The sequence below is a fragment of the Serinus canaria genome, chromosome 17, assembly GCF_022539315.1.
Source record: "Serinus canaria isolate serCan28SL12 chromosome 17, serCan2020, whole genome shotgun sequence".
Classification (NCBI taxonomy): domain Eukaryota; kingdom Metazoa; phylum Chordata; class Aves; order Passeriformes; family Fringillidae; genus Serinus; species Serinus canaria.
In genome coordinates this window covers 172,400-234,047 of record NC_066330.1, presented here as the reverse complement: position 1 = coordinate 234,047, position 61,648 = coordinate 172,400, and the positions used below count along the sequence as shown (strand labels likewise).

At 43.2% G+C, this 61,648-nt stretch overlaps 1 long non-coding RNA gene across 1 annotated transcript; it reads right to left on the bottom strand.

The window, feature by feature from the left end:
- Positions 1-6,564: 6,564 nt before the first annotated feature.
- LOC127060220 (uncharacterized) lies at positions 6,565-28,978 on the bottom strand. Its single transcript, XR_007778972.1, has 3 exons — positions 28,843-28,978; positions 27,898-28,002; positions 6,565-6,651 (listed from the first exon to the last, which is right to left on the bottom strand). It is a non-coding gene; the product is annotated as an uncharacterized LOC127060220 (long non-coding RNA).
- Between the last annotated feature and the right edge of the window lie 32,670 nt (positions 28,979-61,648).

The following is a 61,648-nucleotide window of genomic DNA, read 5'->3' as shown; positions in this document are numbered from 1 at the left end:
CAGTTCTATCAGAGATTATTATGAATAGCTGCCATCATAAACTGATACAAATCTCTAAATTTTTCTTTTATTTTGATTTCATGTTGATGTGGCTATCAAAGCTCTACCACATCAAAGCAAATGTTGTCTGTTATGATCAAAGTCCATAGGATTTCTAATGTAATCACCATCCAAAACCTGAAAGAAACATTATGGGAAGGATTACTTTGGTTTCAGACAACTGAATTAGAAACAAAATTCCCATTGATATTCAGTAGCATTTTGGCAGGTATGTCCTAGAAACCCTCTGGAAATCCTGGACCAGGCCAGTGGGTGATGCACCATTTCAGCACTGCACTCAGTAATTTTATCCTCAAACAATTTTAGTTAGGGGCACTCCCAACATCTATCTCACAAATTACTGGTGGAGTCACATCCCCTGCAGCACTGCTAGGATATTGTATCATGCATCTTTTTTAGCTTATGACTGGAAAAGATAAGATCTGAAAAGAATTTGGTGGTGAGGTAGGTGATGAAATTCTGCTGCTGTGTTTGAATACATCAGGCAGGAATTGTTTTGAGTCCTGAATATGTATTTGATTTCCACAGGCTTCCAGGTGAGCGTCTTTTGCAGAGAGAGTGCAAGCACTGATATGCAGATAGAACACAATAACGATCAATAATCCAATGACACCTGAAAAATCAGGGAATACATTATTCCATAATAGCAGATGAACTAAGAGCCATTCATTTCTTTAACATTAGTTGCCTGTGTTGTCTCAAGTCTGGTTCATATGCATAGGTAAATACAAGTTAAATAATCTCTCAGGATGCTTATCAGCCTCTGCTGCTCTTTGCACTGAAGGCGTAATAACAGTCATAACAGCAGGGACAAGGGCATGGACCCCACTGCAGTTTGGACCTTTCTCCAGCTCCTTGGTGGATCTGGCAAGGGCATACTTTTATTTAACCCACATCACTGGGCATTCTTCCTTTGGTGTTTAGTTCAGGTGTGAACACAGGCACTTGCCTAGATGGATATGCAGAATAAATGCAGTTTAGTCCTCACACATGATGAACTGTGGGAAAAGCAGCCAGTTGCTGAGGCACTCTTGGTAGCAGCAGCTTTCTGGAGGTGAGGACACGAGGCAGTGATTTTCTGTAAGGCCCACTAGGTAAACTCTGGGTAGCAGCTAACCAGGGTAGGTGCTGATGAGACAAGCACAGATTGCAGCGGTTGCGCTGCGTCTTGCTGAGGCACAAGTGGGTAGCAGCAAATGGACATGCTGGGATCTGCTTGCTGGCTCCCAAGCTGGGAGAAAGGTAACCACAAAAACACAGAGAGTGGAAAAAATTATTCTATGCTTTTAGGGCACCTACATCAAACACATGGGGGAAGTAAAGTTCCAGCACAGGAAAACAGAGAGCAGCACTACTTTCTGACCACTATTTTCTGATGGCTTGTCTGCTTGCAGGTTAGTCAGACCTGCCTGTTCACTCCTGCATGGAGAGTGATCTGCCAAAGGAGCTGCCAAATTATCCTGATGCCTCACAGTAGGCAGCCTGTTACCTGAACATGAAACAGGCTCTGCTTTGTGGGGAGGATCCCATCTGCAGAACCCGTGCAGTGAGGCAGCACAGCTACTGTGACAGCCTCCTGCTGCAGCACCCCTGTGCTGAGGTGGGATGTGAGGCTCACAGCTGAAATGTGCCTTTCTCATCCCTTTTATGTCACAATGCATCTGTATTTCTAGGCAGGAGCATTTTCCCTTCTTCCATTTTACCTTACAATAAAGCAAAGCAAACAAAGAGGTACCAAGGCCCTGAACATCCAGGGGGAGAATACACACATGCTCTCGGGCTGTCTGGGCTATAGACCCCACATCATGTGACACAGCAGACGCAGCTTTCCCATTGTCCAGGTGACCCCAGCTGAGCTGGGAGGAATGGCCCAGGGCGGGGGAGAGAAGGATCAGCTGTGGGCCTGATCCCAGCTGCACCAACCAGCTTTGTGACAGCAATAAAGGGCCAAAGAAAAGACTTTTGTCCTTGATTGCGCGAGCAAGGAACCTCCTCTCATTGGCAGGGATGACAATTAACCGCAGAGGATTCATTCATTGCCTGGCCCTCGAGGTCTCCCAGCAGTTGTCCACTCTAGCATGCTCAAATAATGGGCAGCACCTTGGTTTTGTCAATGGCTTTGTGTGCCTGTGCCAGACTGTCAGCCTGGAGGAGCCCGTGGCAGGGAGATGTCACTGAGATACGGCCGTGCTAGAGAAAATGTATGAAAACATTGCCAGGCCAGGCTGAAGAGTGAAGTGAGGTCTCCTTCCAGTGAACCTGGAATAAACAAACAGTGCTGGGCTGACAAGCATTTCATGAGGGCTCCATCACCCCGTGTGTGAAATCCTTTCTGAGAGGACATGCCAAGTAGGCTCCTTGTGCTGAGACCTCTAGCTTGGGGCGAGTGTTATGGAAGAACTCTTGACCCCTGGAAAAGGGCATAACATGAGAGCAAAAAACAACACAGCAGCAGCCCTCGGTGCACTTTCCTATAGGAGCAAGAACTTCCCACCGGCCCAGCTGGGGAAGAATGAATCCCATTCAGGGAGGGAAGCTCAGACCATTGAGGCTGCCACCAGACACCTCTTCCTGATGCTAATCCTATTCTTCTGCTGTGGATCAAGTAATTCTTGTGTGAATATTTTTCATGGGCTAAAGAAAAAAGATATTTAACCACAACAAACCTGCTGCCAGCAAATGTCAATCTTAGCTTCTGGGGTCTAAATTATAAGCACCAGCTACCAATTTCTGGCTGTCATTTTTACTGCAGAGGTGCCTCACACATTGACATGGATCTCCTGGCAGCGCCGGTGTTTTGCCATCTTCCTGAAAGCAAGCACGTCCTGAAAGCAAGTGGTCCTCCAAGACACAAGAGAAACTTCATCAGGCTTAGTGCTAGAAGGCACTGACAGCTATGTTTTAAATAATCTCTTCCAATACTTGATGGGAGTGCAGGAAAATTATCCTTGCAGAGAAATGCCTTTACTAATTTGAAGGCTAGAGAAGTACTTGGAGGATTTAAGTCTTGCTTGGTCACCAGCCTGCCTCTCCTCCACATTCAGGTGACTCAGGAATTCTAGCAGAGGCTGGAAGGGGTAGGTTCCTCACAGCATCCTGGTAAAAAGTGCAGAAAGTCAAGAGTGCTCCATATCCTTATGAAGCAAAGTTCTGAAATATGTTTTCAAAAATCTTGCTGCAACACCTTCAGCAAACCTAATGGTTTGTGTTTTGTTATTCATTTTTCCTATATGAATGCTAGCAAAAACTGTCTGAGCCATGAAGCTGATCTTCCACCGTGGTACACAAGGGCCCTAAATGTGGATTTATAGCCCTTTTATTGCCCTGATATCAACCCCTAGGTTCCCAGACCCTGCCAGGGAGTCCCCATGCTGAGGCTCAGAAAACAAGAGGAGACTTGGCATTCTCTGAGGGGCTCGAGCCCAGCCAGGGCTGAGCAGAGGAGAAGGACGTGTTCCAGCAGCTCTGCCCAGGGACAGGGAATCCTGGGCCCCTTGCAGCGCCCCAGTGACCCACACCTGGTGAGTTACATGTCTGGAGGTAGAGCAAATTGTCAGTTTGATGGAGCCACCGCTGTGGCTCGTCCTCAGCACGCTCCCCTGGCTCTGAGCTGCTGCAGATCTGCCCACACACTTGCCTCCTTTTAAGTCTTGCAGCTCATAGCTAGTGTTGATGAGGACAATTGGCAGCTGTATCATTTTACACCAGGCTGTCATCTTCCCTCACAAATGTCTGTAAATATTTACTTACCTACCAAGGCATCTTCAATTTGCCACCATTATCAGACCAAATCCAGCCAGAAGAATTGACACCTCCACGTACACTTGGGACTTCTTCTGAGTCCAGTTATAAGGTGCACTTGAAAATCCAATCAGTGAAGTGGCTCCCTATAGATTTCCTTTGCTAAAGTCCATCTTCTGTTCCCATAGGTATTCATTCCTCATTGCTGAGCTGGTGTAAGGTTCATGTAGAGATTGCTGCTGTGCTCCTGGGTGTGTGAGGTTCCTTTCTCCAGCTGCCCTTCAGCAAGCCCAGGAAATGCTGGTCAGCAAAGCTGGCATGTAAAGTTACTATTCAAATAATGAAAGAGAAGAAGGAAAGGTGAACCCTATTTTGTTTCTAGCCATGATAGACATGTAGTATGTGCTGCTTGCTTAGCACTGCATTAAATTTTGTTATTGCCCTTTTCATGGCACTTTTCAGGACATGGCTGGAACCTGGAGGCCAGAACAATATCGAGAAAGACAGTTAGATTGCCACAGATTGTTTCAGCATGGGAAGATGCTGTTTTGTAATCACAGCAGCTGGAAACACCAAAAGCTGAACTATGGTAGGCAGAACAATGTGGTAGTTAACATGCATAAAGTATAAAGTTTTATAAAGCCTTCAATGTATGTGCCTTGTTGGAATTTACAATAATTTAAGATGCTTATTATTCCTTCAGGCATGGAACTCATAAATATTACGCAGTACTATTTGTCATTGGCTTCTCTGTCATGCATAAAGCAAAATTAAATACTTATCTCTATATCGTTAACGTATTAAACATTAGGATTTATGGGGTTTGAGATTTTACTTGCTCTGAGAACATTAACTTCCTGATGAAAGATCTAAATGCAAATAGAAGGAATGCCAAAATACCCGGGAACATAATTAAGGATACTGAGGTGCGAAGAAGCCCCAGGCAGAGGAATGTGCAGTTTTCTTATTTCCACTGTCATGGTGGGCTCGTTTTCCTTGTTCTACATTTTTGCATGCTGTCCCAATGTGCCACCTTGTTTCTTTCTCATGAGATGAAGAACATTTTAGTTCATTCTTATATAGATTAACAGTTAAAGAGTGTTCCTGGTTTAAAATATATCCTTGCTACCTGTACTGGGAAACAATTCTGAAGTGTTTGGACTTTAAAAAAAATAATTGATAACTCTTTCCATAGGAAACAAAAATTCTCTTGGCAGCTTTACATGATTTCTTGCTTTTGTTGCTACTCAGGGTTCCTGCAGACAGGAATTGAAAGGGGCAACTTTTAACCAAATGTGTATTTCTGCTGCAGAAAAGATATTTTTTCTGTGCTGGTGTACATCTGTAACTAAATCTGCATCCTATTTTGTCCACCCCATTCAGAATGATCACTGCCACACTTTTCGTCCTCTTCGCACAATGCCAAGCTGTGTCCCAGCAGCAATGCTGGTGGCCACTCCAAATAAACAGATGGAGCTTGCTGGCTCTGTAACATCCTGCATCTCACCCCAAAGGACTCAGGTATTTTATGCAGAAGACATTTTCTGCTCTACCCTGTTCTAGTAGATTTAAATGTCCTTAGTGATACACTGGACACTTTGCTTATGAAACTTTCTCACAGCCCTGAAGATCTCACTGCCAGCCCAAGGTTTGCCATTATTCATTCTTGATAGAATGATAGAATCATTCCAATTATGATCCTGAGTAACTCTTCTCCCGCTTTTAAGTCTGCTATAACATCTTACCTTTTAAGCCAACCAGCTTCTGCCCCTTTTTTCATCTCACTCTTGGCCTATTTTTTTTTTTTTAATATTTTGATTCTTGCTAATATTTGGGACTATTTCCATTTAAATACAAGTAAGTAATTGTACTAATGACTCTATAAAAAAAGCACAAGTTAATGAGTTCAATCCTCACACTAATGGTTGAAAAATCCAAGCTGACACTCCCCACTGCTCATGGGAAGCAGAGGACACTGAGGGGGGCTCCCCTGCCACCACTCACCCACCGTGCTGCTTTGTCTCATGCTGTAGGGTTGGTTCCACTTCTGTTCATCTGCCTTTACTCACCCATGCTGAAGTCAGAGAGCACCAGGTGTCCTTTTCTGACACATGCTGGGTACTGCAGATACATCTTGCTGTTTGAGCACCAGCTCCATCCCAAAACCAGTCGCAAAAAGAAGGCAGACACTGAAGCTTGCTTCCCCTCAAGGCAGCTGGGGAGAGGACTTGCATCACCCATGGTAAGATAAACACAGGATAGATTTGCCACATCTCTGCAGAGGATCTGCAGAACTTTGTGCTATCCTCCATGAATGAGCAGCAGCCAGCCACCATTCAGCATTCAGTACTCAGCAGCTGGGGGAGCTTCTCTCTGCTAAAAGTGCCTTTCACAGGTGGCAGGAACTGATTAAATCAGACTGTTGGAGGAGCTCAGAAAAGTTTTCTTGTGTAGAGATCAAAGTACAGTAGCACTGTCTTCAGAGTAGTGACGGCTGTCACACAAATCATCTCCCAGCTTTCTCAGGTCACTGCTGCACTTGTGCCAGTCTCTTTACTCAGATCAGCCTCCAGAGAGCATGGCACACACAGAACCCTCCAGCCTCACCATGCTGCTGTTCTGAGCCTGACCTGTGACAGGAGCATCCTAAGGCTGTGCTGACCTCCCTGTGCTCCACAAAATGCCTCTGAAAACCTCACTCTAAACTTCAGGGTTAATGCAGATCAATTTATTCACAAGTCAAATGGTGCTCCTGTTCCAGGTTGCTGTAGATGCATGTGGTGAGATTTTGAGGGGAACAAGACACAGGTGGCAGCTGACTTCAGCTCCGCTTGGTCTCTGTGTTATTTTCTAGGGAGAGATCAAAGAGCTGTAACTTCCCTGGTTACTTGTACTGTGCACAGATTAAGGACCTTTATTACCTGTTAATAACGAAAAGAACAGTGATATCTTCACATGACCAGAGTAAAAGGTTTTTTCAAAAATTAAAGAATCTTGAAAGATTAAAGAATTTAGTTTTTTGTTGGAGTTTATGAAATTCAAAATGAATACTAAAATGTCAGCAACAAGGTTTGCAGTATGCCAGTCTTCTCTTCTAAGGAGCCTTTCTCATTCCGTGCATTACGGACGTTTAAAGGAAAGGTTACACACAGGGTCATCAGCAAGGCTCACAATGCCTCCAGCCTTACAATGCACTCCACTTCAAAGGGATTGGCTGCATTCCTGAGCCTTGTACCAATAAGCACTAATAACACTGAAAAATGAAAACTGAACCAGATGTCTCCAATAGCATTGATTCTTATTAGCTGTTCACAGCTATTCTTACACCTCTGGGCATGGCGAGGCAGAGCCGCGCCGGGTGTGTGGCGCTGGAGCCCGTAATGCCGCTGGAATGCTCTCACGCTGCTCTGAGCTGCATTCTTGACACACTGTCTCCATCATGATCTCAGGAAAACTTCTTTAAATGTCATTTAAAAATGCATCAAATATGTAAACTCTTACTCAACCAGGATAGGATTCGACAGTAACATGTACTCAAAATTAACTGACAAAAGTGACCAAATGGACAGCAGAAGTGACCCATACATTTATCTGTGCCTTGCTGCGGATCCCAAAGCAGTTGAGGCCACCCAGAATGAGTTTGGGGCGGGTCTGTGGCAAGAGAACAGAAGAATGGCAATCAATAGTAAAAAAAAAAATATGCTGCTATGCTGTAAACACCCCAAGCAGGCAGGTAACAGGCATAAGCTCTTTAGAGAATCTGCTCAGTGAATGGAAGTGAAACTGCTTTGGAACAACCCACAAGCACAATGAGTATCTGTATCCTTGTCCAGAAAACCAGAGCCTAAAACACACACCTCTTTAGGTTTGCAGAACTCACTCATCTGCCTGGTTTTTAGTGCACTTTTGTTCTTGGACGTCATCTTTCTGCTTAGGAAGAAGGGCAGCCCTGACAGGCAGGGAGTCCACAAGGAAAAGATTTTAACATCATTTAATTCACGTGCCATGAAGATTGCTCCTGCTGCAGAAGTAGATAACTCTTTTGTTCTGAAGGTTGATAGTGCAAGAACACCTTTCAGAGTGCACCAGCAACCTGTGTGACATCAGGAAAGGAAGAGCTAGGTAAGGAGAGGTGCTGTGAAAGGGAAGATGCTGATGTAAGCAGAGCTGAAACAGGTGATAAACTCTGTATGCTTTCAGCTGCCAATCCAAAATATTTTCTGTCACTAAAGGCTACCCAGTGAGGTGGATCCAGATGCTTCATCCAGATGAAGTTTAAAATTCAGGATTTCAATTACGCATCTGGTTAATAAGAAAGCAGTAATAAAAGAAGAATTTCTTATTAATAACTGAAGAATCTATTTTCCTTGGTTAATGTAAAAGTTGCTGGTGCAGATAGCATGAAGATCTTTGATACTAAAGGGACCCAGTCCCCACAGTACAACTTGAAGACCACGAGTCCAAGCCCTGCCATTGCTGCTTCCAAAGCAGTGCTGAGATATGGCTTAAATTAGCAAAGGAGAGAGCCATGTTTGCTGAAATTGGCCAGGACTTTAGAGCTCTTGTCTGAGTAACAAGAACTCCAATAAAAACTTTATCTTGAATTTGATAAAATGGATGCATTGATGAATAGCAAGTGGAGAATCATTCAACTAATTGGATGGAGCTCAAGGTAGACAGACAAATTTAGGACTTAACCAGAAATAAGAAACACTGCAGTGACTTGTAAAACATTCTGTTGGATCTTGGCTCCAGCCATCCCCACTTTGGTTTGTAAAATCCATTCCACAAGTTCTGTATTGGGGAATACCCCAAAAGAGATTATTTTACACACAACTATGTTTAATTTGCGGTGAGGGGAACACCTTGGTTTGTTTTATGTCAACATGCCTGTTTAATTGGGCTTCTGATTATTTAATGTCACTGCTGAAGAGGTAGTTTTTATGAAGCACAAAAGAAAATTTAATGAAAATTATTCACAAGCCCAACTTCTGACTAGTAAAACCAAGAGCTTAATGTAAGAGCCGAAGTCCCCATCTGCTGCTTCTCTGAAAAGAGGAGCCTGCATGAAGGATTTATTGTGACATTACAATGCTTGATGTCAAATAATCTAGCCAGAGGAACAATATTGCCCTAAAGAGAGCCATCAGGCCCAGTGTGACATGGGTATTTGAAAGGATTAACTGCACTTAAATCAATATGGGCAATGAAAACAGAAATAACCAATCTCTTGGCCGCTCAATTATTTAAGACTGTCTTTAGTCCCCACAGAATGGAATTAAACGCTTGTTTAAGAGGACTGACAATTAAATCTATTTCTTTAATGCCAAGATAAGAACATGAGATCTGTGACTGCAGTACAGCATGAGGAAGTGGCATCTCCCAGAGGGGAATATGTAAAAAGGAGACGTTGGGTGTGCCTGGCAAGGGGCTTTCCTGGGGAGGGAACCCAGCTGCTCCCCACTGGCAGAGCCACTGGGTGCTGTACACTGCCTGGGAATCACAGAAGGGATCAGGCTGGAAGGGACCACAGTGGTCACCTGCTCCAACCTCCCTGCTCAGTCAGTGTCACCCTGGAGCACAGGTACAGGATTGTGACCAGATGGTTCTGGAATATCCCCGGGGAGGGAGACCCCCTAAGCTCTCTGGGCTCTGTCCCAGTGCTCAGTCACCCCTCTAGGAGAGTTCTTCCTGTGCATCACTTTCTATCCATTGCCTCTGCTCAGCACCACCAAGAAGAGCCTGAATCCATCTTCTTGGCACCCTCCCTTCAGACACTGATGAGTTCCCCTCTCAACCATTTCTTCTCGAGGCTGAAGGTGCCAACTCCCTCAGGCATTCCCCAGTAAGAGAGATACTTCTGTCCCTTAATCAAACCTGTGCCCCTCTGCTGTATCTGCCCTGGGAGCTCCCTGTTTCTCTTGTGCTGAGGAGCCCAGACCTGGACACAGCACTCCAGGGCTGAGGAGAGCAGCAGGATCACCTCGTTGGCCTCCCCAGCCATGCCAGCCCCGTGGCCGGGGCACAGCCAGGTCCCTGGCAGGCACCAACCCCTGCACCAGGGCCCTTGGCCACGCCTGGGGAGCTCGGTAGGAAGGGCTGCATCCACAGACAGCTCCCTGGCTCTCATTTTCCCTTCCTAGTGCTAGGCTTTAGGAGCATAAAGTGCAGGCTTTAAAATTCACAAAGACTAATAACTGAGTATTATTGCAGCTGACGGTACAAATGTAAGAGCATTTAATTGAAGTGGACTGACAATTTCCCAGTTATTTGACTTCTGAAAACTTTGTCAGACCTACCCCAATATTGTTTTTAAGACCTTTTAAAAATGTTTTACAGAGCAACCACTATGACCTTTCCTGCTGATACTATTTCTCTTGAGGTGTTTGTTCATCTCAAATGCAATGAAAAAATTCCTGGTGTGGAAACTTTTAATAAGAAGTTGTATTTTCAGATGATAAAAAGGAGGTACCAGAGCAGGATGTATGCAAAGCATTGAATGCTCAGCCATCATATGGCAGACACCCTAGGCTACAGGGAAATATCAGAAGCCTGCACGTGGTCCGTTAGAGTTCCTGGTCAGAAAAGCTGAGAGATGTTCTCAAATTGGAGACAACCCATTGCACCAGAAATTTGAGGAAAAGAACTAGCTCTAGTCACTGTTGTACATCATGGATTTCAGTTTTCTCAAGGCTTCTGTGAAAGGCAGGACAGACAAAAAAGTCTGTTTTCAATTTTTAGGCTACTTGAAAACACAGCAAGTCTCTGTAGAAGCTCTTTTCTGCTTGTAACCAACATATCACAGTAATTCTCAATGTGTCATAAGGCCTTCTTGCTGCTGTTGAGTTCCTAGTGATGATAGAAAAGCTCTTCTTAGATCTTCTGCCCCTTTAATGCATTTTTATCTCTCCATTAAAATATAATTTGATATTAATTCCTTTTAGCCAGGAAAAAAGGTGCTGTCCAGAAAAGCTGATATTTTTCTAAGTACTTTTTTAAAAACAATTTGTGAAAATGTATTGCAGAAAATCATTACTCATAATCTTTGTCTTGACAATTATAAGGATAATAGCTTGGAGGTTTTGTTGATTAATGATTTCTGTTTCCTCTGATGTTCTTGTCCTAACTTGTTCACATTTCGGAGTCGTAGACTAAGGCATAAAACCAAAAAAAACCAAAAAACACAACAACAAACTGAAACAGTTGTCACTTTGTAATCAGAGACTTAGATTAAAATCAGTAGATTTTATGGTTTATATGTGCCCTGACAGCTTTGCATACAATTCTCAGCTTTAACACTTGCCATTGATCCAATGGCTGCAGTGCTGAGCCCTGCACTCTGCACAGGACTGGTTTGGTTGTCACCTCACTAGTTATTTTCATGCCATTATTTTTCTGATCATCACAAAATTATTTATTTCCTCATCTCCTGCATCAGTATTACAGAGTTTTTCATTCTTCTTTAAAGCATTTGGATCCCTCTGTCCTTCCTGCCCCGTTACTCCTCACACATTTTGTGGCAGTTCCACCAGGGCTGGGCACACACCTTCCAGCCACACACGAAGCCCTCTAAGCTGCAGTTACACTGGTGCTAGCATTGGTATTATCTGCCCTGATATGATGGCAGTCTTGATATAAGACAATTCACAACAGGTAAAGATCACAAGGATCTGCAGGACATCAGGTGCCAACCGGCTGATGCTGGGCCACACGGTCAGAACAGCCCCAGCACAGCTGCAGCTGAAGCACTGCTGGGGCTCCAGGTGACAGCTACAGGTGCATATCTGCCATCCCAGCCTGTGCCTGCAATGACAGGATGCACGAGGAGAGGGCAAGGGACTGTCCTGTGATCACAGGATGCACGAGGAGAGGGCAAGGGACGGCCCTGCAGAGCTGAGCCCTCGTCCTGAGCCACAGTGAAGGCCAGGCACAGCGCCCACGAGGCAAAATGTGCATTAAACTCTGTGTTTATACAGGTTAGAGGCAGAAAAGGCAGATTAAAGGCAGAATTGATTTGTTTGTGGGTTTCAGAATCTCAGAATTCAGAACTAAGGCAGAATTCCAGAGGAGAGGAAGGGGTTTTTTTCCCAGCATGGACTTATTCCACAAATTCAAATCTGGAGCATTCATTCTGTACTAGCTTACTTCTACAGCTCCTGAAGCGTTTGGATCTTGAATATTAATGCTATTTCTGGCACGATGTTAGACCTGTGAAGCTGAAAATGATCCTAATGCAATGAGCAGGCAGAGCACCACTGAGCTGTCCAGACACGGAGGGACTGGGAAGCACAAGCCCCTCCGGAGCACGTCTGATGTCAGCAGAGCTCCTGGGCACCGGAACAAAAAGGGAATCTCTCCCTCACTCCTCTGACTTGAAGGCTGGATTTCAGCCACACTGACACAGGCACAGAGAGCTCTGTTTTACCTTCTATCCTCTTTTACTCAACAAGAGTCATTGTTCCTGCAGGTAAACACCACTAAAAATGCTGGCTGCAGCCTAGGAAACACTGGTGCAGAGCTGGCTCCACGCTCCTCCCCTTCCCACTCCTTGACCTGAAGGCGTTTTCTGGTTCCCCTGGTAGGAAGACACAAGTCTCAGCAGGAGAGCTTTGGCTAAGTCAGGGAGGAACCGCTGTGGCTGTGTTTTCATCTCTGTCCCAGTTGTTTTGACCCAGTCACCTGTGGCTGCTCTCTGACAGGGCTAGTTCGTGCCTGCCTCTTGCCACTCGCTGAGTGGGAGAACTCGTCTGGCTCAGACTGTGCTGTCACTTTTCCTCACTTGACAGCAGACTGGTCTGACACGGTTCTTGTCACTCAAGTGGTGTAGAGCACAGATCCCTCTAATCCATCTAACAAGAAGTTCTCTTGTCTTCTCTCAGCGCCAAAACTAATTACAAAGCAAACCACAAGTGTGTGGTTTCATGCAGGAATATAAGGAGAGAAAAGACAGTGTTTGCATGAGGGTGTACAAAAGAGCCAGACATAAAGTCTGTCACATTTTGTCTCCTTTCAGCCCATTTGCTGTACTTGAGAGAAGACAGGCACAGATTAAATCAAGCTCAGTAGCTGGAGCCTCAGCTGGGCTCACCTCTCCTGATCCCTTGGCTCTCTGTGGCAGGTCAGTGCTGTGACTCCTGACAGATTTTCTCCACAGGCTTTGCTGCCAGCTGCAGCAGACTCTGCACATCGGTTCTGTGTCCTCCTCATTCACAGAATGGTTCAAACCATGGATCCCCTCCACAGGACCCCAAGTTTTCCACCTATAGGCACGTCTAATTGAGACCTCTCTTCGTGGCAAACTTAAGCTGATGCCTTCAGTGCTCTGTGCCAGGGGTCTGCTCTTATTTTTGAAGTTTCAAAAGAAGAGAGACTCAGTTTTTTCCAGATGAGAAAATAGGGATGTTTTCCCCATATTAATTATTCCTGCTGTTCTTTAGCATCATAAGAAACCTGGAGCATTACACTTTAATTCATTTCTTTGTCCAGCTGTTGACAGATGGACAAGAAAATAAAATTATTCAAGACAAGAATTCATCCAATGCCTGTGCTTGTTACTTGTCTTGGTAGTTGAGATCCGTACAAAATAATTGGAAATACAGTCATGTCTGCTTAGGCAGAAAGACAAAGAATGAGCAAGAAGTAAAATAAGAAGTCTAATCTTCCTAATTGTTCTCAGCCCAGGGAACAAAGGGCCAGGGAGGAAGGAGCTGGTGGAACAGTACATTATTTATTCTCTTATGAAGAAATCTGACTCGGACTGTGTGTTTTGGAAGGAGTGTGCTGGACAGGTTTGAAATCAACATTTTACTTTGTGACTATACTGTTAGTATATGGTGTGAATACAACTGTAGGTAGATGCACAAGAGCACAGGATTGGATCATGTCTCTGCCTTTTGTAGCTATCTACTGCAGAAAAAATATAATTCCTGTCGATAAGTTACAGAAATTGAAAGGATGCAAAAGAACAATCTATAAAATCCAAGGCAGAGATCAAAAGTCCATTCCAAAAAGCAGCAAGATCTTTCTGTCCTGCCCTGCTCCTGTGTTAAGAATTCAGTGGGCACTGCCCTGGTGCTGGCCATGACCCTTCAGAGGCTCCAGTGACCTGTCCCCCTCTTTGTGGGAAGGAGAGCCCTGTGGCTGGAGGGCTCTCAGGGCTGAGCATTCCTCCTGCACACACCAACTCCCCTGTTTTGAAGCTGTGCCCAAGCTCCTCCCCTCACCAGCACCTCCTCTCATCCTATTTATTATGGAAAATGGTGGAGATGGTTTAATAAGTGCAAAGTGGGGTGCTGGTAGCCCTGGGCCTGCCCCAGCTGTGGGATGGAGCTGGCACTGCAAGGGAGAGGATGGCTGATGATTTATGCACCTTGAATCTCCACGGGCTTGGTGTCCAATGTCAGATCTGAGAGACATCTCAGCCCAGGCTGGCCAGGCAGTGCTGTTCTTGCAGGATGCCCCTTATTTGGTTCTTTTGTCAGGACATAACGCAATCAGGAATCCTTCAGGAATCCCACCTGCATTAATGAGTACAAATGTATGGAATCCACAGTAAGATGCTCTTTGTTAATAAAAGGCATGGCACATCAGAGCTGGCAGTGACACGGTGTTTGTGGCATGGTATTTGTGACGTGGTACTTGTTCTGAAGGCAGCAGAGGCAAAGAGTGTTTGTGCACATAGTGAGAGAGAGGAGAGCTGTTCTGGCCTCTTCTACCCAGAAGGAGGGGAAAGGACCTGCAGCACATCGGGATGGACCTCTGAGTGTCTGCTGGGGAATGGGCAGGTTCAAACTAATTCTTATTTCTAGAAGCCAATCATTCTGCTTGTTCCTATATGAAACACAGGGAGTGACTTGAAATGTGATCCTGTTTCCAAATACACTTTAGCTGCAATAAAGCAACATTTCTGAAGTAAAGTCTCTCCTGTCTGTCACTATGGCAACCTGTGCAGTGCAGCAGAACCTGCACTGGGGCTGCATCCCCTGATTGCATCTGAGGGTGATCCATATGGCAAAGAAGCAAACACTGGTTAAAAAGATGTTGAGCAGGACTTTAAAGCAAACTGAGGACTGACAAACATCTGCCTGTAAAATTACCATTTGGAAATCCTTTCTGACCATGTCACTCCCCAGCCCCTCGCTGCTGTGACACAGGGGTGATGGCTGGCAGCTGGGCTTTGGAGCAAGTCCAAGAATTGCTGCTCGCATATTTGCAAGACCACTAAGAACTTGTTAATATTGCATTATTTAATATAAAATAGCAAATTAAGCAAAAAAAGAGAGAACTTCTCAGATAAAAGGTTTTAGATGTACCAGAGGCTCAGAAATGAGAAATCACATTCTGCCTTCATATTCTGTTTTAAGGAATTAGAGAATGATTACATGGTCTAAAGACAGATGTTGGTAAACATTTCTGCAGGCAGCCCAGACTTGTCAGGAAAGCACCAGTTTTGTTTCACCACTTCTGACAAAAACATATTTTTCTTAGAACGTCTGCCTTGAAAAGTTTATTCCAGGTTGAGAAAGGGAAAGAGGAAAGGTCCTTTTCAAAAGAGGTCCTTTTTCTCACGTGATGCCTGAGGATATTTACAGATTATTAAGTATTGAGATAATCAAGTATTTTTGTTTTGTGTTACAGAAATTAAAATCCTTTAAGAAGTAAATTCAGGCATTTTGCTGGAAACAAACTTCCTGACCGGCAAGTTAGTGGCAGTTCTGCAGGTAGAGCTCTCAGAGTGATAAACATTTCTGGCACACTTTCTGAGGCTGAGCTGCCATTCAGCCACTCTGGAGACCAAGGAAGCAGGCAGAGCCTTTCCCTAAAGCCCGTGAGGTGAGGTCTGGCCTGGATGCAGGCTGCTCTAAAAATGAGTCTTACATTGCCAACATATCCACTAAAACTTCTATTCCTCCCCTGAACCAGAAGGAAAACTGCCCCTCTCAGCATCCTGGAAAGCCCATCTGTGAGCAGAACATTCAGACTTCCTTTTTAAAGCACAGAGACTTAAAGATACTGCACAAATATATTAATAACTCAGTAAATGTGCATAACTTATAAAAGGAGCAGAAATAAGTCCGTGTCTCCCATAAATATGGGAGAAAAAGACATTCTGTTTGTTTCACTCAAAAAAATAACTCTTCAGAAGTTAGAAAAGAAACGTTAAATATAGAAAATGTATCATATGTAAGATTAATACCGCTGTGGTTTTAAGGATGTGGTTACTCTGTTTCTAGCTTCCAGGAACTCATGAGCTGCGTGAATGCAAGGCTCTAAGCCTTGGTGGAAACAAAGGGTCAAATCCCTCCCTTGAGTCCCAGATGGCCAAGCCCAGAGCCAGTTCTAAGCCTTGTTCTGGCCTTCTCCTACAGGTGAGGTCCAGCCCACGAGGTTTTACACTCGGGAATGCTGTTACACAGCAAATGCTGAAGTATTCTTCACAGCATATTTGGAAATCCCATTTTAAATTTATGCTGGGAGAAGATGAGCAGTAAGGTTGCTCGGAAAGCTGATACCCATTCCCTGCTCTGAGAACACCGGGCCCCACAGATGCAGTCACTGTGCTGAAGGACAAGAGACTTGATCAACTACATTGAAAGTTTTTGGGTTGGACAATTAAGTTTGAAAGTTTTTGAAGTTGATAGAAGAAAACACTAATATTGTTTCTAGAAAGTGGAATAAGGTCATAATTTGCTTGTGGGTATTCTACAAATAGGAAAGAGGACACATTTACTTAATAAATGATTCACCCTGAATTAGACACCAAATGTAGACAAAAATAAAGTTCATTAACACAGCCATGACTCAGCCCTCCTGGTTTCTGCTGTTGCTTTCTCTTTGAAGTGGCATTTTATTAACAAAAATCAATAAGAAGATATTAGGTGCTTTCTTATTATCTCTATGACCAGTGCAATCTCATCTGCTGAGGGGGAGGACCAAGAGGCAAGAAAGAGGAGCCCCAAATGTAGGCTCCAGAATTTCAGTGCACAAAGGCGAGGCAGGAATGCAAATTAACTAAAAATTATTCTTATACTAAAAAGGCATCTAAAAATAATAGTGGACAAACAGTGGCCTTCAGGCAATGCTCCAGAAGGCATAACAGGATTCCTAGAGAATTATTGGAACTGTGGATAGATCACTGTGTCTCTGAGGTGCTCAACAGAAGCAATTTTTAAAGATTTTTAATGTCCCAGTTATAATAACTCCGTCCTTTCCAAGCAGGTCTCTCCAAGCTCCCTTCACTGACCCCTCTTTAGGCCCACTTGTGGAACAACCCGGGCTGTTACCGGGATGAATGTGTGGTGTAGATTACTTTGGAAAGAGCCCTAGGAAATCACTGGGGAGATATTTTTATCTGCACACCCCGGGCTTGGGGCTGGCCCAGAATTCCAACTGCTGGACATTGTCTTGCACAATTATGGACACGAGACTGGCTCTTGGTGCATTTCTGGGCTCGGGATTTATAGAAGACGCATTTTCATTAAAAATGGCTGAGCGGTAAGATGGAGACAAAGACAGCCAAGGTGAACAAAAAGACCTGTATATTTATCAAAAGGTTTGGCATAAATATGGTCTTGGTAGAGGGTTTCAGCTGTTTTATGTCTCAGCAACAGTTTAGACAATAACATTGGTATCACAGAATGGTGTAGATAATATCTGCAATAAAGCCGTGTCTTTTATGTTGGCGAGCAGACAAAGCCGGGCAGCGCGCTGATAAATGGGACGGAACCTCCGCGTTTCGCTGTGGAGGAGCTCCCTCTAGCTCACAGCATTAACCCGTGTCTGTAAATCACATTCGCTCTAACGCCTACCTCCATTTCAGGGTAGAAAAGGCTTCTGATTCTGCATTCTTGGAAGCATTTATGACATTTATAATTCATCTGGAAAAAAAAAGCCCCCAAAGCTGAGCTGCTAGCTGAATGGCATTAACAACAATGAGGATAGTAAATTCCAGACTTTTTAAAAAAGCAGTGTAGAGAAAAAAATTGTGACGTCGGGGGATGTGACTGTATAAGCACCTTTCTGCCTCTTCCAACTTTATTCTCTTTTATTTTCACACGTAGAACTGTACATATATATCTTCACCCACTTGGTTGAGACAACTAGCCATTTTAAAATGGCAGTGAGAAAGCTAGGGACATTTTGCTAGGTAAATTTATTTGTTAAATAAATAAAAGTGCATTAAATAAACTAGTCAGAGGAATCCCAATTTATCCAAAAATAGTCTATTCACCTTTATTTATTGATAAGAACAAATCATAAAAAGTAATTAAGGAGTATCTTAGTCTGATTAAAGTATCACTATCACTTCTTTTGCCCAGAGTAGTTTCTTTTAGTTGCAGAATCCACACATTTATTCCTCTTTTTAGGATTCATCTGTTTCTCAGGGCTGAATTAATGGCTGTAAATACTAACTATACCTTTAAAAAAATTCTAGTGAATGGTCCATTGTGGAAACATTGTTTGGCTGAAATGCTAATTTGTGTAGATTAAGAAGACATTTCTGAAGAACAATATCCAAAATCTGATATGAAGCCTAAATAACTGCTGAAATGATAAGCAGGCAGAGCTACAGGAGAAGAGTTAATTAAAAATCTCCAAGGCAACTTATATTCCTTTGTCACAAAAGAAAGGCTACGCTGCTGATACTGTACCTGGAAACTGAAAAACCACCAGCTGCTCTAGCTAAGCAGAGAGTAGAAAAGGATTTGCTGGTTAGCAAAGTCACAAATATTCTGCATTTTAAACGCATTTGGCCACATTGCTTCATAAATATTGCTCCCTGGGTTTTCTATTTAACTTCAAAACTACTTATCCTAAGCTCCTTTACACACTGAAAAATTAGGTTCACTCATGTTAAAATTAACAACAAAGAATTGGCTTATTACAGACTTTAAAGAATCTGATTCAATAAGAATAAATATTAAATTCTTATTGAACACTGAGGAAAAAATAGACACTGACCCAACCTTGTTTGGGATTCAAAAGCCTATTGAAAAACAAAGCTGTAATACTCTTTAGGGCTGAAACTGTGTCTGTATTATTAACATTATTGCTGCTCCACCACCCCAATAAATTAATTTATGAGAATAATTTTATTTTTAAAAATTAAATATGCCATTTAGATGTGTTAGTGTGATGAGATTTAGGAACTGAATGCTCTGAAAACTCTTCAATCAGTATGCCAATTTATCTGCCAAACTACAGCACCAATAACAGATAAAAGTTTAAAAAATGTTATTTGCTGCAGTTTTACTCTTTATTAGCTAATGGAAAGTAATTCTCCACAGAAACTGCTGTAATTCGAATTACATTTGGATGTATCCTAAACAGATGAGTGAAAAGAGAAAAATACAGTTTTAAAGGGAAGAATATCCCACTTTGTTCCATCACTTCTCATTGTAAATGTCATTGATCCTCTCAAAGTGTGTTTGGATTGCATCATAATTAAGAAAACACAAATTAGATTAAAATGTTGTCTGATAAATGCAGTGTAATTTAGGATGAGTTTTTACAGGTAGAACTCCACAACCACAGCTTATTAATGATGGAAAAGGAAAAGAAAGAAGTCTTTTTAAAATACATTTTTCTGTAGCAAGCAGTGTGGGTGCTCCTGTTTGGAGGATCAGCATGACAAGGAACTGTGACAAAATCCCTTGATTTACTGCCCTTATGCAATACAAAGAATTCTTGGTCTTGAACGACTTGGTGTCAAAATTGCACATCCAGTTTTGTGGACTTTTTATTTTTCCCAGTTACTTTCCTGTTACATGCTGAAATCAGTCTCCACCCTCAAAGTTTGGAGCAGGCTAACAGGGCAAGAGTCTGATGCTCACCATCCCTCTGAATTTAGGGCAATTTTCTAATTTCAAAGTATTTAGTCCACGTGTGATCTAAACAGATTCTTTTCACCTTCTTGTTTTAAAATGTGCCACACAATTTAAACTTAAAAACAAGTGCAGCTTAGTATGGAGGTCAGTAATCACAAATTGCCTTGAAATGGGGATGACAGCTGGCACCAGGTCTCACCATCCCAGGTACCCACAGCTCTGACAGGCATGCAAAGGAGGAACAGAGAGGTTCTTTTTATTAAACGTGTGATTAATAAACCTTTGTTCCTTAAATCAGGCTCGATTCAGAGTATTTGCAGCAGATTCAGAACTGCTGGACTTTGGTCTGCATAAAGCAGAAATTGCTCTAATGATTTCAAGAATGAAAATTGGTTATTTGAAGCTTTTTTTCCATAAAAGATAACTATAATTATACACTGCAATTCTTTAAAAGGTCAAACACAGAGTACAAAAATGTGTGCAATGGCACTATGTGAGTGCTGCAAGGGACAGTGCCTCGCTTACCTGAAATAACTTATTTTTGAATGATCACTGCTCTGAAAATGCTTTGCGGTTGATATGATTAGTAAAAGAATATTATTTATTTGGTAGTGCAGGTAGAGAGAGGTGTTAAACACATGCTCACATCCAGCTTGGGTTTGCTGTGAGCTTATAGTAATCAACACATTGAAAATCAGATGAAAAACATGACAACTGTAGATAAAATGCTGCAATGTGGAATCAGTTGGTTTAGACTGGAACAATTTGGCACAAACATAGTGTGTTTATTTTTTAATCCTTTTCAGTAAACATTTTCAGACTACATAAACCAATTATTTTTTATTTAAAGGCTTACCCTGTAGCTATGCACACGAGTGACTTTATGTACAAAATATAAGACATAATTGTGAAAATCCTTTCAAATTTATATCTTAAAATAAAATTTTTCTTACCCAATCGAATATTATAATTTTATTTTGTGGGCTCCTTGTAAGGATTTCTTTTTATCTTAAAAATTCTGTTAAGACTAAACCTGCACCTTTCTGCTTCTTCTGGAGTATTATTTCATCACTAAAACTATGGTGCTCCCGTGACTCAGAAATCCATAGGGAAATTCTCTTTTTCGCTACTTGCTATATTTTCCCTACTTGCTACAATAATTTTGAAGCTTCCAAAATGAATTTCTAGACTGTACATAACCCTGAAATATTTGCCCAGGAGATGACACAAATCAGGGCAAGACAGTACCTCTGAGGAGAGAGAACATGCACACATACATCCCATCAGGTATATTATTCATGCATCCACAGACACAGGAAGCCTCTGTATAAACAAGAGTGTGGAGAACCAGGAAGATAAAAATGAAAAAACAAAAGAGAGAGCAAGAGCCAGCAAGAAAGGCAGCAAGGCAATGCCACTGCTTCCCAGGCAGGGCAGGGCTCCAGGAAGGGTCACAAGTGTCCTTATGCATCACCTTCGGCACAGAGACAGGGAGCTTTGCTAGTGAAGAAGACAGCTAACATGAATTTTAACTTAGCCCCACAAATAATTTGCCTCACTCCTGAGTTTTGGGCTGTTTGCCATGGGTAAATAAAAGCAGCCAGCTCGAGCAGGACCCGCGGTGGCTCCTGCTCCTGGGCTGCCTCCCAGCCCCAGGGAGCACTGCAGGGGGGTCCTGCCAGGGGGCTGTGCCTTCTCCTCTCTTCATCACGCATGAAAATCATGAGTGTAACAGAAATAATTCTATGTCTTGGCCTTCTCTAACTCTGATGTACACTGGGAGATAAATTGTTTGAACTATTTGTTTCAATTCTTTTAGTTGATAAGTGCTACCAATTTTTCTTTAAAAGATAAATTTGAATATGTAAGAGCTAGGAAGGTCAATAGCAGATCGTAGGTAGCACAAGGGGAAGGAGCAAAGTCCAGAGATACTGGGATATTTCACTGACTGCTTTCTGGACAGCACTCTATTTGTGTGTGCTTTCCTTTTGTGTTTCATGGTGACTAACAGGGTTCCTTTTTCTCATTCTAAATTTCCTCTTTGGAATTAGATATTCAGCTTCTGCATTTTAACATTCAACAGTATTTTTCAAGTTGGAGTATTCAGAGAAGCATTCTAAAAAAACAGGCAACAAAAATACATCACGGGCCCTTCTTTTCTGCTCACAAATGTTGATGTCATCTTTTGTAGAAATGCATCTTTATGCCATGTGCAGATATTGCATTCAGCAAAACTAGTCCTGCCCCAGATTACAAAGCTCATCTCACCCACAGGTAATGCCCCAGGAGAGTCTTTGTTCCTGGCTGGGTTCTTGTCCCACTTCACTCTTCGCTCACTGAATCTTCCTCTACCTCAGCCAAGTTAAATCCTGCCCCTTCCCGTACTCAGTGGCTCACCCCTCCGTCTCTGAAGGCTTTGGGGGCAGTTTGTCCAGCTGAAGTCTGTCCCCAGTGTACCCGTGCAGGGCAGGACTGCCTGGGATGGCGCTGGCTGAGCAGAGGGAGCTGCCAACACACCTGGGCCAGCACAGGGCAGAGGCACTAGAGAGGGGCTGCCAGGGTGGGCAGGGAGGGCAGTCATGCCCCAGTTCTGTTTTGCACATGCACTCACATCCCAGCCCTAACAGACTGAAGCAGTAACAGGCAGGTTATAGATGAGCAATACATTTCTTTGCAAACATTTGCCTTAAGGAGAAGAGGCTGATTTTTCTTGTATCCTCAGAAACAGAATGTGTTGCTCCACAAAACTGTATGTGAGCTTGTGAGAAAGAGGCTTAACTTAAAATGGTATTATTAATAGGCAGATCCAACTTTAGAAAAATTGTTGGTTCACACAATTATTACAGGATGTAAGAAAAAGTAATGCAAAGTGCACTGACCTGTAGTTGTACTTGGGTTGAAGATCTCAGCAGATGAAGGCCAGCTCCTGAAGGCAGCTAGTGTAAAATAACCTGCCTCAACTGTTCTTGATTAACTCGCATTCGAAGGCACAAAGGCATCTTTTTCCTAGTCAACTAGCAGGCATTAAAAAAAAAAGGAATAAGCTAATGGAGAAACACAGGGGTGGGGGGAAGTGTCCTTAGAAGGAGCTCCTCTCATGTGGGGAATGTGAAGTGCATTACTTTATGTGCATCAATTTTCCAATGTAATTTAGCAAAAGGAAGAGGTAAAAATTGTCCTTAACTTAGTGTGACAACTCTCCCGGGACATCAGCAGGCTGAGCAGGCTGGATTCCCTGGGCTGGAGCTGCCCAAGTGCAGACAGCAGCAGGAAGAGCCAGAGAGCCCCGGGAGCACTCACATCCCAGCTGCATCTCAGCCCTGTCTGTAGAGGTTTGCCTGTGACCTCTGAGGGCTGTGACAAGCTGAGCAGCTGGGATCTGCCTCCCAGCAGTGTGCCCCAGTGCCACTCTGGCCAGGCCAACAGCCTGCAGTGCATGAGCAAAGGAATCTCTCCTTTCTTTCCCTAAGTCCATCTGCAACCCTCAATCTGAGGCTGAGGCACAGGTGTGATAACAGTTTCACTGAAAGATTTCTGCTGGGAGCAAGGTAAGGACTGTCATTTCCCTAATGCCTCTGCCTTTTAGAAGAGTTTATATATGGCAAGTGTAGTATCATCTATTTGGGGTTTTTTTGTTTTGTTATTAAATTTCACACGAGCTAACAACTGAAATGTAAATTAATTTATGCTGCAAACTTGGCTTTGGAGGATCAGCAGGACAAGGAACTGTAGGAGCCTGTTTTCTGCTCAGTGAGAGAGCCAGCAGTGGTGTTTCAGAGTGCACTCCCTGGCAGGTCAGGGGTGCACACTGAGGGACCAAGGCAAGGTCCCTGCTCTGTGCCAGCCATGTGCTGTCCCTGCTGCCCCTGCCACGGGCTCACCAGTGGCCCGGGGGATGGAGTCTGCTGTGGGACACATCACAGCTTCCACAGTGCAAACAGAAGTGTGGGCTCATGGAAAGTTCTTCCCACTGACATTCAGATTAGCCCAAAAATACCGTGAAAGAGCACGATAGTGTGGCCAAGGGGGAGAGCAGGAAATCTGCCCCTTTGGAGAATGGGGACCTTCACAAGGGACAAGGGAAAGCACTCCAGCTTTCATACAGATTTACTTTCCCTCAGGGAAACAATCACCCTTCAGCTGCTTTTAGAGAAATACATGGGATTTGGTGAGGAGCTTTAATGTTCAGCCACCAGGATGCAAAGCAGGGGTGCCCCCTCCCACAGCCCAGGCACACCCGGCTGCCTGGCCCTGCTCGGGGCAGCAGGCGTGGCGCCCACACGCTGCCCAGTGCATGGCTGGGCTCCAGCTCAGCTGTGCCCACCACCAATCTAACCTAACTGATCAGGGCACTTTCCCACTAAAAATATCCTGAAATATCAAGTTCAAAATAACTGTGTTGTTATTGTAAATAACAGGGTGTTTATTACTGAGTGAATGATGATACTAATAAATTTTGATATATAATTATTAAATTATTTGCCAGCACATTCTGAATGAAATTTCCTAAAAAATGCAATGAACTGAGCTGGAAAGAGCAGAAGGTGTATTGAATCTCTCTTTTCCCTTGCAGTTCTGCTTAGGCAGAGTGATGGCTCAGAAAAAGACGCAGTTTAAAGACCTCATGGCCGTGTCTGTGCCCTACACTCCATAAAGGACTGTTGGCCAGCACTGGAAGGTGCTGCAGCTTTGCAGACAGATGAGAATTCATGGATACAACCTTAAAGTCATACCTCAATGTTAATTTCTGAAGAAAAAAGTCAAGAAGAACCAGTATAAATTCAAAGGCAGTTTAGTGTGACTGAAGCCAAGAGAAACTGATGTGTGATTTAAAGAGCTCATAAAAGCAGACAACTGGCTTTAGAATCTATGGAAAGCAATAAAGCAGTTAAAAATTCTCCCAGTTGCAGTGCCTATAGATTTCCTTATCTTAAATTCTTTGGCTGAGCCCCTGGAGCAAATTGCAGGGCCTGTGGTGGAGTTTTGTCTTTGGGGGCTCCGGGCGCGCAGCGGCTCCGCCACGGGGAGCTCGTCCTGCGGCAGCGTCTAGACATTCCCAGCTACTGTCCTTCCTGACAGCCTCATGCCAGGGGTAATTTAAAAATTGTTTGGGATAGACTGTGCCTCATAGACACAGGGAGCCAGCAGTAACCCCCAGTTCAGTGACCCTGGTCGGATCATCAAACAGACGGCACAGGCAGGCTCAGTTCAGCCTTGGGTCAGGAATCATGACCTCCCCTGACCTTTTTTGTAGATTTAAAATTGTTTTGAGAAAGAGAAGAATAAAAAAGGATACAACTCCAGGCAATTCTGGAAAGCAGTCCAGTTTCCTGTACTGTACACATGCATATAAGTAACATGTTTAAACAGATGCAGCTCTGGCAGGCCTGAAAAATTAGGATTTAGGTACTTTGTGCATTTTTTTTCTAATAGAGTGCACATTGTTTCTATTTACTTTGAAAACTTTGAAGTTAAAAGAAACTGTATGAAAATATTATCTTCACTACATTTACTAGCAAAGGCAAAAAAGAAAAGCAGGTATATTTATTTTTAGAAAATTACGAATAAGATAAGCAAAAAAAAAAAAAAAAAAATCACCCTGCATGGGATTTTTCAGACGTGTTACAGAAAATTGTCTGGTGTATCAGCAGTGTGTACCAGATGAAAAATATTAACACTGAGATTACTAGACAAATTACCTTGTAAGAGTAATATGCATGCAAACATAGGCTGGTTGATTTTCAAAGGTTTCCTTTGTGTGCATAGTATTTGCAGTCACAATCAATAAAACAAAATATACTGGCACTCTCTTTGTGGTTTTGGTTTTGGAATTGCATAATGGTGACTAATATTTTCTCAAAACCTACTTTATAGTGTTTACTTAGCAGAATTTTCATGCACTATACCTGGAAATTATGAAATGTACTTTGTGTGCTTCCAAAGGGTTGTGAAGGCTTAGGAAGAGGTTTACCAGTTTATGGAAAGAGAGCAGAAACTGCTTCTCCTCTCTGGGCTTTTCTATGGGCTGGTACAGATCAGAAACATGTCAGCCAGGAGAGGGAAGGGTGAAGTTACAGGAGCTCTCCAAGAAATATAAAAGTATTGAGTGGGAAAATGAACTGCAAGCCCCAAAACACACAGGATTTTACAGGGGCAAACTCGGTTTAACAACACCAAGGACATCAATGCTTTTGCTGTTTTACAGAAGGAAAACATGTAAATTTCTGTTACAGCAATGAGACTATCAGCAAAGCTCAGTACTGGTGTGGCCGGGTGGGCCCTGGGAGTCTGGGCAGTTCCCAGGCACAGCAGCCTGCTCCCAGCAATCCCAAATCCCAGCAGCACGGTCAGCCAGCAGCACTGCCCTCCCTGGCTGTGCACAGCTCCAGCCCAGGGGCACTGGGAGCCTGGCAGCTCCTGCCTTGACGTGCACACCCGCTGGAAATTGGCCAGCAGCTCTTACTGTGCCAAAGCTCTCTCTCCAGACTCCCATCCAGCACTGGCAGCTGTCCCTGTGCTTACACACAGCCAGTTATATCCCATGTCAATTCTAAGGTTGTCTCCTAAAGTTCTGGAGACACACACCAATTACATTTTTTGTATTGAAAGGTTTCAGCCTGATCTAATCATGGGAGCACAGGAAAGAGGGATCCTGCAGGTGCATCCATAATTTCCTAAGCCAGTCCTGGCAAGACAAAACTTTTGCAGTAAAAACCACTCCTAGAGGGCTATTCCTCACAGAATTCCTTGATTTTACTAGAGGCATTTGCCACTGTTCTCACAGCGAGTTTAAGCAAATTCTGTAAAAGCCAACTCTTAGGTAAAATTCTTGGACTTCCTATTCCCATAGCCAGCCTTGCCCTTTGGTGCCAGAGTATGTGCTCGTTAGGATGAGCAATGGCAGAAAACCAACCCAAGCTCTCCACTCACATTGACTGAACACAGCAAAAAGCTCTGGGTCCCAGGGACTCTTGGAATCTGCAAATTATTAAAGATTACCTGAAGTTACTGCTCTCTGTGCACCCAAAGATGAAGTCATGCTACCTGAGAAAAGCATCCACAGGAACAGCCCACCCCAGAACTTGTGCTGCAGTGGGGCTTTCCTGTCTCGAGACCTGAAGATGTTGTCATGCTTAAATGGGAGTGAGAGGAGAAGGCAACAGAGTTCTAAAGGCTAAAGTGATCATGGAATTGTGTCAGGGGACTTACACTGGGCCCGTGTCAAGCTGCAGCCCATGGGGTAGGCAGCACTTCCCACGAAAGGTACAGAAATCTGAAAGCCATCAGTAAAAGACAAAAATCAGTTTTGAGTGAGATCCCTCCAACTATGAGGCCGCAGCACCAGGTGCTCAGCAGGGTTTGCAGGGGAGTGGGAAGTGCCTCTGATGCAGAGAGAGAAACAGCACCCAGAGCAAGAGGAGCAGCAGTGCTGTGGCAGGGACTGGCTGGGGCACAGCCCAGCACAGGACCCACCAGCCCCAGACATCTCTCCCAGTCTCCCTGGCCTTATGTCTCTCATGTTTTGTTGGAAGCTTCCCTCTGTGTCTGCATCAGTAGCTGACAGAAACACAAATGCTGTTAGTCTTTAGAGCACCCAATCAATAGGAGTTATGATGGCTCTGGAATCTACAGTACTACTGGTGCCAATAATGAGTTACTGTAATTTAAATAAAATATTAGTAGTGTAAATTATTAAATCTGCATGAAAACATCCATCAGGAGACCGAGCAACAAAAAGAAAATCTCTTCTAAAACTTAACATCAAATTGATTCAATTTTAAGGCCTGAATTTCTGCTTCCCGTGGGGGCTGGTATGGGAGAGGGAGGGTAGAGCCAGCTAGATGCTCTTGTGTTTCTATGGCAACGGGGGGGTTTCAAGTAGCCTCTGCCATTCCCTATGATTGTTAAAATCACTACACAGTGTATAAAGTGGCCAAGAGAAGCAACAGCCAATAAATGCAGAAAATCCTTAAATCAAAGAGACACAGAAATAAGAGATGGAAACAACCTGTTAGACCATCTTGTTCATTCCCTGAGGCCCTGAGCAGTATTATTAACAGTCTCAAGAACCTTGAAAACCTCTAAAAATTCCATCCAAGACACATGTAAAAACTTACTGAAAGAGAGAGCAATATCTCAGGAAGATATAAAAAATCTTTCTAATCTGCTTTCAGAAGGTGTGTAGGCACTGTACTGAGCATGCTGAGGTGCCGGGTTCTCCAGCACTGGAGAAATGGGATGCAGGGGAGAGGTTTCATGGATTACTCACCATAACGCAAGTACTTTTGCCAAAGTAAAACATCCTATAAAAACATCCTGACAACTGTATCCCTCCAAATTCTTCCCTCCTTGCCATGGAACAGATTTCTGTACCCTAAAAACAGAAGAATTATTTTGAAGAGCCTGCCTATCCGTTTCAGGTGGTAGTTCCAGGTGTCCCATTGTTAAGCTGCAGAAAAAACTTAAAAGAGAAAGAAGATATTTTAGATAAGCATTTGTTGGACAGGTATAGCTCCCCTCCTTTTCTTTTGCAGTGAGGGCAAAGAGAGGGATTAGACTGAGTCAAAATTGGTGAGACTCTGTCAGGACAGAAAGAATGACCACACATACTAAAGCATCCTGGGTGCCAGACTCTGCAAAAGCACACATATTCCGCTCTCAAAAAAAAAAAAAAAAATCATATGTATTATTCAGGTGGTACAAGACTGGAGAAATGTACCTAGTCTTGTTCTCAGTATCGCAAAGCACTTTAAGACGTGCTGGTGGAAGCCAGTACCCTCCCACCCAGAGTGTTTTATGCCTACCAGCCCAAATAATTGCTCTTACACAAACTGTGCTGCTCCAGAGTAATTCACTAAAGCAAATAGCATTAATATAGGTTTGCTCAGGTTAAAGGAAGATGTATCCTTTCCATGGGGATCACATGTTGTCTTCAGGCAGAGCTATGACTACAGGTATGGTTTCAGCAGCAGCACAGACATGTCCTGAAGGAATACAGAAATATCTGGGAATATAGATATATCCTAGAGGACTGCTACATTCACCTTGGCATTGCATTATTGCTGTGCTACATAGCACAGTGACCCAGGGAGCTGCAGTTTGTCTATAGCTACATATCTGCTGTTATGGGGCATATGTCACCAAAAGCTTGAGAAGAGGCTAAATACTGGGAAGATGAGGTAAGGGCAGGACTGTATCTCCTTCCCATGCTTACCTGTCAATCCCAGCCTCTCCTGAACTGCAGCACCAGGCTCATGCCATTTTCCAGTGCTCTATACCTCTCCAGTCTTGCCTCAGATGCATCCCTTTGTTTCCCAGCCTGACAAAGGCTAGCAAGGAAAAAGCAACTCATCTCTGGAGCAGGAGCTGCCAAGAGAGTTCTCCTGTAGCTGCTGATCCAAGCTCTTTTAACCTGTCAGCAATTTGGGTGAGGAGGAGGAGTAATGCTCAGCAGCTGACACAGAAGTGCTGGTATTTTTGCACATGCCTCATTTTCTTGCAACCATCTATTCATAACACTTGGGCTTTCAAGAAAAGAAGACATCTCTCATTGTCTCATATTTTTATTTCCATGTTTTGTCCCATCTGCTGTTCTTTCCAAGTGTGGGACCATAATTATGTTAATATTCAGGACAGTTTCCTCTTTTGATAAAGAGATGTGGACTTTGACGCTGGCACAGCCTGGGATCCCATTACTAGGCTAGTTGCATTCCCAGTGGAAATGGATTTTATTTTGTTTACAGATAACAAATAAAAAAGTGGTGTCATCTATTTTCCCAAGGGCATTGTTTACATTAATTTATCAGCTCCTTCCAAGGAGCAACAGAGTTCAAGAGCATTGCAAAACAGCGAGAACCCATCCTGGATTGAGTTACTGAAAGAATTACAGCTGACACTAAGAACTCCTTGAAATGTCTGAAGGGGAACTGCAGACAATGGGCTGTATTATTATTTAGCAGAATAAAGGTCCAGATACAGGGGGTGCTTGAGACCAAGAAGGCACTGCCAGTGAGTCTACCACAAACATCAGCTCTAGCTGCACTAGCAGGAATCCCAAACCAAGGAAAGGAGATGTTAAACTCAAAGAAAGCCAGTCTGCTGAAACCTCAGCGATTTTTATTCTTTCTTCTCTAACATGTAGCCACATACTAGACTGTCAGACATACTCTTTGCTTACTGTTTTATCAATACCTTCCTTATAACCATTAATCCAAAAGATGAAAAAGTATTTGAGTTAATAAATAAAATCACAACATATTTCTGGTATATCACAGACAAAAAATGAGAATATTTGCTGGACATTATTCTCTAGAGTCCTTATAACTAGCTAAAGACACTAAACATAGGATGCAAAAAATAAATGAAAACGTTTCGTTCAGGTTCTGATGTTTATTTGCTATTGGGATACTTCACAACTCTCCCATTCCAAGCGGAGGTGGTGAAATTCCTTTCCAAGACAGATGAAATATTTTCTTGACAAATATCAAGTGGAGACAGCACTCTGTTATCAATAGTTCTGAATGAATCTCCTGTCTGTAATTAGCTAATAAAGCATAAGAGTCTTATGCTCTGTTAGTGGGAGAGCTTTATTGCATTGTGGGTAGCAACAGTGGGCAGAGTTTTCCCATTTCACACATACTTGTAGCTCTTGCCTTGATATTTCTGCACTTGGCCAGTTTGTGGAGCACTATATGAAATTTAGTCAGATGAGTTTCTTTTACTGCCACTGTATCAGGGTAGTTCTCAGCCTCTTGAGAAAATCTACAGAGAGCAATAAAGCCAGATTGTCCAACCAAGCTCAGTAATTGGGTCAAAGCACTATTAGAGGGTCCAAAATAATTTTTCAATGTTTTTTATGAGTAGTTGCTCTCTGCATCAAGGGGCAGCACGTGCCTCCCTGCATCTTTCTGAGGCTGGAGAGTTCAGGCCCTTCCCCAGGAGCTGCTTGAGTCCTTGTTTCCTGCACAGTCCCACTACCCTGCGCTGGTCCTGCTTTGGAAGAACCCAGAGGTTTTCAGAAAAGTGAGGAGATATTTTACTCCCCCTTCTTATTGACACAATTATTTGACTGGGCCATCCTGCTGAGATCAATCTCTCCTTTACTGGGATGGGGAATCTATTCAATGCTTAGTTTCATGGAGCAGAGCTGGGCTGACTGCTCAGATCTGTGCCGCTGTTGTGGTGCTGCCTACCCCCTGCCATACCCATAGAAATTCTTCCAGATCCAGTGCTCACGTTCTGGCATGCCATCTGATCCAAATTAAAGCTGCTCTGCCCTGGGTTCCTAGCTCAGCACTGAATTCCAGCTGCGGTAAGCCACTAACGCTGTTACACCTAGTCTCTAATTTGAATGCATTTTACATTTCTATATATTATGTCTGAACGTTAAAAATGTCCACAAGAGGTGGACTTTTCCTGCTCCATCAAGTCAACCAGCAGTGCAGTCAGCCCACTGAAAGTCAAGGTTTTATGCAAATTGTCCTCTCTGTTGCCTAGCTGAGAAAGCAGAATCCAAAGGGTTGAGTGGCCGCAGACACGGGACTTGTCTGCCACCAGGGACAGAGCCCTTCCGTGATGCTGCTGATATCCACCGGGCTGTGGCCTGGGTTGGGGTCCACCTCCAACCCACCAGGATGTAGTTGGTCAAAAGTCAAAGTCTCAGCAGCTTTTTGAATGATGAGAGTTGAAAGCGCTGAGGAAACGCCTGGCTTGGCTGATTTACAGGTGCAAACTGATTGCCAATGTAGCTTTAGAAGCAGATTCCACACTCCAGTAGATGTGCTTGGTCTGACAGCTTCAGGTTAGAATTTGGTAACCTAATTCCTGTGCACTCCAGGCACGACAGAGTTAAACTAACACACAGGTGTTAAACAGACTCCCAGGTGAATCTGTGGGCGGTGTGTCAGCCTTGTCCAGTGCTTCCCTCTCCCTGCTGCCCAGAGCACACAGCTGGTAGCAGCCTGTGGTGCAGATTGGCTCCTGTAAGAACAGCTTCACGTGAAGCCTGCAGTGCCAGATAAAATTAGGATGGAAAGACAATCTGTACATGGACAGCTTTTTATTCAGGTCAAAAAAATGTTAATGAGAAAGGAAATTTGAAAACAAGGTCAAGAGGGACAAGAGAAACAAATGCTCATTTTCACAGAAGCCAAGAGCAACTTCAGCTTACAAATTCAGAACTTGTCTTGGGTTATAATTGGTTTTAGCATAAGAAAACAATGAACTTAAGAGAACCCAGGCTGCTTGTTAATTGTACCATGCCTATTTTCAATTTTCCTTTCAGTTGTCCCCTGTGCCCTCCGTTAGTATAAACCTGGTATTCTAGGCAAGGAAAATATCTGTTGACTTGAATTTCTCCCCATCCACAGTGAGAAACTGTACTCTGGCTCCAGTTAGGTCTGGAGCTGAACAGCTGAGGGTAATACTGACAGCAAATTCAGAGCCCTAATATCTCCAGAACACTTCTTGTCTCACCTAGCATCAGGGTGGATTCTGATGAACTTCCTGCAAGAAAAGGTGTATTAGGAATTCCAGGAAACCCTGAAACAGGTGGAGGAAGTGGCACACAGGAACACGACATTTAGTTTTCGTAAGTTCGTAGTGGCTTGTTAAAATATCCCTGCAGACTTAGAAGTCAGATAGCATCAGCAGTGAATGTATTTTTGAGAAAATGTGATTCAAGTTAGAAATGTGGCAGGTAGCAAGAAGTAGCAAAGGCCAACTGCTTGCAAGGGGTGGGGAAAAAGTGTGACAGCACGACTGTCAGTAAAGGGACCTCTCTAGCTATAGCCTGTCCTGGAGTATCTGAACAAGGTGGGCAGAGCAGGACAAGCCCAGGGATGACAGCTGGCATCAGCAAAGAGCCCAGATCCTCCAGCAAGTCTGTGGCAGTGAGGGAGGTCCAGGGCCAAGACACAAAGTCAATCCACAGACCAGGGTCAGGCCCAGTGCAGGTAACGAGCACCAGAGACATGTTTTCATCTGCATCTGCAAATGTCCTAGTACAAGATACTTTCCATATTAGTTACATTAATTTTAGGAAACTAAGAAAAGGGGAGGAAAATCACCCCCAAAATGAACAGGCTTATTTCAAAAAACTAAACACAGCATAAATAAATAATAAAGAATAAACAAAATATGTGATGACCATCCTGCACTCAGTCTTCATCCCCCTCCCCAGTCAGGGTGGAGGTCAGGAGAATGGCTGGCATAAACTGCACGTAAAATGCTGAGGGGGTGGCCAGATCTTGCAAATCTTGGAGGGATGAGTACAATGATGGCATCACAGAGAGAATCCTTCTTCCCACTTCTCCTCACCTGTGCCCTGTAGGTACCAGGTTTTCCAGAGCTGGAGGGAGGCAGAATGGCTCTCCTGCAGCTCGAGGACCTCACAGAGCGCTGCAGTGCAGTGCTAAGCCTGCTGGGCACATGGCTGACCAGCCCCAGACCAACTCTTCCCAGTCTCTGGAATACCCTGACACAGACCATCTGCAGCATCACTTGTGCAAGAGCAGGAGCAGCGAGTACTCCCTCCCTGTGCAGCTCCTGACAGAGCCCAGGCAAAGCTCCTGGATCTGATGACTGAAGAGGTGTGAGGTCAAGCACAGGAGCTGCCCATCCAGCCAGATACCTTCTCCAATAACCTGCTCAGTGGAGAAAGCACCCAGGTCCAATGCCAGCTCATCTGAGTTTGCAGGTGATTTGATCTCTATTTCAAAAAGAAATTACAGCTGTTTTGTTCCTTCGCTCCAGCTGAATACTGCAGCTTTATGCTCAGCAGATGTGCAGGAGGGAAGATAACTTTCCATGACAGCAAGGCCAGAAGAAATACAGAAACTCTCTCCTCCTAAGCTGCTCACCACTAACACTGAACAGTCTCAGAAGAGGGAAGCCAGCACGGTGGGTCATTCGCTGAGAGGGGGTGCACATGCCCGTGGCAGCAGCAGCTGCTGCTCCTGCTTGTCCCAAGCTGAGACTCACACTGTTGATGCACATTTCACAAGAGCAATCTTAGGGTAGAGAGAGTGATGGAAGGTAAGAAACAAGGGGGTTAGGACAAGGTTCTGGTCTCTGTAATTGTAAGTAAGCAACTTATAAAAATAATAGCAATTTTGAATGTTTCAAGAGATGAAATCAAAGCCATAATATTTAAATAATGAAAATGGAGCTGTTTAAATTTTACTTTAAAAACTATAATGAAATTGCTGCAATGGGTAGCTTTTGTTGAATGCCTGCAAATTATTTGCATTGATCCGCTAATAATAGGATATGGAATGCTTTTCATCACCAGAGAAGCTGTAGTTATTAGTCAGCCTTAAGGTTTTTGGTTCAGTTCATTATTCTCAATTATGCTAATGTAAAAGCTGGTGTGGAGAAATGAGGCTGTTGATTTTCCTCCAATTTCTGGAACCCAGGAGCACTAGGTTGTTGTGCAGCTGGTCAGAATGTCCTGGACCCATGGACAGGAAATATGGATGCTTTTTTTTTAGAAAAGGTAAAATATCTTCTAAAGCAAGGCAGCCACAATCATCCTTAGCAGGACCCCCACCTCACCTGCTGTTCTTCTAAGCTATACTGTGGAGCTTATCTAGGAAGCAGCTGAAATGAAAATATCCAAGTCAGGGCACATTCCTAAATGTAAAGGCACAATTCTTTCAATAGAACAAGATGTTCACATGCCAGGAATAAATGAGCACTCAGGAATAAATGAGCACTCAGGCAGGTAGTCAGCAGCTCCCAACTTCCTTCACTGTTGGTCACTAGGAAAGGTTCAGGACGTGGCTCACTTACCTTGTGCCATGAGCTAAGCCTCAGGACACAGCAGTGACAGGTGACTCTACATGGCACACAAAAAGACATCACATTGAATCCTGTGGGTCACTTGCAACTGGACAGATTATGTCATGAGCTGGATTCGCTCTACTGAATAATAGCCATGTCCTTTCACCACTGGGCAAGGGGCAGACAACAACATCATTAAAAGTAGTCAATAAAAAATGCAGGCAAATAAGTAATTTCATAGTGTTGCATTTCTATTAGCAGGTTACAAGGCAAGGCACTTCAGGATTTAAAACAGGTCAGAAAAAATGACAAAACCCAAAACAATGCAGAGAGAAATACATAAGTTTAGGCAGTGATGCATAAGGAAGCATGCTGTGGCATGTAAAGTGTCTCTGCATGTCAGAGACACCTCTGGGCCCCTACAACTGGCACAAGCTGCAGTGAGAATGGTTAGGGGAGCAATGGCACTCATGGGACAAAGGCTGCAGTGAAGGTAGCTAACAGACCCAACTGAACTGGAAGAAACTACTCACTTCCACCAAGTGTTTCAACTGCCAAAATCTCTTTTGAGATTCAAAGAGTGTCTTTGTGTGTGTGTGTACATATATGCACACATATATACACTTCATGCATTCCCACATTAAAACTTAATCTTCTGCTGCAGTTTCCTTCTTAGAGCTGTTCCTATTTGCATAACTAAAATGAGGACAGTTCAGTCTTTTGTGTGTGTTTTTTTTTTTTTACTCAAGACAGGGGCACCACCTAACGGCCATTGGATCCCCGGCTTTGCTTCCCTGCAGCTGGCAAGTCCTCCCAGCTGAAACTACAGCTAGCAGAGAAGAAATCCAGCTGTTCAGCTGAGTTACCAGTCACTAATCCTGAAAATTGGCAGGACTGATCAGGGCACCTTAAGTTCCACCTACACGCAGACCCACAAGCTTTCAGCCCGCACACACAACTGATCTTCAGAAAGACAATAAAGCCTCCCTGCGTGGCGAGGCCCTGATGGCATCGGGCACACAGCCAGGAGGGCTCTGGCTCTAAGGGCCGGGCTAGCACAGCAGCTTGAGAGCAGGAATCCTGTGGTCCAACAGCTCTCCATCCTACACACTTTCAGCCCTTTTGCTTTTGTGGTTGGGTACCTGAACAGCCTGAGCAGCGCAGGTCGAGACCTCCCCAATGGTTATGACTGGTCCCAGTATCTGTGATGTCCCCTGAAGATAGTGAATGTCAAGGACAGGGAGAGAAGAGCACTTCTTGTGCTCTTCTGAAGTCCAAATTCTTGTCGTTTATGTGTTTGGAGGAGTTGAATAACTGTAGCTATAATTTATTCAGATAAGTATAATGGCAATCACAGTATTTACCAGCAGAATCTGTTACAAAGACAGGGAGAGTGTGAAGTTAGGAGAGACAGTCTAAAGTTCTTGTAACACACCCAGGAAGAAATTTATTCTATGCACTTTTCCCTTCAGCTTTAGATAAACCACTGGTTATGGGAAATTCAGAGATTACTCATTTTCCATGGACATTGGCAAGGCACAATTCAATTCCTGCAGGTTTGCCAGCTTGCTATACACACCTGCACAGGAAAGTTTGTCCCAGTTTAAAGTGCCTTTTAGGAACTACAGGGAAACTTACAAAACTAACCTAACAATTCCATCAGTAAACTCACATGACACAAAGGGCACCATGAAAGACTTTGGGACACACTTTGGCACTTGGGAAGGACCACGCTTTCCGAATAATTTCTCACAATAACTCATAAAAACTTTTAAAAAGTAATACCCCTTCTCCTTATGCTAACAGGGCAAGTCTAACTCCAGGCAAACTTTGACTTTGTGTAAATGTCACCTGTATAGCTGGGGGGAATTCTTCATCTGTACCAAAATGCTTCTTACACAATAGTCTTTTACCATCCATGTGCCTAGACCTGCTTCAGCCTGTCATCTTTGCACAGCCATCACTCTCCAATTAACTTGAGTTGTGGACAGCTTCTATCAGGATCACTAACTCCTGCATGAGTCTCTCTGAAAGTTTGATCATTTTCTAAAAATTTCAGTGGCTTTCTGAAAAGGAATCCCCACATCAATCTCACTTATTTAGCATGATATACTAAGGAAGCACTTTCATTTTTACATAGTCTGAAATTCACAACAAAAATTTCCATTGTATTTTTCTTATAAATATGACAAATACTATTTAATATCTGAGTATTACATAAAAAGAGGTGGGAAGTTTCTGTGGCTTCTTTCTTTGTTTTCAGAGAGCTACTAGTCAACCAAAAGTAAAGAATAACGCCACAATTATTCCAGCAAGCAAGGGCTTCTGGAGCATGGAGCTAGTGCCAGAGATACTGCCACTAAGCGTGTCCGAGCTGCTTGCTTTGTCACAAAACCTCCTTAGTAGCCAGATGAAAACAGTTACCCCCCGAGCTGATGAAAGTACAGCGTACCTCTTCTACCTTTTGAAAAATGCCTGGCTTTGTTAGATTGGGCAAACAGGGACCTAACCTGATTTTAGCCTTAATAAAGTAATGGTGTGGGCAACTTCTTCTCTTTTTGGAAAAGGATATGAGGAATCTTGACTGATATGACCTTCACTACAGTGCTTTTTTTATATCTTTATATCACAAAATCAGTTTGGACATAATTAATTGTTTTTACTGCCAACAGGATGTAAAATCTGCATGTGTCCTACATGCACCGCTGCAGCAGGCAGTGCTCTGCACTGCTGCAGGAATCAGCTCAGGTTAGGTCACAGCAGGTCAGTAAATAATCTCTAGAGCACTGAATAATTCAAAGGGTAATTTGGTGGTCAATGAATGTCAGACCCTTGTAATTCCATAAATCATCTTTGCAAATAATCAATAACTTCCATTAAAAAATGAGTTTTACAGTTTCTTCATTGCCTGCCAGTCCCACATGAGTATGAATTTGAGGCAGGTAATTGTATATGCTCCAATAATTTTGATGATTTGCATAATAAGGAAGCCAAGCTGAGTATATTCACTCACATTGAGGTAATTAGGTGTGTCCTACCCAAAGGTACTACAGATGGTAGGACACCATCTCTTGAACACAGAGGCTCCCAGACTTTGAGATTGCTGTGGCCAGGTTTATTTGTAACACTTTGTTCTTCATAAGCTTCATTTTTATTTCCTGATTCGCTTTGAAAAAAAAGGAGAATCTTAAAATCATGATCTGCCCAACTTCTATGGACTGTACAATGGGTTGTGTCAGCTACTTAAGTGAGCTGAATCTGAATTTTAAAAGTATTTACATCTAAATATACTAACCTTATTTTGACTTCCTATGAAGATTTTTCCGAGCACACCCATTAATATGTAAAAGTATCTTTTATTTATCTTCCTTACATTGGTCCTTTAACTTTTTGAAGTGGTCATGTTCTTTTTCTGTGCTTTATTCCAAGCAAATTTATCTCCAACAAGTAACTGCAAGGCCAGGGATATTGACATACAGACAAGGAATGGGCAAAGCATGAAAAGAGAAGCTTGGTGACATCGTTTTCACCTTAAGCAGAATGTCAGCCTCAGGGTCCCCTGTGGCCCAGAACAAAGCACCAAAGGTCCTTTCAGGCCCAGAGCCAACAGCTCTGCTGGGCAGTCACACCTGGGTAGGGCACACCTAGCCTGAAGTACAGTTCCCTCACCCCAGAAACACTGACTGTCCCCCTGGGCAGCACAAAGCCAACTCATGGGCAATAATGATCCTTTTTTCTCAGGCTTGTTAATAGACTCCACAAAGCATAGCAGACAGTTCTGGGTTCTTTTTTGTGGTGCTGATTTTATGTTCTCATTGCTATTATAAAACATTGAAATCTAGAGGAAACTAATATATTCATTTATTTAACCTAGAAAACTGATGAGCAGATTACCCAAGGTTACTGTACCTGCTTCAAAGATTAAACATCATTTAGAAGTCAAAGGGCAACTATTTATCGGCTGCAATGTATTTAATTCAGAGCCTTGAGCAGGATTAAATTTCTCATGGGTATTTGTGCTAATTTCAAAGGCTAGACTGACAGACAGTGTCTGAAAACAAAATTAAAGAGGGATGGATTTAAACAGAATGTTTTTCTTTCCAGAATCCAAAGTGGCCTTATTTTTCAGTTGCTGGACTGAAAAATACTTCCACGTCCTTGGAGGATCAAGGGCTATCAAAACAGACAAAAGGAAGATCTGTGATTTAGTGGCATCACAGTTCACATGGTTTATATTTCTACTAAGCTCCCTGTGCTGTTTCACAGACCATGTGGCTTGGGATTGCTTTCAGACACAAAACTATGCACGGAAGTACAGATTTAGATACAACCTCAGATACATCCACAGATATTTGGTGCTTCTGAACAATCTGTATTGAATCAAACCTGCTTATATTAAAGTATTAAATACATGTTGTCTTTAGAAATTTTCAAAGGCATCTTTGGGAAGTTGTTATGTGGAAAATGTAAGTAATTGCTTTAGACCAAAAGGACACCATGCCATCTGAACAAACAGAGCCTGCAGAGTCTCTTTTAGAGTGAAGGACTATTTCACTTGTAATTACTACAGCAGCAGCATTAGATCTTATTATTCTAGCACATGCTGTCAACAAAACATATTTTTCAGTTTCTTCCTGATTAAAACAACCATTTTTGCATTTATTCAGTTATCACAATGCACTCTGAGGGAAAAAAAAACCATGAGAGAACAGCCTGAGATAGCTTGGGGAGCATGAGGAAGTGGAGAGTATCTCTTGAATCCTGAGAAAGTGATGCATTTTTTTCCTGAGAAGATCCCTACAGTGAGCTGGAAGTCTCCACTGCTGTGTCATATTGTATGTTCACCCTGACAGCAGCTCAGCCCACGCAGACATTCACTCACACCTCTCCCCCAGAGTGGGATGGAGAACATAAGAGAATTGAGAGGGCAAAAGTAGGAAGACTTGTGAGATGAGATAGAGACAGTTTTACAGTAAGGCAAAAGTTCTGCATGCAAGCAAAGCAAAACGAGAAATGAATTCAAGACTCTTACAGGTAGGCAGGTGCTCAGCCCTTGCCAGGGCGGGAGGGCTCCAGCCGTGACTCAGGAAGCAGCAGCAGCAGCAGCAGCGCGTCCTCTCCTTCCTCTCTCTTCCCCAGGCTTCTGTTGCTGTGCATGATGTGCCATGATGTGGGATACCCATCACTGGCCAGTCGGGCTCAGCTGTCCTGGCTGTGTCCTCTGTCCACCTCTGGGCTCCCCCAGCCCCTTGCTGCTGGGTTGGAATAAACCGTGCTCACCAAAAACTGCAGCACCGGCTTGTTATTAAGGCTGCTTTGGTCACACATTCAGATCACTGCACCATACCAGTGATTTGGAAGAAAAGTAACATTATCCCAGTCAAAACCAGTAAAATGAAGTACCTGTGAAATTTGTTGGCCAACCATACATAGTCATAGTGAATCCTAGGAGAAAAAAAGGATCTGTAAGAGAAAAGAAAAAGCATTTTGAAATTAACTATCCTTGTTCTTGAGAACCTGCAGTGAACAAGAAGATCCAGCTTTCAGCCCTGCAATGGGCATCTGAACGGGAAGCTTACAAAAATCTTTGGCTGGATTTGAAGATTTCCCTAGGGAACAATAATCAGTCCTGTGGGCACTGGTTGTAAATTAATGACCAGCTAAAGGATTTGGCTTGGAACAAGAACTGTAGTAAGTTATTAATTCCGTCAGCCCCTGAGCCAATGTCACGGCCACTGCGAGCCCTCGAGGGTTTTGGGGGTTTTGGAGGTTTTTGGACTTCTGTTAGGAGTCAGGCTCACCCAGCTCCATTTGCAGTGTCACTTGCCAGAAAAGGCAGAGCTCACGGATGTGTGCATCACTGGCACTGGTACACTGGCACTGGCCAGTGCACTCTTTCAGGTCATGCCACTTCCACAAGTTCTTTGCACAACCTCTGACCTGATCCACTGCCAAAATCCTGGTCAGAGGGAGCTTGATCATTTTTCCTTACAGTACTCATCACCTACAGAGACCACTCTGCAGGAGTAGGTCACCCAGCATGTACAGCAAACATTGCTCCAGCACTGTGGGCCTTTTCCATGAGTCTTTTGTCTGGACTGTGAGCTCCTTGGACCCCATACCCTCTGCAGAAGCAGAGGAGACAAGATCCAGACATTGGAGCTACTCAGATTTTAGTCCCATTGCTAAAAAAACTGCTTTTGTGCTTTTCAGTCCCTTGCAAATATCAGAATTCCCAAATCTGGGACACAAACAGTTTAAAAGGCAGAGAACTGAAGCTGGACCCCTTTAGTTTTGCACAAGAGCTGCTAAAAGTGAGTGATTAGTCAAAACCAAAGAGCAGATCTGAGCTGATGCTGGTTCCTCCTTCTGACCAGCTCAGGTCACAGCTGCAGAATTTAGCATGCAGAATTTAGCATGCCTTGTAGGATGCCAGAGTGCAGTGTTCACATTTGAACTCTACCAGCACCCCCCTTGATCTGCCTTCTGCTCTCTGCAGAGCACTGCGGGCTGTCACAGGGCTTTGTCATGCATAGCCACACACCTGCAACCTGCACAAAGACAAAGCAACAGCCAATGGAACTCTCAGTGTGAAACAAGGAGTGGGACCCTTGGAGAAATAGGCAATTGCAGGGTTTCTTTACAGTACCTGCAGCGTCCCTGTTCCTCATTCCCTGGCCATGGTGTCAGCCACCCAAGAGAATCCTCTGCTGTGCTCCACACTAGCACCTCTGAAATGATGTGTCTGCAGAGCTGCATGCTGGTTCAGATCACTCCAAAGCCCCCTTAGTGGTTAGTGCTGTGGGACATTAGTTCTGGATGACTAATTATTTGGTTTAAAAACAGGTCTTTTGTTTCTTGGTCTATAAAGACAACATGACCACTTTCTGTACTTTTGACCCCAGGGAAAGAAAAGCCACAGATAATAGAATTAAACCCTCATTTCACTTGAGATAATATTTGTATTAGCTCCCTTAGTAAAATGTCATGTACACTGCCAAGTCTGCAGGTTATCACTTCCACAGTTGGAGTGTTTGGAGACAGGGCTTGGAAACAGGGGGTATTTGGGGGAAAGCTCTGAGAATTATAAGACCTGTAACTGTAGAACTTTTTTCCTACTCGATCTGACATTTCCTTCAGGACTTGAGCTCAGACAAAATAATAGTTAGGATATTTTTTATTGGCCCAACACTGAAACATTATATAAGGTTTCAAGGCCACACCGATGATTTTTGCCCATTTTTTTAAGGCTCTCTATAGACTTTGCAGGGAAAAGAATCAACACATTCAACTGTGATTTCAATTGTGCTCAACTTTCAAGGGATTATTTTAAAATTTTAAGCATGAGGAAGAGTGTAGGTTCTCCCCATCAGTACTCAGAGCTTTTTCCTTATAATTCTGAAATCAAAGCAACAATAATAAAGCTTCTTGGCCAAATATTAGTTTGAGACATTTCATTCCATTCCACGGAAGAAATGACCACTCCCTCCCTTTTCCTGCTGCAGTCATGTTGTGTTTGGATGTCCAAGTAATTTCAGGTAAGATTGGATTTTTCCATAACATGGGAGCTAGTTCTTCCACTGTCTTCTCCTTTCCCCAATATGTTATCTTTTTTGCTTTGTAAATGGCAGTACACATTCCGAAAAATAAAACATTGGTGAAGAGGAATTCCAGCCTCTGACACAGGCAGCACGCTGAGCAAGTTGATCAGGTAACCCAGAGATTTTTTAGATTGGCTTGTAATGAGGAAATGAAGATCTTAGCTTGAGAAAGTACAAGCCTGTTCTTTAAATATTCCCTGTATCATCAGCACTTCTTTGCTGCAGAACACCACTCCAGCCCTTCCTATGGAGGAATCTAAACTATCAGTTCCCTACACTTTTTAGGGTGCACATGTTCATTCAGTCAATACACCACTGTGCAGTATTTTCCTTAATTCACAGCTCCCAACTGTTTTTCCTTTCATTTTATTTCCATGCTGGAGTTATAGAGGCAAAGCACAGGTCTGGTGTCTCTTCACACACTAAGCTGGTTTTTGCAGGCAGGGCAGGGAGAACTGCTGGAGCTTGTAGAAGGAAAGCAAGAGAGAAAGAAAATATTTTATCTGCTTTGTGCTGTATGCTTTGGTGTCTGGTTACAAAACAGTCAATCTACAGTGACAATTCAATTCCCCTCACTAGGCCACAGCTGACACCGTGTGCAGGTGGTGTTTAACCAGAGCACAGGCACATACTGACCCCTAATTCTGCATCCCCTTCACAAGAGAGCCTCTGCTGTGAGCTGCTCTGGAAGGTCTGCTTGGAGCACTTGTCCAAAACCACTGAGGAAGCTGACCTGTAAATAAGCTCTGGGAACAGAATGGACAAGGGTGTGAGGGACAAAATCTGCAGAAGGCAACTAAAGCAGCCTATATTGCCATGACTTATGTGCAGAATTCTGCGATTGGAGCAACAGGAAAAATATTGGAAATAAACAGATCCTGAAGTAATTCCTCTTAGGTCCTCTTTATGCTCCCAGCAATGGCCAGTCCAGCAATACCAGCCAAAAAGAAACATGACCTGGCACAGAGGAGCCCGGCCTTGTCCCTCATGGTCACAATCAGAAGCACACCCCAAACGTGAACCCCTCTGCAGCCATCTCCACAGGAGACTCGTCAGTCAGGACAGGAACAGCCTCGGCTGTCAGGCAGTGGAAGCTGGAGCCTTTACTCACCACTGCTCCACAATGCCTCTGCTTCCAAGGGTCCTATGGACTGTGTCCCCAGAATATTTTTTCCATTGATTTGATGCATGTATGTACAGGTGAACAGACACACATAGATTTGTCTGGCATTATCTCAGGAATTTGGATAGATGATTACCAGAATAATAGGCTGTGTACTACCTCAAACCTGGCAGACAGCCCACCTCTGCACCCCAAAAGCAGGCACTAGATAGAGGAGCCTGTGGTCTGGAAGGACAGCTGTACCACACACCATTTTTAGGGACATAAGAAGACTTCTGTGGCCACTTAGTATACACTGTGCTATAATAACAAATACAACATTAAAGGAAAAGCATAAGATCCTCTGAACAGAAATCTTCAAAATAAATTTAAAAACCCTATAAAACTTTCCACAACAGTTTAAAGAGATTATTTAAAAAATAATACTATTTGTAAAGCCTTTAAAATTCCATATGAGAAGGATTATTCAGCCAAAATCCCAGAGAGCAGTTGTAGATAATTTCTAGTTGTCTTACTGTTCAAGCAGAGTTTTCTCCAAGAATTTCCACTACTCATCCTCTGTTTCCAAAAGAAAAATGGATAAATGATTGGTCTTCAGGGCTTTTTGTATTCCAAATACTTAACGATGAGGAATACACAGGATCCATAAAAAAAGAAAGCTTTCACGTATCCTTTTTCAGCTTTAAAAATGCTGCAGAGGATACAAACACCATTTCTTCTCTTTAGCAGGTCACTTATAATAGACAAGCTGCTTGTGATGCATTCCATGCTGGGACCAGCTATGAGCCATGCATCTGCTGAATTTAGGAATAAAGAGCTGGTCCATAAAATGTGGAATCAGAGGAGTGGCCTCAGGGGCATAATGGTGCATTACTGCTGTGAGATCAGAGTGTTTCTCTGAAAGATATATATTGCTACAGGAAAAGGGGTCCATGGTTTTTGATTCTGTCATTATTTATTGTTGCCATTGCTCATTTTCTGTGATGCTGGATCACACGGCAGAGAGAACTGCAGAGTGCTCTGCAGCTTGCACTGCAGCTCACATTATTTGCCATGGCAAAGGAATTTTTTTGTATTAGAGTTAGTTGTGTGCAAGAACTTTAAAGCTACTGTTCATCTAAGTATTAAAAACATTAGGTCTAGGAATAGCAAGACTCCTTTACCTCCTAAGGTCAGAGACAGGCATTGCTCCTTACTAGCTTGATGAAGACAATCAGGATGAAGAGAGAGGAAGGATGAGCAGGACCCTGACTGATCTTCCAAAACAGACAACCTCATTTAACATTAGTCCCAGACACAGCTCCAGCTCTCAGCACTTTTTGATACCAACAAAGGGCAAACATGCATTCTGCTTTGCTCAGACCTTTATTAATAGAAGTCCCCAGGCCCTGGGAGGAGCTTCTTACCAGCTGGCTATTATCAGTCTTAATTTTTTACTAGATACACCTGGCTACTGTGACATTTATAAAGCAAGAGCCAGTGACTAAACGTGGATACATTTCCTAGGCTTTTTCTTCTGTATGTTGTTCTCAACAGTATAACTCATAAGTGTATCACTCCTTAGGTTTGCTGGATTAAAAAAAAAAGAAAATAATTAAAAGTTGCTTGGGTTAATTATTAATTGAACTAGGCTCATAAGTCATTTAAGTCCAGGATCAGAAATGTGTCTTTTTAGAATCAGGTGCCTGTATATGTTCCTACAGCGGGATGTGCAGATTTCTGAGAGCTACTTGGTAGTTCCCAGGCTCTTGGAACTGCCGTGGTACCTGCCTGCTCTGAGGCTGCTCTGATAGGCTGTTTGTTCCTGCTTAATAACCCATAGATACAAGCAGCCTTGTCCAAAAAGACCAAGCAGGGCTGAGTGACAAGCAGGGATGGGTTCCACATGTTGGGAGCTGTCACTTTCACTAGATAAATCAATACCATGTTTCCCTTCTTATCTTGAAAGCTGTAGGAGGACAGAGTATGTTGGCTCCTGCCATACTGCAGCTTCATAAACCTCTGCCCTGCAGCGCTGTCACCTGTTGGGAAGGCTGAGGCTGGCTTGAAGACGCTCAGCTAGAACATGTTTGGTTCTTTTTTCTGGATAAAACGCAGATGGTGGCTGCATGCACGCTGGAGAGTCAAGGGTGGACCTTACTGCTGCTAAGTGTTCCCTGTTGGCTGATGACTGATAAGACCAGTCTCACCTGGAGCTGACATGGCCATAAGCACCTAGAACTTTGCTCTACCTCTGCTATTTTTTGACTTCTTAGAAGGTCCACTGATGGGTCAAGGCAGGATTTCTGATTATGAATTCCTAGTTTGTGTCACTGCCCAGAGATGATTTTGGGAGTTACAAACTATGCCTGAATAAACTAGCAGGAAATATACAGAAGAGGATTACTAGATAATAGCTAAATCTAAGACACTGGTTCCTTTGGTCCTTTTTCAAGCACAGCTGAATACTCCCAATTTAAATGTTTCTGTCAGGAGAAACCCTGCCACTCGTACCTGGTATCCCAAGTCCTTAGAATAGAGAGGTGTCAGTACAACTTGTTCTCAGATTTTACATAAATTCAGTTGCATTCAGTTATGTTTCCTAAGCCCTATCAAAGCTAGGGCCACTGCAGGAAAAGGTGCCTGACCAGGATGGTGGCTCTGGAGGCACTGAGCCTGCAAATCGGGCAGCAGTGGCAGTGCTGTCACCTGCTGTCCTCACTGCACACCTTCACTGCTGCCCCACAGGTGGGCACGGGGTGTGGCCCTTCACCCTCTCCAGGCACCGAGTGCTGCCAGGAGCAGCAGCAGACAGGCAGGTGGATCTGCAGGCTGTGTGAAATGCCCAGGACTGTGCGTGTGGGCTGCTTCTGTGCTACACATCTGGTTTGTAAAGATGATACTTTCCCTGTAGAAAGCCTTGCCACTGTCACACAAGGTGTTTTTTATTTCTTCTGAGCAGTTCTTGGCATCTGCAATTGGAGTTTCTACGTAAGATGCCAAAATGAGCTTCATCTCTGCAATCCCAGATCAAGGAAGGGCATCCAGAAGATTAATCTAGGAATTTTCTCTATAGAGCTGCTAATGAAGAGTTCCAAAACAGACCCAGAGACCCCAGTTTGCTCTTCCTGTTTAGGTCTCGCATTTTTATTTTGGGCCAGGCTGCTAGGAACAAGTGTTTAGAACATCTTGAATGTGGCCTGTACTGACCCTTTCCAGCCCCTGTCAGTCTACCTCTGTAGAAGGGGGACTCAGCATCATCCTCCCTTTGAGGACAGAGGTTTCAGACTGAAAATTATTGTTAGAGACTCTATGAAGGGTTAGAGGCTAAATGGGAATTTGTTTTTTATAAAACAGTTTCTCCCACACTACTTGTCAAATGCTGACCTCAGGGTCCTATGTTTCCCACATTAGATTGATGATCTCATATATTCTGCTAAATGTGGTATCTATTCTGCTAGATATGGCATATTAATATTTCTTTTGAGTTGCATTTACCTTACATTCCTGCTGGAGAAACAACAGCTGGGATTTTCATATTGCACTGGAATTTGTTGTGTGTGTTCTGGTAAAAGTTTGTGAACCTTATTTGAAGGTATTGGTGTTTTTCCCCCCAAAAAATATGGATGCCTGAATATACTGCAAGATATTTCACTGAGGCCATGCATTAATATTCTGAGAAGGTAACAGGTTGGTCAATGCCTTTAATACAAATGCCATACCAGAGGATATAAAACTTAAAAATGGCATATATATGGTTGATATTAAGCCAGAGCCTCAGCAAACTGGTCAGAAAATGTAATTACAGCAGGATGTAATTCAGAGAAGTGGTCTGTGCAGCCGCAGACTCACCATGGGCACATATCAGATCAGCCAGCCCTAATCCACTCCAAAAATCAGCACTGAAATGGCCAAGTCCCTTCTGGATTTAGAACAAAGAAATTAATAACAGGAAGAGAACTACATCCATTTTGCAAGGATGAGTACTAGGTTCTGGGTATTTATACGTTTTTGTAAAAAACTTTCTTGAGATGGTTATTCTCCTGAGCAGCCAAAGCAGACATCCTTCAGACAATGGAATTTGAAACTCCAGAAACAGTTCAGGATCAATCTCCTGTTCATATACAACCTTTATGTATTTTAAATCTGAGTTTGAGGGGAATTGGTTTTGATTTGGGTTTGGGTTTTGTTGTTTTGTTCGGGTTTTTTTTAACTTGAATTTTACAGCACTACAAGAAAAAAAAAATCTCACTATTGATCCTTTAAGGTTAAGAACTTGGTGCACTTAAATTATTCTAACCCAGAAAGTTTGAAATTTATAGTCCCTCTTGAACCTTTCTGCCTCACCAGCTTCCTTGGGAGGACCCTACTACAGGCTGCACGCCAACTGCAGTAAAATTTAAAGAGGTGAGAGAGAAACTTCCCAGAAAATATAAACATTTCATGGAAATGAAATAAGTCTTCCCTTATAGGAACTCACCTCAGCAAGCTTTAGATAAATGAAAAGGTATTCAGAATTTTAAGTGGATGTAAAGTGTGGTGGTTTAGATACATTTGTTTATGAGCAATGCAGAAGTACATATTGTCCTGGCAGGGTCTGGGGGCCATCAGTGCCCCTGTCCCGGGGTCCGTGGGACCGCGTGGGAGTTGGTTTGTACTTGCCCCCAGGACCATGGCAGCCCCGCTCCCCTCTGCTCCCCTGGGACACCCCCTGCCCCCACTTGCTCCAGCCCATGACATCCACACCCCCTGGGCAGGAGGGAAACACGCCCCAGTTCAGAGATGGGAAACTTGGAAAAACAGCAGCAAGCAAGGCACAGGAACACACTCTGCTCTCGTGTTCAACATCTCTGCTGACACAACACAGAAGGGTCACATGGCCGTGGGGAGAAATAAAGTGTGAGCACTAGGAGGGCTGTAAATTCCTCAGCTCCACTTGCTGGGCACTGGCTCCAGAGGCTTACTCCTCCTGCAGCCTTCTGTGACCCACATTTCCTCAGAAATCTCAACACATCTGTGGAGGGTCTCAGAAGCTGCTGGGAAAATGACAAGATGTAGGCAAGAGTGGATTTTTCAGAGGGAAACTTTTTTGGTTGGGAAGGTGTTGGAAAATTCAGATCCAGCGGTGGCTTAGAAACACCAAGGGACTGATGCCCACAGTGCTGCTCTCTGTGAAGGTCCTTGCCACGACCTCAGGAGAGATCTGCCAGGCAGATCTAATGTGGCTTTTCTGGCCCTTCCTCTCACATGGCTGTGCACTGAACCAACAGTGACTTCAGCAGAGACCACAGGTGAACACAGCAGAGACGTGAGCTCACACTGATCCTCTGTTAATGACGTAAAATAAAAACAGGGAAAACGTCACAAAGCCTGCCATTTCTGCATGCTGCCACTGATTGGAATGGTTCTGAGGTCAGGTTTTCCTTTCTCAGTTGTTTCTCCAGAAATGTGTAAACTCAATTCATTTAGAAACATAAGCCCATGCAGTATTTGTCCATAAGAAACACTTCTGTATTTGGCTCAAATTTTTCTGGATTTCTTATTTTTTCTGTTTACATACCAGTCAACCTCAGACAAACCCTTGCTAAGCAATTAAAAGCTGGCTTCATGTTAACTGACATTACCAAGGGTTTTCAGAAAATTCTCTTTTAATTAGTTTTAAGAGATAATAAGAAGCCAACTTGAAGAAAGTTGTCAAAACATATATATGGTAAGGGTTCAGGGTCAGCCTTCTGCATGATAATTTGGGAAATGACCCTAGGGAGATTCATCACAGGCCATAAATCTGCATTTTAGCCTTTTAGCCAAAAGCCCCATCTTGCTAGTCAGCTATTGGTGTTTTGACAGGGCATGCAGCTGAATTTCTTTAGAAGTGGCACTGGGGAGACTGCAGGAAAATTCAGTAGTGTGGTGGCAAAATTTTCCACGCCAATGCCTTTGAAATGGTAGCACTGATGGTGTATGTCTGGTCTTTCAGAAAAAAATTTTTACTGTCCAAAATTTTTTTTAGATATTTTATGAGTGAAGATGAAGCTCAAGCAAGGAGGTCATTGCTTTAGCCAGAAGAGGAGAGGGTATGGACAGAGGGGTTTGCAATGCCCCCATGTCCCTTGGAATGGAAGCCCTCCTGGAAGTCCCAGTCTGGGGCTCTGCCCTGCCTGAGCCTTGCTGGGCTCGCTGCTCCTGGAGCTGCAGGGTCCTGGGGGCCTGCTTGGAGGAGGAGGGAGGATGGCAGCAATTGCAGTTCCACTCTTCTCTGTGACATAGTACATCCAGAAGTGAAAATATTGCCTTGTAGGGAGCATAAATCAGGGGCTGCTTTCAGCTTTTAAAATGACGTAGTGTTTGTATGAATATAATTATAGCCTCTGATGCAAATAAAACAAGATGTGACAGATAAAGAAGGCTGCCACTACTCAGCTAATGTTATAAAACTTCAGTTAGTGACTAGCAGTTGGCAGGATGTTCAAAGAAGGTTTGACTCTCCCTGACACTGATATGGTGTCTAAGATAACTCTTTTTAAAGCTTTTTATTTAATTTTATATGCTTTAAAAAACAGTGATTAGTTAAGATTGCCTTGAACTCCACCCTTTAAGCCAAATTTATTGATTTCAAAGTACCAAATCATTTTCTTCAGTCATCAAAAACAAAGGTGTGCTCTCTGTGTGTTTGTTTCTTGGCAGTGATGTTGCATTTTCATATGGCAAACATATATTCTATTTTCCAAATTCAGACTAATTAGGTTATTACCTAATGTCTCTCTGAAGCCAGTCTTACCTTATCTCTCTGAAAGACTGTATCAGTCCACATTTGCCACAGTCTGACACACATACAGATGTTGGTGTTCATACCCAGCAGCAATGAAGAGATCAGCTCCTCCACACCCCAAACAGCTCCCTACAGGGACTCTAAGGGCAGCTGTCCTGATTTGCATTTACTTTTGTATTTTTTAATAGAGTGCTTTCCATCTGTGCGTAGCAAAGCAGTGTTTAAATACTTGGGCAATGCTCTCTATAAGGTGTGCAGGTTTCATAAGCAGATACAAGAATACACACACACACACACACACACATTTTATATATATATATATATATATATGTCAGGTAAATATTGGACCAGGTACAGAATATCTGGAAGACTGTCTTGTCAGGAATTTGCAAGATTTAGGAATTCTCTATAAGAAGTTACACAACTCTTCCCCATTTGACTGCTCAGATACTCACCAAGTAATCAATCACCATGACTCCTCACAAAGATAACACTCTGAGCAAGAGTAAATTACAGAGATGAAATCTCTAAGGGAGTATTTAAACAAAGCATAACTACAAAAGTTTACTCTCTGTGACACTTTTGACTCCTTATCACAAAGTCTTCTACAATTTGTTACCTTAATTACAAGTTGCAAAATTTCTCTGGTCTGACCTCTAAAATGATCAGAAATAAGAATGCCAGATATAGATTCTATGTTTTTCAAAGCCAGACACTGTAAGGGTCATAATAATGACTGCCATAGTGGGACGCATCATTGTCATAGAGGTTTGCACCGGTCTTGCATTGCTTTTACTTCAATGCAGATTAATTTTGTCGGCACACTTTCCCCCCCTGCAAACAGAGCCTGGTGCTGACTATACTGGTCTTCAGTATTATCTCTGTGCCCCTCTGTGACAGCCTCTTTTTGGTGGCAGGTGACATTTACATCTCAGGTGATTCCATCTTGGAAAGGTTACTTGTAAGCACAGCTACTCCTGCCCAAGCAATGCCCTCCACAAGCTCCGAGTAACACAGAGCAAAGAACCAGGTTTTCCTCCCTGTGTAGGGGAATTTTTACTTTTCATTCTGGGATAAAGCATTCTATGGTGAGCTAATTCCACAAGGAAGCCTTCCTTCTGTCACCAGTATGCAGCAATTCCTGCAGATCTAAAGCAGATCTTCCCATACAGTGTCTGGCACATATTTCAGTGTCAGTTCTACTCTAGAAAATCTCTCTGACCTGTGAGAATGAGCTCTCAGAGCTACACGGGACAGGTAGGACCCAGCAGCCCACAAAGATGCTGGGATGAGCCACCCCAGAAAGGAATGAGAGTCTGGTACCACTCAGGGTAAATGTCAGCTTTTGTGCTGCCAGAGTAGGAAGAGGATAGCTGTAAATCTCCAACCAGAAAAAACTAGAACCTTAGACCTGAAGATTCAGCAGTCAGTCACGGGTTTGAGGTTTCTGGTCCATTGCCTTTACCGTTGTTAAACCCAAAGCCAAACCCAGAGGACAGGTGTCTTGCCTCAGGCTGCAGAGCAGAGTGGATGCAAAAAAGGACAGGGACACAAATAGCTTGCACAGGCTACCAGGCTTCTTTAAATCTCAGGTGTAACAGGAGCTGCATTGTTAACTGTTTGTCTTCCTTGGGTCATTGCAGCAAAGGCAAGGGGAACACTACCATATGCAAAAGGGAGTACATGAGGTAAGAGCTGATCACACTGGGCCCTGTTGTTCTGCTTTATCTCCCACTATTGCAGGCCATTTAGTCTTCACCTTCAGCACCTTCAAATCACAGCTGCATTCTCTCTGAGCAAGATGACTTTCACCTTTTGCCGTTTTGAGCATAATAGAGGTTTGCAAAATGCCCTGTTTTCAACTGCACTGAATGAGGCTGAGTAACCTAATGTTGGCCAGTGCCAAAGAGCAGGTAACCTTCTTCACTGCCAGCTCCACATCACTCCCCCTGCCTCAGCACCAACTCCACTCCGAGATGTTACCACAGATCTCCTGAAAGATTTAGAGTGACAATGGCAGCAGATCCCAGCCTTGGGCAAAGCAGAACAAGGCGATCCAACAGCCACAGCACCACCACTGGCAGCAATTCTCCCCTTGATGCTGCCATGGCAGAAGCTCTGGGCCAGTGCTGGGAGGGCACTGCAGCAGCTGGGGTTCACACTATTCAGTCAACAGTTAATAAATCAATTACTTTCTAAGAATGTCTAATGAATCACTAGGCCATTAACCTGAACAGTCACAATGTACATTCCCAACATCAGTATTGCTTGAATAATCCCCAAGGGAATAATTAGAAGTGCATCACTTGGAAGAATGCATTGTTTGTAATGCATTACTGGATCCTAATAAATACAGTGACTCCTCAGCAGATTGTCAGGGATTTAGAAAGAAGTCAGTGGATGGATGAAGAAGAGGTCAAGAGAGAGAGCATGACGAGAATAATGTCTTGTTATGAGTTTAGAGAATTTCTCTTTTTTTTCTCTTTTTTGGCATCAAGATTAAAGATATGAAGCAGAGAAGAAAGGAAGTTACTTAAATGGTCATATTGGTTCTTGACATGTGATTTGGTCCTCCCTGTGGCTAACCTACCAATCTGACTTGCTCCTTATTTAATGTAGACCCTGGTGTCTGTATAACCCAAACTTCAGTTACAGTACATAACTTCCTTTCTAGTTGTAGTTAATTCCATCCTTAAAGTAACCTAAGCAGAGCTAGCTGACTAATTCACATAAGAGATAAGCCAGGAAGAAATTATGCATGAGAAATGCAAATGCATAATTTGCATGAGAGGCAAATTACTCTGCCTCTGTCCAGGACAGGCACTGAACACTACCTCAAAAGCCTCCAATCCAACTTTGTGCCACGCCACAAGGCACAGAACATTCATCCTCTATGCAATGTTTTAAAAATCATCTAGCCCCCCACACCTTTAATTACTACAGAAATTACAATTAGGTGTTTGTAGTACATGGCATGTAAGGAAAACATGACCAGCTTGGGCAGGAGTGGATAGATCTGCTCTTTCCCAAAGGACACTAACCACGAACAACACAGACATGACCTATAGACAGAGCAGGATTTTGTCTTTGTCTGCTACATTTTCCCACCCTCATAAGTTACTACTGGTATTACTATTTGTTTAGTTCAATATTAAGGCCCAAGCTGAGCACTGCAACAGCCTGTGTCCCTACACAATAAGAGCTGGAAGGCACAGCAGGATAGAGCTATGACCCTAGGAGTCAGTTATTGCAAAATTAAGCTAAGCTAGCTTCTCAAAACATCCCTTGGGTAGAAAAGCTCCCCTTACACACCTAAGACTATGAGAGGACATAAATAATTAATTGTCCTGTATCTTTCTTACTGAAGAAAAGATTTCAGGTAATGCAAATGCAAAAACATAGATATATATCCACCATCCACAATTTTTTCCTCATAAGGATGAAGAGTATATTAAGTGACCTTCCTCTCCAATAGGATAAGAAATCTAATGCCAGCTTAGGAAACTTAAAGTTATTAGCAGTTACATATTACTGGCAACTTATTTTACACCAGACATCGATGAAAAAAAAAAGTCATAAAAATGCAATTAAATGTCTGAACTGTTGCTATTTTGGAAATTAAAACAACACACAGTGTCCTTGCTACAGCTTATATTACTTACTTATGACTTCTGCAGTTATTTTCACCAGTTTAACCATGCTTCTTTTCCACAAATGTCTGCTGTAAATAGGTCCTTTGGGAACCTTGAAAATAACAAGATCTGTAATAAAAAAATTAATAACAGTGAGAGAAAACTCAGGTTGGAAAGGCGTTTTTAGAGCATATTAAAGGGTCTAATAAAAAAAACTACTTGCAGAGAAACATCCCCGTGCACTGTAGCAGGTAGATCTGAACTGTCACTGCTGAGAAGTAAAAGAAGGGACACCAAGTTTTCAAGAGATTGGACTTTATGGCTGCTGGGAATACTGCTAGGCTATCCAAAGCAGCATTAAAGAATTTATTTTTATTGATAAAATCATACGAAATACCATTGCGAGTGAACAGTGTCAACAGTCACGTTTACATTATTTCTACATATCAATTCTTCTTGTGCATGAAAAGTTCTAAGGCAGCACTCCCCAATGCAATTCACAAAGAAGAAGGTAGGATACAGATTCATTTACAGTTATGAATATTCCAGTTGGAAAGTATAAGCTAAGGGAGAAAAGAGAATTGCATCAACACATCACAGAATATTGCCAACAAGTAGGAGAGCCTTTCCTGTCCTCAGCTGCATTTGCTCTTACATTATGAGCAAGGATAAATGTGAGTGTGATTTTCTGTGGACTTTTTTGATTTCTCATGATTACATTCCCTCTTTTTCATCTCTTCTCCCAACAAAACCAAGTTATTTACAGCAAAATTGAACACTTTTTGTTGCCTGCCTATGGACTCACTGATATTTGCATTGTATCATTTTAAGAATGAAAGAGTAGCCCTAGAGCTTAGATTTCAGTAAAGTAATTCTAACAGTTTGTAGCAAGTTTGTCCAATTTTTATGATCCACTTTTCTTTGCTAAAAGTTGAACTTGGTCTGCAGAATTTGCTCTCCCAAACCATTTTTTCTCCTTGCTAAAATATGTTCTCACTCCTCTCTAAGACTGAAGGCACCCAAACATCCTATATCTACAGTGTCTGCACTTCCATAAATTTTACTTTGCAGTGACTCCCCATGTGAATGCCAGCAGCCCCTGGTGAGCATTCCAAGAGTGCAATCCCAGTTTGAACACCACTAGCCTTTAGTGTGTTTTTACATCTCTTTCCTTCACTGAAAGCCTTCGGTCACCAGCAGCACCAATGCCAAAGGCACCTTGCCACCAAAGTCACCTTTTCACCAAAGTCACCTTTTCTCAAAACATATGTCAGTAGAGCCCTTCAAAGCTACACTTACTGCAAAAGTCATACTTGATCCCAAATATACTTTGAAGCTACATTTTTTTTTAAATTCATACTTGATCCTAGATAATGTCTCGTAGTATATTCACGTGTGTTTGTTCCAAATTGTCTTTTTAGATCAGTTGCTCTGTCGTGTTTTCTCTGGCAATCTGACAACATCCGCTGACCAGCAGGGACACAGCAAATCCAACAAGTCATTAATGGTTTTATGAATTGTAGCTAAGAGCCATCAATTCATCTAAGATGTAAATAGCCTTTACCAGACTCATAAAGTCACCTCTAGCATCTGCTCTGCCCAGTGCAAAGAGCTGAGGGAAACATCACAGTTTCCAGCCACTGTCACGGCACAGGGCTGGGGTACCAGCTGGTGATGACTGCAATGTGGCAGCTAGCTTGTACCTATGACAACAGCCTCCCTGAGTGTTGAACAAACGCTGGAGGACACAACAGGGCCATTTCGGTAGAATGCTAGGGATCAGCAATAAATTGTAACCAGACCACTCTGCAGGCTTATGATAAGGCAGGCTAAACATGCCTCTCTTCCCTGTGACACCAGGAATGAGCCTCCAAAGGTAAACTACACAGGGCAGTCTCCTCACAACAGGCAACAGTGACCAGACTCCATGCTCTGTGAGAAAGCAAGAAGAGTTTCAGATCCGATTCTTTCACTGTCTCCATCCACCATCCTTAAGCAAGATTTAATAAAGACACTTTTTTCCGAGCTTACTGGATGTTAAGTTCCTGTAAAAATATTTCCAATTCAGTAACAGTCTGTACAGAAAAAAAGTTCTGCTTTATGGCTAAAGCAAGAGCCAGACAGTAAAACATTTCTCTAGCTACAGTGTGGCAGAAGTCTTATTGTACTTCTAGATAGGACTATAGAGTCCTGTCTCTGTAGTTTTACCCTAGGTGAATGACTTGTTAAAGGGACTACAAGACTGTGTTTTCTACCACAGTCCTGTCCATTGCCTGTGCACTCTGCACTGAGATCTGAGGGTAAGGTCCTCCCAGTGCTTTGGGATTGTACTAGGCACTGGTTCTTCATCACCACTTCTTTTTGAATATATCTACTGTCGGTGCTGACAAATATGTAAGTCTGCCTTCAAACAATAACTGGAAATATTACTGGGATTAGCTTGCATGTCAGTGTCACTATCCAGTCACTTAACAATCACTCAAAGAAATGATATAAAATATCACTTTTTTACATAGATGAATAATAGAGTGTTTGTCAGTCACTTCTAGGCTGACTGAGCCCCTTTGACTCGCTGAAACTAGAGTCCTTTTTTTTTTTTGAAACCTCACGAGAAAATGTTGACAAAACAGGCAATTTTCTGTAATTTCTCTGCAAGCTTCTGTCAGCACAAGAGGCAGCCAGAGCCCGCTCATTTCAGATAACACCACGGGGTAACCTTTGACATCCACCCCCTCGCTGCCGTCGGAGGCTCCTCTAAGTGCAACAGTTGTGTCTTTCAGGTTGCAGGATGCAGACCCACAATTTGGGCTCTTGTTCGTTGAAGGCAGCCTTTGTTTCCCAGCTGACTAAGAAGCTCTTATAAAAGGGATAAGAAATGTAGTTAATAGCTTGAGAGTGGCCTAATCATCGGCTGCTATTACCCCTCCAATATTAGGGAGGATGACAGACCTATCAATAACAGAGCCCCAGGTGAAGTACAGCAGCTGATAAGGTGAACTTTGGCTTGATCTTTGCTCTGCAGAGCACAGCACTTATTTGAAAGAGAAGCCAGAACCTATTTTTTTTCTTCATATTGTGGTAAAAATCATTCAGCTGAGCAGCTTCTGTTGTGTTTTTCTATCTTAAACCACAGTGATTTGACCAATTTAATTTATAAGCAGAGATGAAAACTGAAAAACTCCCCTATCAGATCATGGAAGCTAGACATACACACTTGCCTGATGTGTCCACTCATGTGAAAGTAAAAGGAGGTGACACAAGGAAGAAGGTCTCCACATGCTACTCATCTTTACACACGTGTGATGCAGCCTCGTGTGTGCACAGATTTGCACACGTCGCACGCTTACCAGTTTCCAAGTGGTTAACTTTTCCTGGAAAAAACAACATGCAAAAGCTAAACATGCAGAAAATACATTATAACATCATTTTATGGTCACAGCAAGTTAAAACACAGGCAGAAGCTACAGACTAGAGCAACGGGATACACTCTTGCTTGGAAACAAGACCACCAAGTTACTTTTAGTACCACAGAGTCTCAGAAGTTACCTTGCACTTCCCTAAGAGAAGAGGGACTGGGAGGTATGGAGAAGAAAGATGCAGATCCAGAGTTGATGAGAGGACTAGGAAGACAGGGCAGAGAGTGGATATGATGTTTCACTGACCTCTCCCTCAGTTGCGTTCTCTGCCTTAAGTCTGGAAAGGAAATGAGACCAGGCCCTCATCCCCACAGGCTTAGTTCCATCACTCTGGAAATGAGTGTGAGCCCTTCCACTGGCTGCATTCTGCTTGGGTCTGGGGCTGTAAGCAACTGCTGCTCGAGCAGCTAGCACTGGGACTACCTCACCTTCCATCATGACATTGAGAGCAGATGCAACCCAGAGAGTCCTCAGCAGGCAGCTTCAGGCTGCCACTACGTGGCACTGAATGGAGGTTAGTGTTTAGAAGAGATCACAGCGAAGCAGGCTTTCTTCATTGTCAAACTGTGTTTAGTTTGGTGGGTTCTTTAAAATCTGTTTAATCCTTTTCTTTAGAAATAAAGGAACTTTTAATATAAGCAAAGGGGATACTGCTTTTAAATAGATCCAGTTTTTTGAGAATGGGGTTTTTTTATCAAGTATTTAACTGGAGTTTTGTTACTAATGCTGGACTTATAGTAGCTAAAGTCAATATAATACTTTCCTGAAGTATTGCTCAGAACTAATTAAGCTAGTATTTCCAAAGCCAGAATTCTTTAAAAAGCTATGGGCACAATCTCAAATGGCTCAGAGCCATGTACTTCAGAGTCTGACACTGACTTTTTTTTCCTAGGCAAGTTCTGTGTTCTTAAACTATTGTGGCAAATCTTCCATCAACTTCTCTGACAGCAGCCTTCTTCTGAGCATTGTCCTGGCACTATGAAAAGCATTAGAATTTATAATCCCAACACTTATGAGACGATGCAGTGAACAGAATTGGATCTAAACCCAAGGAAACACAAGCCCAGAAGAAGTAATCTCTGTGAATTCTTGCAGCATGCAGAGGCAAAGGAACCTCCCTGGCTGTGCTCAGGGGCTCTCCATGATCTTCTGGCTCCAAGGATTAGGCACAGAGATTGCCTGACCCTGCAAACACTAACGTGGTCTGGGAGCACAGAGGGGAGCAGCTTTGGTCTGAATGTCACTGTGGTTCTGGAGACTCAGCTTGGTCACAGCCAGGGCCTGGGGCAGGCCAGCACCAGGTCCCCAACACCTGTGGTCCCCCTTTTGGCTGAGCTGGCTCCCACCACGGGGCTGCTCACCAGCACTGCGGCAGAGCAGGGCACTGGCCACCGCCCTGCTCACCCTGGGCTGAGACCCTGGCAGGCCAGGCTGGCTCTGTCCCTCTGCCTGCAGCAGGGTGGCCTTGTCCCTCGGGAGCCTCAGTGGGCCAGCAGCCATGCCATGGCCATGGGCTGGCAGGACACCAGTGAGGCCTGGACACAGGTGCTGGTTTTCTAGAACAAGCGAGAACCTGGCCAGTCTGGCTGTGCTTTTTACATGCACTTCCAGCAGAATGCAGCTGGGTAGCTGGACGTCTTGTCAAGCCCAGGATATGCACTTAGAACGTCTTTCTTTGCCTGCTAAACTCTCTCTGTTCTTTGTGTGTCAGGGTCGATGTCTCCATTGTGCCATAGCAATGCTATTAGTTATATTAACCATCCTCCACCCAGAAATGACAATCCAGCATTTCTCCAAATTAGCCTTTTTATTGAAATCAATAAAGGAGAAATCACATGGCACTAAACTATTTGGTGGCAGCTTTGTTACAAACTCATTACTGGAAAAACCTTCTAAGAGACCTTTAACCACAGCCATTGATTCCATCACAGCAAGGGTGATCTATGGAGTTAATCAGCTGAGTCACAGCAGAAAGCCCTGGCTGTGTGCTGTCCTGCCTGAGACTGGCCACATGTCAACAAAAACTCCTCACCTGTGGTAGAGTTGTAGCCTCACAAAAGCAAGACTGACACCACCACCAGTCTCCAAACAGACTGATTTTAAAGGCAGTAGTTCACATTCCAGGAAAAAAAAAAAATTAAAAATATGCAATTTCAGTGCCAAACTGGCTTGCAACACTCACTTTGGCCTCTGAAACTATTTAGCCTTGGGGGATGACCTGCTTTCCCCAGCGCCAGGTCTGGGGTTGCTGCAGGTTTCAGACCCCCATACCCTTTGCTAGGGTGCCCAGCTGGCTCCTTGGCCCTGCCCATGAGTTCATTCACACAGCCTCACAACACCTGCCCTGCACAACCAGATCCCAGCATACCCTCAGTCAGAGCAGCTCTCCAGAAATATGCTTTTAGAAACAGAGCAGAAGTTTAAGAGGATCCACTCACAGAGTCAATTTTTGCAGCCTTTCTGGCCCTTTTCAACCCTATACCAGTGACATGCTCAAAGTTGTAGCCCTTCATTTTTGGATAACTGTCTGTCCTGGAATGTTATTAATTTAAAAGTTTGATTCTGAACACCTTCAGTTCCCAGTGATCAAAGTTTCAAGGAGTTGGGTCAAAGTTGCGTCAGAACTTTAAACTGTGAAGTGTTTTGGGAGTCTCCAGAATAAGAGCAGATGGACCATGCCTGGTAGTATCAGCATGTCCTTTCCTCATGTAAAACTACTAAACTTATCATAGAAAAGTACTTTTCTTCCTACTTTTTTCTTGAACTGTTAAACTGACCTTGTGGCTCAACATCAGTATTTGGCAAATAGGAGGTCAAATAATTTTTCAAGAACTTCATTTCACCCCTGAAAGGATGTGACAAAAAACTAGGCATATATTAGTCCAATATTCTCTCAGATATTTGGGAAATTCGGGAAAGACACGGTGGATCCCAAGACTGGAAATACAGCCAACAGAAGCATACTGTGAATCTTGTTGAGAAGTTCCTAAGCTACACATTTTACTTAAAACTTACATCCCAGTTTTCAGGTTCAAGGACGGTGACTTCTCTGGAGGCAGGCTGGGCACGTCATGCTTTGATCCCTCAGCAAGTTCAGAGGAAAGGCGATAAAAGGCAAGGAAAGCATTTTGTTCAACAGCCAAGTCCACCTTGTTCCTCCTGTATTGCAGAGTCTACTCCACCCCATTTCGAAGTGGAAGGAAGGAGATACTGCTTTAAAGTGCTCAGGCTCTGATTTAATACTGGACCAGACCCATGCACCTGTCATGAGAGATACATAAATGCAAAGCTTACAATAGTGCACATAGTGCACTGTAATGCACTCTGTGTTCAGATACAGTAGATTTTTTTAAAAATACAAATGAGGAGAAACATACAGATATTCTGTATTCCAAAATTCTAGATTTTGGTCATCGTGTGTTTTTTTATGATCGAGCCAATATTCAGCAAAATTAGATTTAGTGTCCTTGCTTCTTATGAAATTACACAGAGGCTGCTGCTTTATTCCTCTCCAGGACAGTAAAAAGCAATAAAATTCTTGCAGATTTCGACAGCAGGCAATTCAATAAAAGGCTATGTATATTTTATTAGTACAATAAAAACAAGTCTATAGCTGGATCATAAATGGAGGTTTGGTTGGTTGGTTGGTTTGTTTTCTGCACACATTAATGTTGGGGTCTATTTTCAACACGGGATGGTCTTCTCAGCACACAGCCATCCCTTTTTGGGGAGAAACAGAATGAAATTTATATTTTTATAATGTATTATTTAAGCTTTGCTCAAGGGATTTTGCAATGCGTGTCTGTTTAAAATTTAAAGGTGTTGTGGAACTGAATACTTTCCTGTTCTTGATGAGTGCTATAAAATTTTACAATTCTTTTTGTTACATTTTAAAGTGTATCTGTCTTATCATTGTGGCATTCCCTTTTTAATGAGCAAACAATAAATATTTGATACACACATCATTATTTCCTAGACTTCCATCAATGCTCGCTGTTTTTTTAATTCTTTAAGAATATAACGGGGACATTAATAGATTGTTGTATTTCTGAGCAGTAGTGCTACAATGCAATGCTTTTAGAGACAGTGTCTGTCTTTGAAATATAAAATTTTATACTAATGTAAAACCAAATCTAACAATATACAAATGACCCACCCTACATAATTACAGCTGTATCAATTTTTTCTTCTCACTTAGAGAAAGAAATTTTAAAACTCTGAAGAAGCTGATTGAAGAAAAAAATACCCTCCCTACTTGTCTCTGAGACAAGCTCTCCAGCACTGAAAATCAGCAAGAGGTTTATCTGAGCAGGGTCCGTGGTCTCAAGTTTCCTGGAGAAGGAAACTTTTCTGTGTGACTGCACAGAATCCACAGGTACCGGTTTGGCCTTCTGAGTAGTTTGCTAGGTAAAGTCTGAGTCATACAGCAAAGTATAACCAGCGTCATCTTACTAGACGACGGCTGCCAACCAACCGGGAAGGTCGGTCCAGCTGAAGTCTTTGTGATGCATTTAAAAACTGAGATATTGTCGTCCATTTTCTCTAAAAAATATTAAAGATTAAGCATAATTAATACTAATTTGGTACCAGTTTATTTGGGACATTTTCCCGCAGAAAGGGCCGGCGCAGGCGGGGAGCGGCGCCCCCTGCGGGCCGCAGCGGGAGGGACCGAGCCCGAGGGCGCCCAGGGTCCCGCACGGGTGTGTTGGCTGCGTGCCC